This window comes from Spinacia oleracea, chromosome 2 (assembly GCF_020520425.1).
Source record: "Spinacia oleracea cultivar Varoflay chromosome 2, BTI_SOV_V1, whole genome shotgun sequence".
NCBI classification, from domain to species: domain Eukaryota; kingdom Viridiplantae; phylum Streptophyta; class Magnoliopsida; order Caryophyllales; family Amaranthaceae; genus Spinacia; species Spinacia oleracea.
This window is the reverse complement of record NC_079488.1, coordinates 77,048,773-77,120,861: the sequence shown is the minus strand read 5'-3', so window position 1 is coordinate 77,120,861 and position 72,089 is coordinate 77,048,773. Positions and strand designations below refer to the sequence as shown.

The window sequence follows — 72,089 nt, the reverse complement described above, 5'->3', positions numbered from 1 at the left end:
AGAGCATTAACTGAGCGAGGGTTGTGAAGGAAATAATGCCCTTGGTCCAAGTATGCATTCTATGATAAGTCTAATAAATGCGGTTCAGTATTAATTAACAAGTTAATAATTCAGTGAGATCAAGTGAGCTGAATGCCTAGCTAGAGGCCGCTTCAGTTCAAGTGGAATTAATGATATTAATCCACATCTTACTCTTGACTGAACCCGTAGGGTCACACAAATAGTACGTAAACGGATCAAGTATTTAATAGCATTAAATACTCCATCTATGAATATTCGGAACCGACGGATCTTGGCTTCAGTGGGAGCTAAGATCGTCACAGGCAAGGAATGAATACTCCGGAAACGATGATATTGCCGGAAACGGAAATATGGATCGTATCGGAAATATAAATATTATCCAAGTCGTAGATGTTGCCGGAAACGGAAACATGGTACGTGTCGGAAAATATTATCGGAAATGGAAATATTGCCAGAATCGGAAATATTGCCGGAAACGGAAATATTGTCAGAATCGGAAATATTACCGGAATCGGAAAATAATTCCGGAAACGGAAATATTAAATATTTGTTCGAAACGGAAATTAATTCCGGAATCGGAAATATTAAATATTGTTCGTATCGGAAATAAATTCCGGAATCGGAAAATTTAATCGGAAGCGCATCGTACGAATAAGCATCGGACGAGGCCTGCCGGACGAGGCCCAGCACGAAGCCAGGCCATCGCCCAGCAAGCCAAGCGCGCCGCACAAACAGCAACGCCAGGCCCAGCAGGCTGCGCGCAGCGCGCAGCGCGCACAGCGCGCACAGCACGCGCAGCGCGCAGCGCGCAGCGCGCGCGGGCGCTGAGTGGGCTGCTGCTCGCGCGCACGCATGGGGCCCATCGTGGCTGCCGTGCGTGTGTGTGCAAGTGTTTGTGTTCGTGCACGTTTCCTAAAACATGCAGAGTTCGGTTAATGATCAAATTCCTAATTCTATTTGATAAATTAATTAAATTAGAGTTCTTGTAGGATTCTAGGTTTAATTAATTTGTATCTGAATAGGATTTCGATTCCCTTTCCATACCGCTATAAATATGAGGCTAGGGCTCACAATTTATAACACAAGTTTAAAAGTATTCAAAGTGAGATTTTGAGAAAAAAATCCAGTCACACATTTGCCTATAAAGTGCCGAAAATAATAGTACCTTAAGGGCGATTCTAGTTGGTCAATCTTAAGGCGGATCCGGACGTGCTGTGGACTATCTACGGAGGGACGACACTTGGAGTCCTAAAGACTTGTTCTTGTTCGGTTCGGGCGCAGCTAGGGAAGGCACGCAACAAAGAGTATGCATCTAATCTATGCTAAATGATTATGTGTAAATAATATGTTTTCCTGGGTTTATGGTTTTTCCGCATGATTTATGAATTGTCATATGTATCATAACCTAACAGTGGTATCACGAGCCCCTTATTATTTTCATAATCTAAATTGCATGAACATGGTTAAATATTACAAATTTGCAAGAATTAAAAGGGGTGATTAATTTTCGTAATTGTTAATTAATTGCAAATTGCGTTTATTTAATTATACGTACGCAGTTTTTCGGCAGTTTCTTCGTTACTCATCCGAATTGAGTGATTTTTGTGTCAATTCCGCATGTAAAAGGCATTCTAAAATTTTGACAAAAATAGTATTTGAACCCAGAATTCTCAAATTCGAAGCCTAACTATGACTTTTCGAAGGTTTTAGTTTTTCGAATGCAAAATTTCGTAAATTTAAGATGTTAAATTAAATATTTGCGATTCTTGTTGATAAATCTTGAATTTTTGATTGACCTACTGCATATGTTTAACAAGTTTGAATGCCTAGTCTTGTTAATTATGCAATCTAATTTGTAATTATGATTAATTTGTTGAAAATTAGAATAATTTAGAATTAATTTGATTTTCATAATTAATTGTAATTTAATTAGAAACCTATGATTAAAAACCACCATAAAAATTGTAAATTTACGATAAATTTTAAATTTTTATGACCTAGACTTGAATCCATAACAATCGGAAATCAATTGGATAATAAATTTTCGATTTTTTCGCCCTAAAATTATGAAATTAATATTATTTATTAATTTGTCATTGATTTTAAATATAAATTTTAAATTTTTATGCGATTCGTTCATATAACTTGCACGCACGAAGCAATGGACGCTTCGTGTTACCCTTAAGGGGTGTTGTATAATGCGGGCATGCGACGACGAGCAAGGGAGCTCGTCGCCCATGCGGCACGAATGCAATGAGCAAGGGCGTAGTGCACGAGCACAAGGCAGCAGCCCTGCCTTGTGTCGTGTGCCACGACCAATGAACGAATGGGCATGGGCGTAGGGCGAGCCAAGGCAGTCGCGTGTGGGCAGCAAGCGAGCTGCGCCACAACGCGCGCTGCCTCGCACAAGAGCGCGCAGCCTCGCGCGCAGCGAGCGCAAGCTCGCGTGCCACGAGCGCTGCGCCTAGCATTGCTCGCGCGCACAGCGAGCGATGTCGCTCGCCCAGCGAGCGATGTCGCGCGCCCAACGAGCGATGGCTCGCGCGCCCAGCGAGCGATGTCGCGCGCGCACTGCGAGCGATAGCCCGCGTGCGATGAGCGCTGGCGCGCGCAGCGAGCACCAATGCGTGCGGAGGCTTGCGATAGGGATGCAGCAGCTATGCGACGAGCGCATGGGCTGCGCGCACATGGCCAGCAATGGCTGTGTGCGTGCGGCCCATGGGCGTGCAACGCGTAGGGTGTTTGCGTTACGATTAGATCGTTTTGAATGTTTAATTTGAAAATTTCAGTTCACGTAATTTTAATTAATTTTAAAATTAATAATTTAAATTATTTTCTTGGATTTTAATTTTGAATATTATAATTATAATAAATGTTATTTATTCTAATTATTTTACTAAAATTAAAATCATGAATTAATTTAAATACGACTGAAATTAAATTAAACTTTTTGGATTCAATTATAAATTTATATGAGCTTTAAATTTTAATTAAATTTGTATGTTTCCGGTTAGACTAGAAATACATTTTTATGTTTAAAATTGGTAAAGCATATGAATTTATTGGTTTAAGTGGGAGCGCTTTTTAGTCATAAACTCTTGATTAGGTCTACAAATCCTTAAGGTTAAAACAACTTGATTAGAATTAATAAGGACTGAATAATTGGTAGATTATTGGTGCCCTTGATTAATTGCTGCAAATGTTTACGTGATGCATAATGTGTTTTACTAACCAGCTATGTGGGCCATTCATGATAATGAATGGGTGAATGGTATATATTGTATATGTACTGTTTTGCAGGTTATGAAGTGACTAGTATGGCCCAAATAGGATAGAAAATATGGTCTGCGTACCATTAATTTGAATGTAATTGGTCTAAAGTACCAAAGTTATTTTTCAATTCAAATATGGTCTGCGAACCATCAAATAGTTGTAATTAGTTATAGCTTATCCTATTTGAGGAAAATGGTGCCTCCCACGGAGATTTTCAAGACGGACTTTGAAGTCAAAGCTTCAAGATGAAGTCGGGCCATACTAGATCACAAATATCTTATGCATGTTTTAAGTTATTTATTTCTTTAAATATGTCTTAAAATGCATGAGATCAAAAGCTTGATTATGTTGCATGATTAAGGATTTTAGTTCACTTAAAATCTAACCAACATAGTAAGAGCCTTAAGTTCCAAACTTAAAAATTGAGTTAAAAGGTGCCATGCCAAAATATACACTTGCTTGGATATCCTTTACATCAATCTAGTAATAGTTTTCGCTCAGCGAGGTGTTACTTATTGGTCCTAAAGGGGCAAGGTACACAAATAATTGTGAGTACATGTTAGTTTTGGTGAAACTCAACGATATAAGTAAGGAGTCCTTTTATGTCGTGGCAAATTCGATAGGTTTACCTAATAAGTTCTTAGACGTACCTATCAACCAAGAATAGTTTCTAGACTATTAGCAAAAGGCTTTTGCTTACCTAAGATGTTCTAGGATTAAGTCGACAAACTGTGCTTAGTTCTTCAATGATTTTAGGATCTTGGAATCATTTTATTCACACCTGCCGGAACACATAAATTGAATAAAATGCTTAATAAACATTGAATTATGCATGTATGCTAGAATTTAAGTTTATTAAGAGGAACTGTGAATGGTTATTTATTTGTTTATTCTTTTCAATTGTAGTTTTTAATATGGCAAACAACAATCAAAACATCATCATGGGTTCTGAGCTTATGGTCAAGCTGAACCTGACAAATTTTCTTGAATGGGAAGCTAAGCTAGTTGAAATAGTCAAACTCAATGGACTTGAGTATGTACTGTCACATCCCATGCCAAGCTACTATGCCAGAGACATGACCCCTGAGAGATTTTACGCCTGGGATGCGGATCTCAAAAAGGTTATGAGTCTCATGCTGAACAATATCCCTGATGATTGGGCTAGAAGGTTTGTAGCCTATGAACCTTTTACGCTCATCAAGAATCTGAGGGATATCTGTCGTGGAAGTACGGAGGACAGGGACCTGAACGTCCATGAGTTGATTGAATCAATGTCTGGTCTAAAGGTTAGTTCTCCCAACAGGTGTTATAGGATGGAGGTCCAAGAAACACATGTTCAGCTCCTTCGCACTAAACAAAGGGTAGGCGTCCCACTGAGGTTCCATGTGGATCTTATGTGTTCATATTTTGATCGCCTAAGTCTACTAGGAACACCAATAAGCGAAAGGATGGCAGTCTCTGTCTTGCTCAATTCACTACACAGTGGGTTTGGTCGCTTCAAGCAACTATACCTAAGTGAACCAAGAGAAGAAACAGTTGCAGAATTTATTCACCTTGTCAGAAAGGCTGAAATAGTACTGGACTGTGAAGCCAAAGATTTACTCAAGGCTAGAAAGAGACCATTCAAGAAAGGTGGAAAGTCCAAGGGCAATGCTAAATCAAAGCAGGACAAGTCCACATCAAGCTGTCTTTATTGTGATGGAATAGGCCATTACAAAAGAGAATGTCCAAAGCTAAAGGAAGATCAGAAGAACGGAACAGTCGTTCCATCTTCAGGTATTTTCGTTATAGACTGTATACTTGCTAATTCAACTTCTTGGGTATTAGATACAGGTTGTGGCTCACACTTATGTTCCAATCCACAGGGACTAAGAAGAAGTAGAAAGTTAAGCAAGGGTGAAGTCGACCTACGAGTGGGAAATGGAGCACGGATTGCTGCATTAGCTGTAGGAACTTATTATTTGTCGTTGCCCTCCGGGCTAGTTTTGGAACTGGAAGAATGTTTCCATGTTCCAAGTCGTACTAAAAACATCATTTCAGTTTCTTGCTTAGATGCTAAGGGATTTTCCTTTATAATAAAAGACAATAGTTGTTCGTTTTATTTTAAAGAGATGTTTTATGGATCTGCTAGATTAGTCAATGGACTTTATTTATTAGATCACGACAAACAAGTATATAACATAAATACCAAAAAGGCCAAAAAGGATGATTCAGATCTCACCTATCTGTGGCATTGTCGATTAGGCCATATAAACTTGAAACGCTTAGAAAGACTTCAAAGGGAAGGAATTCTAGAACCATTTGACTTAGAGGATTATGGTAAATGCGAATCATGTTTACTTGGCAAAATGACGAAGCAACCTTTCTCTAAAGTTGGAGAAAGAGCAAATGAACTATTGGGTTTAATCCATACAGATGTATGTGGACCAATGAGTACAAATGCTAGAGGTGGTTTCAGCTACTTTATCACTTTCACTGATGACTTCAGTAGGTATGGTTATGTCTACCTAATGAAGCATAAGTCTGAATCCTTTAACAAATTCAAGGAATTTCAGAGTGAAGTAGAGAATCAATTAGGCAAGAAGATTAAGGCACTGCGGTCTGATAGAGGCGGTGAATATCTGAGCTATGAATTTGATGACCATCTGAAAGAATGTGGAATTCTATCAGAATTGACTCCTCCTGGAACACCACAATGGAACGGTGTGTCAGAACGGAGGAACAGAACCTTGCTAGACATGGTCAGGTCAATGATGGGTCAGGCCGAACTTCCATTAGAATTTTGGGGACATGCACTAAATACAGCTGCACTCACTATAAATAGAGCTCCGTCTAAAGCTGTCGAAAAGACTCCATACGAATTATGGTTTGGAAAGCCTCCAAATGTGTCTTTTCTTAAGATTTGGGGATGTGAAGTATACGTCAAACGATTAATTTCAGACAAACTTCATCCAAAATCTGACAAATGTATCCTTGTGGGCTATCCAAAGGAAACAAAGGGGTATTACTTCTACAATACATCTGAGAACAAAGTGTTTGTTGCTCGAGATGGTGTCTTTTTGGAGAAGGATCACATTTCCAAAATGACAAGTGGGAGAAAAGTAGACCTCGAAGAAATTCGAGTCGAACAAAAAACTCTAGAGAATGCTCAAGATGACATTCAGGATGAAACTCATAGATCTTTAGAAGAATCTGGTGAGAATCATGGTCAATCTAGAAATGTTACCCCGCGTAGATCGCAAAGATATAGATCTCAACCGGAAAGGTACTTAGGTATTTTGACGAACGAGAGCTATGACGTTCTATTACTTGAAAGTGATGAACCTGCGACTTACAAGCAAGCTATGACGAGCCCTAGCTCCAAGCAATGGCAAGAAGCCATGCAGTCTGAATTAGACTCCATGTCTGAAAACCAAGTATGGGATTTGGTCGATTTGCCAGATGGCTACCAAGCCATTGGAAGCAAATGGGTTTTCAAACTGAAAAAGGACAAGGATGGGAAACTTGAAGTTTTCAAAGCTAGATTGGTTGCAAAAGGTTACAGGCAAGTCCACGGTGTGGATTACGATGAAACCTTTTCACCAGTTGCAATGCTAAAGTCTATTCGAATAATGTTAGCAATCGCTGCATATTACGATTACGAAATATGGCAGATGGATGTCAAAACTGCTTTCTTAAACGGCGTTTTAACAGAAACTGTGTTTATGACACAGCCTGAAGGTTTTGAGGATCCAAAGAATGCTAAAAAGGTATGCAAGCTAAAGAAGTCAATCTACGGATTGAAGCAGGCATCCAGGAGCTGGAATATACGTTTTGATGAAGCATTCAGTGACTTTGGTTTCATCAAGAATGCGGACGAATCTTGTGTATACAAGAAGGTCAGTGGGAGCAAAATTGCTTTCCTAGTATTATATGTCGACGACATATTGCTTATCGGAAATGACATTCCTATGTTGAACTCTGTCAAGATTTGGCTTGGGAAATGTTTTTCGATGAAGGATCTAGGAGAAGCACAGTACATATTGGGCATCAAGATTTACAGAGATAGATCTAAAAAGATGATTGGACTTAGTCAAAGCACTTATATCAATAAGGTGCTTGATAGGTTCAAGATGGCGGACTCCAAGCGAGGCTACCTACCCATGTCTCATGGAATGACTCTAAGCAAGACTCAGTGCCTAAAAACACTTGATGAGCGTAGACGAATGAATGGGATTCCATATGCATCATTGATTGGTTCAATAATGTATGCTATGATATGTACACGCCCGGATGTTGCGTACGCACTCAGTGCTACGAGCAGATACCAGTCAGACCCAGGAGAGGCGCATTGGACTGCTGCCAAGAACATTCTGAAGTACCTGAAAAGGCACAAAGATGACTTCCTGGTCTATGGTGGAGATGATGAATTAATTGTTAAAGGCTATACGGACGCAAGTTTCCAAACCAACAAAGATGATTTCAGATCACAGTCTGGGTTTGTCTTCTGCCTCAACGGAGGAGCAGTAAGCTGGAAAAGTGCTAAGCAAAGCACCATTGCGGATTCTACAACTGAAGCGGAGTACATTGCTGCACATGAAGCAGCAAAGGAAGCTATATGGCTAAGGAAGTTCATAGGAGAACTTGGTGTAGTCCCCTCCATTAAAGGACCAATAGCCCTGTATTGTGATAATAACGGAGCTATTGCACAGGCAAAAGAGCCTAGACACCACTAGAGAGTCAAGCATGTACTTCGTAGATTTCACCTTCTACGAGAGTTCGTTGAAAGAAAAGAAGTCGAGATAAGCAAAATTGGAACTGATGACAACATATCAGATCCATTAACTAAACCTCTGCCGCAGGCGAAGCACAACTCGCACACTGCAGCTATGGGAATCAAGCATATTGGAGAATGGCTTTGATGTCTCTGTTTTATGTTTTAAAATTTTAGAGTTTAAGTCTTTGTAAAACATTATTGGTTAATCATTCACAATAAATGAAAAGAATTCATTTTTCCATTTAATTTGTGGTTTATTAAATGATGAGTCCCTTCAATTTGACGATATATTCAAGATAGACTGTCAGGACCAGTCCTGTGACTAAGAAATGTCTATCAAGTGAACTTGAATGTCAAAGGTTGAAAATGGTCCCTAATCGGAGTTTTCTATAAAATTGGACGCATAGAAAACGTTAGACGATTAGAATGCAAGATGACTAGTAGTTCTGTTTCTTGAACTATGTGGACATGGCAATGTCATAATCATTTGCATAGATACTTACTTTGGGAAGACTAGTATCGGACGAGACCTATGAAACTTTACTGTAAGAGATGAAAGTCTGTCATAAGTAAATTTCATTAAATTATTAGACACTAAATCCTCAATACCTGAGTGATTTGAAGATTACTTGTTTGAGAACTGGTTGCTTTGACGTTGACCAACCGTCGCACCGTAAAAGGAGGCTATAAAGGCAACGCTCAGGTAATCACCTATCAAACGAAGTCTAATCTCAAGATCGCAAGATTGGGATTGTCCTCCCATAAATCGGGATGAGATGCTTAAAAGTTGTACAAGGCCACTCGGAGAGCTAGAAACTGTGAAATGCATGGCCGTGCTCGGATGAATCATAGGCTATGATTATCTGTTTATTTGATCAGTTGAACTCTGAAACCGAGGGACACCTCTGGACATAATAAGGATGACAACTCTTACCTTATGTTCAAGAGCAAGCATCGAGCGACAAAGGAATTAGGAAATGCACACTTGTCCCTAAGGACAAGTGGGAGACTGAAAGAAATAATGCCCTTGGTCCAAGTATGCATTCTATGATAAGTCTAATAAATGCGGTTCAGTATTAATTAACAAGTTAATAATTCAGTGAGATCAAGTGAGCTGAATGCCTAGCTAGAGGCCGCTTCAGTTCAAGTGGAATTAATGATATTAATCCACAGCTTACTCTTGACTGAACCCGTAGGGTCACACAAATAGTACGTAAACGGATCAAGAATTTAATAGCATTAAATACTCCATCTATGAATATTCGGAACCGACGGATCTTGGTTTCAGTGGGAGCTAAGATCGTCACAGGCAAGGAATGAATACTCCGGAAACGATGATATTGCCGGAAACGGAAATATGGATCGTATCGGAAATATAAATATTATCCAAGTCGTAGATGTTGCCGGAAACGGAAACATGGTACGTGTCGGAAAATATTATCGGAAATGGAAATATTGCCAGAATCGGAAATATTGCCGGAAACGGAAATATTGTCAGAATCGGAAATATTACCGGAATCGGAAAATAATTCCGGAAACGGAAATATTAAATATTTGTTCGAAACGGAAATTAATTCCGGAATCGGAAATATTAAATATTGTTCGTATCGGAAATAAATTCCGGAATCGGAAAATTTAATCGGAAGCGCATCGTACGAATAAGCATCGGACGAGGCCTCCCGGACGAGGCCCAGCACGAAGCCAGGCCATCGCCCAGCAAGCCAAGCGCGCCGCACAAACAGCAACGCCAGGCCCAGCGCAAGGCCAGGCCCAGCAGGCTGCACGCAGCGCGCAGCGCGCACAGCACGCGCAGCGCGCAGCGCGCGCGGGCGCGCGGGCGCTGAGTGGGCTGGTGCTCGCGCGCACGCATGGGGCCCATCGTGGCTTCCGTGCGTGTGTGTGCAAGTGTTTGTGTTCGTGCACGTTTCCTAAAACATGCAGAGTTCGGTTAATGATTAAATTCCTAATTCTATTTGATAAATTAATTAAATTAGAGTTCTTGTAGGATTCTAGGTTTAATTAATTTGTATCTGAATAGGATTTCGATTCCCTTTCCATACCGCTATAAATATGAGGCTAGGGCTCACAATTTATAACACAAGTTTAAAAGTATTCAAAGTGAGTTTTTGAGAAAAAAATTCAGTCACACATTTGCCTATAAAGTGCCGAAAATAATAGTACCTTAAGGGCGATTCTAGTTGGTCAATCTTAAGGCGGATCCGGACGTGCTGTGGACTATCTACGGAGGGACGACACTTGGAGTCCTAAAGACTTGTTCTTGTTCGGTTCGGGCGCAGCTAGGGAAGGCACGCAACAAAGAGTATGCATCTAATCTATGCTAAATGATTATGTGTAAATAATATGTTTTCCTGGGTTTATGGTTTTTCCGCATGATTTATGAATTGTCATATGTATCATAACCTAACAGGTTGCCCATTCCTCGACAGTTCCAACATAAGGTACTCATTGGGATGGGCGGGGTTGGCCATTGCCAACCTCCGCCGGGCTAGGAGCTTGCGAAGAAGCCACAGGGACAGTCCTAGGACGCTTCCCAAACGACACCTCCTCCTCCTCCTCTATTTCCATGCGAGTGGAATAAATACTCCTCTTTTGGGAACACACCACAGCCGTAGTCACCTCCTGACTATCTTCCCTTTTCTCCAGTTTCTTCCATTTCCTTCCTACGGCCTTACTGGTAACCAGACTCGGTACCCCTGTTGCATGGGGGATGGGCACTTGCACCCCATTTATTGGTTCTACAGGTCCTTCCACCTTCTTTTCTTTACTTGTACAACACTCCACTACCTCTTTAGGGATCACATATCCAGCATCAATCACATCTTCAGGCACCACTGATGCTAGTAAGGGTTGCACCCTTTGCACTTTCTCGAAACCAGGTGGTGGGGACTGGGATGAAGGTTTGGGTGGGGAAAAGATCAGTTTTCTCGCTGCCCCTGGTGGACCAAGCCGAACTGCATTGGCGTCATTGTACCCTGGAGCCCTGAAGGATGACGAACCCCTCAAACTGTTCACCCACCTCCTCTCTTTGTCCCTGTTTGAAACTGTAAACTTCGGTCTTTTATGCGGCGACGCGACTAACCACGGGCCATAGCTGTACACTATAGGCTTGCTTGGATCTTGCCGCGCCTCAATGAACAAGCAATCACGATCCGTGTGACCCATCCGCCCACAAAAGAAGCATAAATCACCAACTCTTTCGTATTTGAACCCTACCCACTTCTCTTTATTGTAACCTGTTGCAATCTTCATTCCCCTGCGCAAAGGTTTATCGATGTCGAGCAGTACCTTAACTCTCATGAACTCCTTCCAGCCAAGTGGGTCTGAATCATCAAAATCTAAGAATCCACCCAGGTCTTCCCCTACATCATAAGCAAAGGAAGCATTCCTCCTCCCGAAAGGCACGTCCAAGAGTCGAATCCAGAAAGGGGACTTGTCAAAGACTACTTCCGACGGCTGTTCATCACCGCCTACCTCCTTCATTAGCAAAACTTGGTTGTCAAAAGTCCAAGGTCTACCTCCCATTACTCGATCTTTATCCGAAGCACAAAAAAACTGAAATACAAAGAGGTTTGTTTCCACCATGCGTATTGTGACATCCTCTCGTAACCTCCAGATTGATTTTAGGGTTCTTTGCATTGCCTCCATATTAAAGGGTCTACCAGTAAGCAATTTCCCCACGAGCGTTAAGGAAATCTGTTCTTTGTAACCTTCGTCATGCACATCCTCGTAGTTACCTCCAAACACCACATTTTCTTCCTCAGTTAACTTTAGTTTTTCCCAATCATTCAATAAACTATCCGCCATGATTGAAATCGGGCACTCGAACCAACAAAAAGGTCGAAAATCAGACTGAAAAACTGTACTGCACTTGGTTTCTGAACCCTAGGGACTTGGCGGCTTTAAACCCTAGCGAGAGGGACTTTTTTTCTTTAGGTTCTGCTATAAAGATCGCAAGTTGCGACAATATTTAATTGTCGCAATCTTACGTGTCGAAGTTTAATTGGTTCATATAGGCGCCACGTAGACTATGCGTAATCAGAATATTAATATATTCCTACTGTAATCCCCCGTAATTTTATAAATTTTATTAATATATTTTAATGTATAGTTAATTATATTTAAAATAGAATTTACGAGTTTTATTAATAAATATATAATTAACGTATATTTGTTTTATTACATTTTAAATATTTTTAACGATTTATGAAATCAAAAGTAATTTTATAATTTTACGTTGAAAAGAAATCGAATTACGAAAACACGATTGAATTTAGAAAACAATCCTATTCGGTTTGACTCAAACACTAAAACCCAAATCCTAATTCTAGGCCCAAATGGGTAAAGCCCAAATCAATAAACCCAAAATAATCCTCCTTCCTCTTTTCTATTTCACGTAAAACCAAAACCAAAACCCTTTCTTTGCTTTAGTTCCACGTGAAGTGCGTTGCTGCCCCTCTCCTTGCTTCAGGCCGCCGTCAACCACCTCGCCTGACCGCCGCCTGCTTCTCCATCGTCGTCCCTCTCCTCGCTCTCCTTTACCACCGGTAACTCCTTCATTCTTTCTTTATCTCTTTCGTTCCTCTCTCCTTAATAAATGGATCTGTTATTTTTCTTGCCTTTGCTCTTCTTGCTCAGCCACCACCAGCGCTCACCACTTGCACCGCGCAACCAGCCTCGCCGCACCGTCGCTGCCACCGTGCATTTTTATTGCGCCGCTAGCCAGCCTTAACCTTCTCCTTTCGCAAGCAACAGTGCAGCTCTTCGCGAGCCTCCTCGCCGCCGCGCAACACCACCTTCGTCAACCAGCCATCCGTCGCCGCCGCACCATACGCCGCTGCCCAATCTTCTCCTCTCCTCCTTGATTTCGGTTGTTCTCTAAACCTAAGTTAATTAACGAATTTAATTAAGTTTTAATAATTCAAATTATGTTCTTGAATTTAAATTATACATTTTTATGTTTTAATTAGAATTTTCAGATTTATATATTATGTTTAAATAATAAATTTAATTTTCAGAGTATATAAATGCATTGAAATAATGATTTTTATTATTAAAAGCATGAATTTTAAGTTTTAAATCATGACAGGATGATTGTGGATTATTGAATTTATTGTTTCGATGTTCTAAGAATGTAGATTGGCCTTGGCAATGTTTTTAAATAAGTTATATTGCTGAAAATTTAAGTATGATATTTGCAAAGAGTTTTCAACGAATTTCAATAATTAATATAATAATTATGATGCTAGGAAACCAAATATTCAAGTTTCGATATTGAAAAATGTTCTAATTATGTTTAGGAAGGGTTTGAAGCTCCCTAATGTTGTTGAAAATTCAATATGAATTGATATGAGTCTATATTGGTTGTTGTTAGGTGGAGAATTCTCCGTAGGCGACTTTTGAATTATTAAAGTGGTCTTGCAGTTTGTTTACACAAGGTACGTACATACCTGCGTGCTTGGAATGTGTGCTAATTGTTGAAATCATGTTGATATTATTGTTGAACTTGGTGATGTTGATATTATAGACAAACTTGGTTATATGGAATGTGCATGTTTAATACTGTTGGACAAACTTATTGAACTTATTTTGCACTATAAGAACTGTAACATGTTAGTATGGATGTTTGATACAAACATGTTGGTTGGGAACACTAGATTATTCTATATGATTGGGTTGGATCGATTGGTTGTTGTTCCCTTTCTATCTTTTCACTACTTTATAAGGGCGGAGGACCTTGTTTAGTAAGTTGAAACTCTATGCCCATATACAGGGTTGCTCATGGTTAAAGGAAAGGTTGGTTAAGTTGGAATGAGTCTTGATTTATGCTTTTATGATCACTTACTTAATTCCAAGATAAAAACAGTTGTGAACAAAGGTGAATTGTCTGTCTTATGTAATGGTTGAGTCATAACGGAATCTCAATTTGTAAATCATGTAAAGTGAAACTGAATAGCAATAGCTTTAGACTGTGCACGTCTGAAGTGACGGACAAACAGGAGTTGGGGTTCATGGTGGTAGCCCATGGCCTTTTCTGGGACCGGATTGATCACCGTGTCCTATTTTTATTTAAACGTTCCTCGATATCGCAGGTCACTGAGGTTACGGAGTCGCGCCCGTACCTCGTCTTCCTTAGTGAAGACTTCTGGATGGTCAACTCGGTCCATTGTCTATTTCAACTAAAATAATATTATTGCTAAAAGTCTAGCCTAGTCTAGTCTGGTCAAGTATGGTCGTCAAACTATCATGTTTTATCTACCCTTGTTTGTGTTCATTAGTATCATGTTAGGGTTGCTCGTTTAATAGAATCATGTTAGGATTATTATTGATTTAGTATGTAGTACTCAGCTTTGCTGATTACGTGCTTTTGCTTGTGCATGTTGATCATGGCTATGCCTTATTGATCCTGTGATGACCCAATCTTTGGTGAGCAGTCTCTAAGGATCAATAAGCATTGTCCATCTGCAGGTTTGAAGATGTTGCATCATTGGGATCGGGAATAGAGAGCTTGTATTTAGTTTTGATTTGCTAAGTTGACTTGGGTTTGCTTAATTGGACTTTAAACTTGTCATACTATTTATATTTCCTTATTTTTGTTGGTTGATTTTTGGGACTAAACCTGTAATCGATTATTTATAAACCTAAAGTTAGTTTATGTTTTCCGCTGCAAAATTCTGAATAAGCCGTTACGTTTTCACACGGGCGATAATGCCTTGATAATTCTCTACGTTTATATTAAAAGGTTATTTTAGAAAAGAGAGAATTGTCGGGGTGTTACAAAGTGGTATCTAGAAGCTAAGGTTTTACTTTAATAAATTTTTAGGCGCCTAACTATCTAGTTATTTAAAATAAATTTCTTAAAAATCGAGCTTCTACGTATTATAGTGTTCAAAAATTGGTACTTTTTTTTGGGGGGCCGATTTCCTTTTATCTTGTTTGAAAGTATATAATATTTCTTATTTAAGTTCGGAATTAACTTATTTATTCGAAACTTTTTGTTTATGTGAATTAAGTACGTTTTTCTTTATTTTCGAAATTAAATTAAATATATTCGAAAAAAATAAAATAAAAAAAAAAAATCTTATTCCTTAAATATATTTATTCGTTTAATATTTATTCGCTTAATAAATATGTATTCGTTTATTATTTATTCGTTTAATAAAAATTTCTTATTAATTATTCGTTTTAAAAAAAAAAAAAAAAAAAAAAAAAAAAAAAAAAAATTCTTTATTTTATTTATTCGTTTATTATTAATTCGTTTAATAAACTTTTTCTTACTAATCGTTCTTGTTTTATTCTTTAAATTCTTCAATGTTTGACCTATTATGATTTATTATGAGAGATGGGTAATATAGGAAAGGGCATATAGGATAGAATTATATGTGCATTAGTAGTTAATTGCTAACATAAGAAGTTAATTGCTATGTGCATGTGTTAAATGTTTAAGTGTTGCATGTAAATGTGCATAGAAATTGTTTGATTCCACCAAACTTATTGTTTTATTAAATTCTGATTATGCTTTGGTTGGGAAATCGTTAGTAAGATCTTAAGTTGTTTGTTTCATGAATAAAATGCTTCTTTCCAAGTACACCAACATAGGATCCTTCGAGAAAATCGACGAATACTGAGGATCTAGATTTCACTTCACAAATTTCCAAGGAAAGAACAGATAGACAAGATGCTTTAAACATTTAAAGTTGTAATAGTTAGGTTGTTCTTAAATGTTTTGGAGAATAAGTAGCAAAGCTACAACAGTTTAAAGTTAAAGCAATAGGAGTTTGGTTTGTTATTTATTCTTTTCAAGGATGTAATAAACCTTTATAGAATTAGCAATAAAAGTTCAAGTATTATTTTCATTTTGAGAATTTCATAATACTCCAAGCTCTAAGTAGCACGCAAGAGATTAATTCTTTTATTGTTTGCATACTCAATGTGAATTGTGGAACAATTGAATTGCCACAAGAATAATAAGTGATTTGAGTGCATAAAGGAAATGAGGGGAAATCTAGACCCTTATGACCGATATGATTCAAAATGTTATGCCTTAGGTGAATATTTTTCCTGGATAAGTGATGATTACTCTAATGATTGTGTACTTTCCTGGATAATTGTTTATTGATGTGATCTCTATGATCAAATCTTTTCCTTAGAGAATACATATGCGTTATAGTTCGAACCTAGAGTAGAATGTATTAATTTCATGTCGTGTTATAGAATGACCAACAATAATGACTTAGTTGCTGCTATTCGCCTCTTGGCGGAAAAGCTGACCCAAGAGAGAACTGAGCGTCCCGATTTTGCTGAGGACATGTTTGAGAGACTAGCCAAAGTTAAGTCACCATACTTTAAGGGGGAAACTGATCTTACTTTTTAGAGAACTAGGTTAGAGAGTTTGAGAAATTGTTTGAGGCTGTGAACTGTCCTTAGAATATGAGAGTGGGTCAAGTTGTCATGTATTTGAAAGACGAAGCTGATTTATGGTGGAAAGAGAATAGAGTTAGTCTTAGCACTGCTGAGATATTCAATTAGGATTCAATTGTTACTGCCTTAAGGGAAAGTTTTACCCTACCTTTTATGAGAAAGCAAAAAGTTTAGGAATTCGTAAACCTTAGTATGGGGAGCATGACCATTGCCGATTACTATAGCAAATTTATAGCACTGTCGTAGTTTGCACCTGAGGTTGTAGCCACATAGGAGCTAAAGGCTCTGAGGTTTAAGAAAGGTTTGACTGAGGAGATCCAATTAGGATTAGGTGGGGAAACCTTTACATCTTTGGATATTGTGTATGTGAAAGCTGCTCATATTTATGGTTTGCAGTCTAGAAGGGACAAGAAAAATATTGTTCTTGGGAGAAAAGAAAAATGTGTAATGCTGGGGAAAACCAAGGGAATTTCAGGAGGAATATGAATGAAAATGGGAATGGGAATGGATATGGAAACTTTCAAGGAAGGAACAAACAGGGGCACAACAATAGGAACCAATCGGAGAAGGTGTATCACTGTAAGATGTGCAATAACAACCATCCTGGTAGGAATTGTAAGGGAGAATTAATGAACGGTAACTATTGTTAGAAAAAGGGGCATAGGAAGTATGAGTGCTTTACTAAACGGAAAAAGGAACAAAATGGTAATGAGAGTGCTAACCAGGTGAAGTCGGGATTTAACCAGTCAAGAAATTAGAGTTTGAAGCCTATAGGGTCGCAAGACAGCCAAGGAAACCTCCATAAGTATGTTAATTAGAATAACAACCATAACAAGGCCCCGGGTAAACTGTCTGTGATAAGTCGAAATGAAGCTGAACAACCTGTTGACTTAGTTTCTGTTACTATTCTATTAACTCTGTGCTAGTTAGAAAGTTATTTGATTCAGGGAAAGCTTATTCTTTTGTTTCGTCATCTCTTATTAAGAGTCTGAAGTTAGTAGATTTTGAATGATTGATTTACCCGTTATTAGGCTTACTGGTGTAACCATAAGGTGTATAAGATTATTTAAGAACTTGCCTTTGAAGATAAAAGATTGCGTTTTCCCTTCTGGTTTGACAAAAGTTTAATCTGAGGGACCTGGATGTAATTCTGGGGATGGACTGGCTAAGTTTGTACAAGGCTAAGGTAGACTGTGAAATGCAGAAAGTAAGTTTAAGGAACCCTATTGAAAGGTTGAGCTCATGTAGATGTTTTGAGAAGTCCAAGAACTTTAGTTATTTCTGTAATGCAAGTGAGGACTTGATGAATAAGGAGTGTGAACTGTTTTTCTGCAGTGTGTTAGAGGTGGGTAAAGAAGTTGGAGTGGAAATCAGGGATGTATTGTGAGTGGATTCATTGATGTGTTTCCGAGTGAAATTGCAAGTATGTTACCTGTTGGAGCCTTTGAGTTCACTATAAACTTAGTTCCTGGAACGACACCTATAACTAAAGCACCATATAGAATGACACCTCTCGAAATGAGCAAATTAAGACACAATTGCAAGATTTGTTTCGTTAAGGGGTATATTAGGCCTAGTGCATCACCGTGGGGAGATCCTGTGTTGTTTGTTAAGGAGAAAGATAAGAGTATGGAATCATGCATCGATTTTAGGGAGCTAAACACCATCAAGAACGAGTATCCTTTGCCTAGGATAGATGACATATTTGATCAATTGAATTGGGCGAGTGTGTTCTCAAAGTCTGATTTGTGTTGAAGTACCACCAATTGAGGATAGATGATAAGGGCCTAGACCTCATTAGGACTCGTTATTGTCATTATGGGTTTAGAGTAATGTCTTTTGGGTTAACCAATGCACCTGCCATAAATATGAAATTGATGAATGAGATTTCCCACGAATTCCGAATTAAGTTCGTTATTATATTACTGATGGTATCCTGATTTATTCAAGAATGCAAAAAGAGCATAATGAAATCTTGAGGATTACTTTGGAGACGCTTAGAAAGAATCTAGTTTTTTTTTTTTCTTAAATGAAGTATACAAATCTTGAAGTCATGTGTGTATAAGTGACACCAGTGGAAAAGTGAAGGACTATATTGATCGAAAACTACGTTACGTAAGGGAGTAACATTAAGAGGTGATTCGAGTGGTCCAGGATCGTTAGAAATTTGTTGTCTTGAAAAGAAGGGAATATATGAATTGGTGAAATACTAGGATTGAAGCCCAAGAGTTATACATCCATGAAAGGCGTAATGAGGTTCAGTAGAAAAGGAAAGTGGCGCAGAAGGAGTGTCTGTAGATCCTACTAAGGTTCAAGCTGTGAGTGAGTGACCTACTCCAAAGAACGTGTCTAATGTTTGAAGTTTCCTAGGCCTATTTGACTATTATAGGAGGTTTCCGAGAGACTTTTCGAAGATAGCAAGACCAATGACCAATCTGATGAAAAAGGAATCAAAGTTTGAGTGAAGGGAGAAATGTGTAAAAGCTTTCCAGATTGTAAAAGAGCATTTGACCCCCGCACTCGTTGTCACGTCAGTTGAAACCTTACGAGGCTAATTAACCTACTCATGACCTAAAGATAGCTGTTATTGTGTTATATGCGAATATTCGGAGACATTACCTTTATAGGGCAACATGTAAGATCCTTACCGAGCACAAAAGTCTGAAATTTTGGCAATAAGGTCCAGTTGAAGCTTGGGGACAACATTGAAAATGATACTGCTTTCCACCCTGTAACCGATGGTCAGCTTGAGAGCACTAACCAAACCATGGGAGATATGTTGAGAGCATGTACTATTGACTTTAAAGAGAAGTTGGGAGATCATTTAGATTTGATTGAATTGTCGTGCATCGATAGTTACCATGCGAGCATTACGATGTCACATGTTGAGGCATTGTGTGGAAAAAGTGTAGAAGCCCATTGCTGGAATGATTTGAGTGAAAATATTGTATTGGGGACATAATTCGATGAAGTGGAAGTATCCAAAGTTATTCCCTGAGATGAGTTACGAGGGCGTAACTCGTTTTCTTTAAGGGGGGTAGAATGCGATAGAAATTCGCGCTTTTGACCTATTTCTATGGTATTTTTATGCATTTTATGCTAATTTTTAGCAACTTATACATGTTGATGCAAGTAAATAGATTCTCCGCATAAGAAAATGTATTCTTGAGTATTACAAGTAACTTTTAGTTGGAAAAAGAGTGCACAAGAGTGGCACAAAGTACTTCTACAATAAGAATAAGTTGAAAAGTTTGGAAAGATATGTGAATTTTCGTGTCAAGTTTCGGGACGAAACTTCTTTTAAGAGGGGTAGATTGTAATCCCCCGTAATTTTATAAATTTTATTAATATATTTTAATGTATAGTTAATTATATTTAAAATAGAATTTACGAGTTTTATTAATAAATATATAATTAACGTATATTTGTTTTATTACATTTTAAATATTTTTAACGATTTATGAAATCAAAAGTAATTTTATAATTTTACGTTGAAAAGAAATCGAATTACGAAAACACGATTGAATTTAGAAAACAATCCTATTCGGTTTGACTCAAACACTAAAACCCAAATCCTAATTCTAGGCCCAAATGGGTAAAGCCCAAATCAATAAACCCAAAATAATCCTCCTTCCTCTTTTCTATTTCACGTAAAACCAAAACCAAAACCCTTTCTTTGCTTTAGTTCCACGTGAAGTGCGTTGCTGCCCCTCTCCTTGCTTCAGGCCGCCGTCAACCACCTCGCCTGACCGCCGCCTGCTTCTCCATCGTCGTCCCTCTCCTCGCTCTCCTTTACCACCGGTAACTCCTTCATTCTTTCTTTATCTCTTTCGTTCCTCTCTCCTTAATAAATGGATCTGTTATTTTTCTTGCCTTTGCTCTTCTTGCTCAGCCACCACCAGCGCTCACCACTTGCACCGCGCAACCAGCCTCGCCGCACCGTCGCTGCCACCGTGCATTTTTATTGCGCCGCTAGCCAGCCTTAACCTTCTCCTTTCGCAAGCAACAGTGCAGCTCTTCGCGAGCCTCCTCGCCGCCGCGCAACACCACCTTCGTCAACCAGCCATCCGTCGCCGCCGCACCATACGCCGCTGCCCAATCTTCTCCTCTCCTCCTTGATTTCGGTTGTTCTCTAAACCTAAGTTAATTAACGAATTTAATTAAGTTTTAATAATTCAAATTATGTTCTTGAATTTAAATTATACATTTTTATGTTTTAATTAGAATTTTCAGATTTATATATTATGTTTAAATAATAAATTTAATTTTCAGATTATATAAATGCATTGAAATAATGATTTTTATTATTAAAAGCATGAATTTTAAGTTTTAAATCATGACAGGATGATTGTGGATTATTGAATTTATTGTTTCGATGTTCTAAGAACGTAGATTGGCCTTGGCAATGTTTTTAAATAAGTTATATTGCTGAAAATTTAAGTATGATATTTGCAAAGAGTTTTCAACGAATTTCAATAATTAATATAATAATTATGATGCTAGGAAACCAAATATTCAAGTTTCGATATTGAAAAATGTTCTAATTATGTTTAGGAAGGGTTTGAAGCTCCCTAATGTTGTTGAAAATTCAATATGAATTGATATGAGTCTATATTGGTTGTTGTTAGGTGGAGAATTCTCCGTAGGCGACTTTTGAATTATTAAAGTGGTCTTGCAGTTTGTTTACACAAGGTACGTACGTACCTGCGTTCTTGGAATGTGTGCTAATTGTTGAAATCATGTTGATATTATTGTTGAACTTGGTGATGTTGATATTATAGACAAACTTGGTTATATGGAATGTGCATGTTTAATACTGTTGGACAAACTTATTGAACTTATTTTGCACTATAAGAACTGTAACATGTTAGTATGGATGTTTGATACAAACATGTTGGTTGGGAACACTAGATTATTCTATATGATTGGGTTGGATCGATTGGTTGTTGTTCCCTTTCTATCTTTTCACTACTTTATAAGGGCGGAGGACCTTGTTTAGTAAGTTGAAACTCTATGCCCATATACAGGGTTGCTCATGGTTAAAGGAAAGGTTGGTTAAGTTGGAATGAGTCTTGATTTATGCTTTTATGATCACTTACTTAATTCCAAGATAAAAACAGTTGTGAACAAAGGTGAATTGTCTGTCTTATGTAATGGTTGAGTCATAACGGAATCTCAATTTGTAAATCATGTAAAGTGAAACTGAATAGCAATAGCTTTAGACTGTGCACGTCTGAAGTGACGGACAAACAGGAGTTGGGGTTCATGGTGGTAGCCCATGGCCTTTTCTGGGACCGGATTGATCACCGTGTCCTATTTTTATTTAAACGTTCCTCGATATCGCAGGTCATTGAGGTTACGGAGTCGCGCCCGTACCTCGTCTTCCTTAGTGAAGACTTCTGGATGGTCAACTCGGTCCATTGTCTATTTTAACTAAAATAATATTATTGCTAAAAGTCTAGCCTAGTCTAGTCTGGTCAAGTATGGTCGTCAAACTATCATGTTTTATCTACCCTTGTTTGTGTTCATTAGTATCATGTTAGGGTTGCTCGTTTAATAGAATCATGTTAGGATTATTATTGATTTAGTATGTAGTACTCAGCTTTGCTGATTACGTGCTTTTGCTTGTGCATGTTGATCATGGCTATGCCTTATTGATCCTGTGATGACCCAATCTTTGGTGAGCAGTCTCTAAGGATCAATAAGCATTGTCCATCTGCAGGTTTGAAGATGTTGCATCATTGGGATCGGGAATAGAGAGCTTGTATTTAGTTTTGATTTGCTAAGTTGACTTGGGTTTGCTTAATTGGACTTTAAACTTGTCATACTATTTATATTTCCTTATTTTTGTTGGTTGATTTTTGGGACTAAACCTGTAATCGATTATTTATAAACCTAAAGTTAGTTTATGTTTTCCGCTGCAAAATTCTGAATAAGCCGTTACGTTTTCACACGGGCGATAATGCCTTGATAATTCTCTACGTTTATATTAAAAGGTTATTTTAGAAAAGAGAGAATTGTCGGGGTGTTACACCTACCTTTTTTGTAACATGTATGATAGGTTATATAAGTTAAATATTTTATTTTCCAATTAATTTAAAGCATGACACATAAGCATGTCATGTCATCATTGCGACACGGCTTAAAGGTCGCGTGTTGCGACCTTTAACATTTTCTATTCTATGCATTTAACAAATTTTCTTATTTTATTAATAGAAAAGTACATGTAATTCAATCTCAAAACTACAACAGATTGAAAGTGAAAATATTCATCATTGTTAGATCTCATCCACAACGATCGTGGTTTTTTCCGAATTAGATGCCATATGATAGACTATTTTACTAGTGAATTCATTTTACCTTCAAAAAGGAATATGAAAATCCATTTTATACGGAGTATTAAAATCTTAAGTAGCTACTGGATCGATTTTAACAATTTGGCCGGCCGGAATCTGACCATGCATGCAAAATTTTCCATTTTTTTTTTATGTAAGTTTAAAGTTGTAACTTGTATAGTGATAACCCGTCCCCAAAAAAATTCTCTTTGATCTTGCTTGATTGGTTGTTTGATGATATCACACTGGAACTGAAACCTTATTTCACCCATTTTTATTCATAACTAGATTAGGTCTTGTGCACGCACGGCTATTTAAAAATTATTATTTGATCATCTTTTTTATAAAGTTTTTAATTGAATTATTTATCCCTTAAATCTATTGCATAATTAATAATCTCGAATGTACTCATTTTATCATATTTTAAATTACTACGTATTATATATTTTATATGTTTAATATGATGATCTGACTAAAATATTTGATATATTTAATATGCTAATTTGACCAATATATCGAGTAAAAATATTTTCTATTATTGATATGACAGTTTGACTAAAATTTTACCAAAATTTTAATAATGGCATATTCCATAATCCTATATTTTTTTCCCATATATAAACATTTATACAAAAGGAGAGAAAATAAAAAAAGAATAAAATAAATATGTCTTTTTAGGAAAGAGTTTTTGGCGGGAAATATTTTCACCAGGAAGTGACACGTGTCATTCCTGGTGTCTCTTTTAGTATACAGTAATAGATTAGTGTGTGGTCCGGGCGATGCCCCGCTTGCTACTTTGAATAATTAAAATTCGAGATTATTTTTCAACTCAATATTTGACCAAAATGCATTTAGTCCATAAAAGTGAAAAGATTCATTGAGTTCATCAATTACACATGTACGTTATGTCATTTATCATGCCAAATAATTTTTCAGTTAGATCATCTTACAATTCGTTTAATTTATTTTCTAATGGAACTACGTGCTTCAAATTAATAAGATATATACATGGCATTTCTGTAGTTGATGGGTATGAGACTTATGATATATATCATGTTTAATTCATTGTTCTCCTAATATTTTAATTGCTATTTTTTATTCCAATATATTCCATAAAAAATAAAAGGTAACATAAAGATATAGTTGTTTTAGACTTCATGTTAACATGTCACTAGTAGAAAAAACCCCTGTTGCAACCCCCTAGTTGCAGCGTACAAGTATTAATACGCTTCAACAACCAGTCGGTCAACGCGGGTCAAACCCTTTAAAGGGTTTTCGCAGCGTACATTTTTATTGTTCGCTGCGAAATAGTTTATTGCAGCGTACAAAATTAAAGCCCGCAGCAAAAATCATACTCTGTTGCAGCGTACATGCTATTGTACCCTGCAACAGGTCCTGATCCGTGTTTCAAAACAAGTTAGCCCATTTCTCAAAATTTGTTGCGGGCTCCGTGTTTCAAAATACCCTGCAATTCAAAATACTCCAAAATATCTCAAAATTTTAGAACTCATTTCCCCGCTCAACTCCAACTCTCCAAACATCTCCATATTTTTTAGAACAAGCCGTCGAACTGCAGCCCTTGTTCGGCCCTGCGTCGCCGTCGAATTCCGCCCTTGCTCGGCTCTGCGTCGATGTCCTCTCCGGTGGTGTCTGTTCTCGCCTCATCTCCCCCGTCGCTGTCCTCTCTGGTGGGTGACGTTTCAGTCGCTGAAAACTCGGTCAGCTTGGTCGGCCAGGGGTTCAGCGTCCCCCCGTCGCGTCCTTGTTCCGGTGCTTGCTCGGCCGTTACTCTCCTCGCCACAACCAGTAAGTAATTATCTTCCCAGCTGTATTTCCGTTTTCGGATTAGGGTTTTGTTCAATTTATATTTTTTTTTGATTTTTTTTGGTTGTTGTTCAATTAGTTTTTAGCAATTCACATGATTAGGTTGCAAAGGTGCATGCTTGATCTGTAGACTTGTAGTAGTTTCCCAAGTAGCTAGAAATCAACAACATCAAGAGTTTCTGATTGTAATCGAATGGTGTACCCTTTTGTCATTGAGGTGGATGGCTCATCCTATTGTGGGTGTGTTGGGTGCTATTACAAGCTAGGATATATACTCATATGTTCACTATTTCTTCCTTTGTTTTCCAAGAGTAACTTGTCAGTTTTGTATGTGAATCTTTGGAGAAGTTCCACACGGTGATTGAAGAATGTGGATAGTTAAGATGTTGATTATTTTGTAAGACATTAATTTCATGAGGCCTTAAGAACATCTGGCTGGATGTAACTTGATAAGTCAAATAGAACTAATTATGAAGCTGAGTGTTGCTTGTGTTGATAGTAAAATGTTGTGAAAAAGGGATTCCATCGAATTTGCGTTGTTGTGTGTCAATTCATATTACAATATTTGGCTATTAGCACTGAAAATTTGCACAAGCTTAGGTTACTTCTTTCTTGATGCAATGCTCTTAAGATAAAGGGAACGAAAGTGGGCAAGAAATATCCCACGTACAAAACACACTGCTACTGAAAAAATAGAAAACCACTAATAGTGCTTAATTAAAGGGAAAAGTGAATACTAACAATCTTTGAATAAACTACTTAATTATCAAACATTTAATTTGTTTGTCAAGTAACGAACTGACCAAAGAGTAGTTGTCTACTCCGTATTAAATTGTCAGGATGAAAAGGTGTTCTTCGCTCACTATGCGGAGTCACACAAGATGATGTTCACCCACCCTGCTCTGCTACGAAAGCCTAAAAAATGAAAGATACATGCAGGCATGTCAGCTTAGGGCTAGACTGAAATGTAACTGTTGAGGATAACTTGTACATGTTGAGCTTTCTTGTCACATTTACTGAATATGTAAAATAGACAATCAATTAAACAGGCCCTCTTACTTTTAGCAAAATAATCAAGGCTAAACTTATATTTTCGCTACAAAGTTTATACAGGTTGGTGAATGCAGAATATTTGAAGAAAATTGAGAGAACTCGAAGACATCTCCGTGTTCTCATCTTTACCAAGCAATGTGCTCCTATCATGCTTCGCTTAGCGTAATCTCTCAATCCTGATCAAATTCATCTTTTCCTCGTTAACTATTTTGTTAATGTTCAAAACTTCCACTTTCTCCTTTTATTCAATGATTGATTTCTGTTTTCTGATCCTTTGGCATGGTAGATGGCACGATGATTCAGGGAGTCCAAATGGTTCAATAAGGAACGAGCACGAGTTGAGACACAAAGCCAACAGTGGCCTCAACAATTCTAGGACTAAACTAAACTAGTCATACATGACTTGTGTGCTACCTTCGCCGAGTATAGGCGTCATATACTCTAGAGATGCTGAAATTTTACCCCACTCACAGTGGAACAATTACATGAGATGAACTTGAGGGATTCTAAAACATATATACTTCATATATGATGTGAGATTTAGATTTCAAGTAGACCTTAAATCGCCATGTGATTAGATTTTTACGCAATTTTTGCCCCTCCTGTTTAATTTTTTGATTTTATAGTTTGATTATCCCATATTTACATGATTTTATTGTCAACTACAATTGATCTTTGAGAACAAGATGTATTGATAGTTGTCGTAATTTGTAAAATACTAGTTATTCTTTTACATCTCTTTATGTCAGCATTTCCATGCAATTATAAGCATTGTATTCCTTTTCACTTTGTTGCTTGATATTTTAAGTCTTTAAATTGGTACAGGTATATTTATCACCATTTGTTGGGACATGAAGTCGAGATGCAGGTGGTTTGAAATACTTTGCCTCATCGATTTGGCGCTCCAGGTCTTCCAGAGTTGAATGCATCTCAAGTATTATATTCTTGTGTTTAACATTGTTCTTGTAGGCTCATGTTTTTTTTCTCTGTGGGGTTTGTGGTTGTCTGTTCCCTCCATTGATTGCTCGTTGAACCTCCTTCCTCATTCATCGAAGTTCATCTGAACTACTTGGAAGGTTAATTCTGTTTATGTAAGCGGAATATAACATCTGAAACAGAATACAATGAAAATACGGAGTACTAACTTATGCGGTATACCACTCTTAATAATAACCTTCTCTATTACATCCAGTGTGTATATTATGTGGTTTGTTAATTGTTTCTAATTTACTTTGGATTTTGATTTCTAGCTACAATAATCGGCAATTATGGAGGATGCTCAAGTACTGCTTTATTTTGGAGTTGAACAAATTATCTATGTTTCTGAAATGACGCACTGCTAAATAAAGGTTTTATTTCTTAACTATACCACTTCAAGGCATTATTTCTTTTCAGAGTTTCTTATTCAAGAACATTCTAGCTCTTTTTTCTCAAATACCTAATACAACGTACCTAAAAACTCATTTCAAACTTAATACCTGATTCATATGATTATTTTTAATTTTTCAAGACTCAATCCAATGAATTTATGCACGTTTGAGACTTGTTTGGTCGTTATAGGTCTTTTTTAGGCTAAAATGAGGCATTTTCGCTCTCAACTTTGAACTAACGAACCTAAGAACTTATTTCAAACTTACTACATGATTCATATGATTAGTTTTAACTTTCGAAGACTCAATCCAATCTATTTATGCACATTTGAGACTTGTTTGGCCATTATAGGTCATATTTAGGCTAATATGACATTTTCGCTCCCAACTTTGAACTAACGTACCTAAAAACTCATCTCAAACTTAATACATGATTCATATGATTATTTTTAATTTTTCAAGACTTAATCCATCTATTTATGCACATTTGAGACTTGTTTGGCCGTTATTGGTCATATTTAGGCTAATATGACATTTTCGCTCCCAACTTTGAACTAACGTACCTAAAAACTCATTTCAAACTTACTACATGATTCATATGATTATTTTTAATTTTTCAAGACTCAATCCAACCTATTTATGCACATTTGATACTTGTTTGGTCGTTATAGATCATACTTAGGCTAAAATGAGGCATTTTCGCTCCCAACTTTGAACTAACGAACCTAAGAACTTATTTCAAACTTACTACATGATTCATATGATTAGTTTTAACTTTCGAAGACTCAATCCAATCTACTTATGCACATTTGAGACTTGTTTGGCCATTATAGGTCATATTTAGGCTAATATGACATTTTCGCTCCCAACTTTGAACTAACGAACCTAAGAACTCATTTCAAACTTACTACATGATTCATATAATTATTTTTAATTTTTCAAGACTGAATCCATCTATTTATGCACATTTGAGACTTGTTTGGCCGTTATTGGTCATATTTAGGCTAATATGACTTTTTCGCTCACAACTTTGAACTAACGTACCTAAAAACTCATTTCAAACTTACTACATGATTCATATGATTATTTTTAATTTTTCAAGACTCAATCCAATCTATTTATGCACATTTGAGACTTGTTTGGTCGTTATAGATCATACTTAGGCTAAAATGAGGCATTTTCGCTCCCAACTTTGAACTAACGTACCTAAGAACTCATTTCAAACTTACTGCAAGATTCATATGATTAGTTTTAACTTTCCAAGACTCAATCCAATCTATTTATGCACATTTGAGACTTGTTTGGCCATTATAGGTCATATTTAGGCTAATATGACATTTTCGCTCCTAAAAACTCATCTCAAACTTACTACATGATTCATATGATTATTTTTAATTTTTCAAGACTTAATCCATCTATTTATGCACATTTGAGACTTGTTTGGCCGTTATTGGTCATATTTAGGCTAATATGACATTTTCGCTCCCAACTTTGAACTAACGTACCTAAAAACTCATTTCAAACTTACTACATGATTCATATGATTATTTTTAATTTTTCAAGACTCAATCCAACCTATTTATGCACATTTGAGACTTGTTTGGTCGTTATAGATCATACTTAGGCTAAAATGAGGCATTTTCGCTCCCAACTTTGAACTAACGAACCTAAGAACTTATTTCAAACTTACTACATGATTCATATGATTAGTTTTAACTTTCGAAGACTCGATCCAATCTACTTATGCACATTTGAGACTTGTTTGGCCATTATAGGTCATATTTAGGCTAATATGACATTTTCGCTCCCAACTTTGAACTAACGTACCTAAAAACTCATCTCAAACTTACTACATGATTCATATAATTATTTTTAATTTTTCAAGACTCAATCCATCTATTTATGCACATTTGAGACTTGTTTGGCCGTTATTGGTCATATTTAGGCTAATATGACTTTTTCGCTCCCAACTTTGAACTAACGTACCTAAAAACTCATTTCAAACTTACTATATGATTTATATGATTTATTTTTAATTTTTCAAGACTCAATTCAATCTATTTATGCACATTTGAGACTTGTTTGGTCGTTATAGATCATACTTAGGCTAAAATGAGGCATTTTCGCTCCCAACTTTAAACTAACGAACCTAAGAACTCATTTCAAACTTATTGCAAGATTCATATGATTAGTTTTAACTTTCCAAGACTCAATCCAATCTATTTATGCACATTTGAGACTTGTTTGGCCATTATAGGTCATATTTAGGCTAAAATGAGACATTTTCGCTCCTAACTTTGAAATGAAGAACCTAAAGACTCATTTTAAACCCTTTACGTGATTAATTTGCTTAGTTTTAAGTTTTCAAGGCTCTTTCCAATCTATTTATGCACATTTGAGACTTGTTTGGCCATTATAGGTCATATTTAGAATAAAATGACATTTTTGCTCCCAACTTTAAACTAACGAGCCTAAAAACTCATTTCAAACTTACTAAATGATTCATATGATTATTTTGAACTTTTTAAGACTCAATCCAATCTATTTATGTACATTTGAGACTTGTTTGGCCGTTATAGTTCATATTAATTTAGGCTAAAATTACATTTTCCCTCACAACTTTGAACTAACGAACTTAAGAACTCATTTCAAACTTATTACATGATTCATATGATTAGTTTTAAGTTTCCAAGACTCAATCCAATCTATTTATGCACATTTGAGACTTGTTTGATCGTTATAGGTCATATTTAGGCTAAAATAAGGCATTTTCGCTCCCATCTTTGAACTAAAGAACATAAGGACTCATTTTAAACATTTTACATGATTAATATGATTAGTTTTAAGTTTCCAACACTCATTCCAATCTATCTATGCACTTTTATGGCTCATTAGGCCGTTATAGGTAATATTTAGGCTAAAATGACATTTTCGTTCCCAACTTTGAACTAACGAACCTAAAAACTCATGTTAAACTTTAATACATGATTCATATGATTTGTTTTAATTTTCCAAGACTTAATCCAATCTATTTATGCACATTCGAGACTTCTTTGGCCGTTATAGGTCATATTTAGGCTAAAATGACATTTTCGCTCCCAACTTTGAACTAACGAACTTAAAAACTAATTTCAAACTTATTACATGATTCATATGATTATTTTTAAATTTTCAAGACTCAATCCTATCTATTATGCACATTCGAGACTTCTTTGGCCGTCATAGGTCATATTTAGACTAAAATAACATTTTCGTTCCCAGCTTTGAACTAAAGAAACTAATGACTTATTTCAAACTCATTACATTATTAATATACTTAGTTTTAAAGTTTTCAATACTCATTCCAATCTATTTATGCACATTTAAGGCTTATTGGGTCGTTATAGGTCATATTTAGACTAATATGACATTTAATCTAATGCTCCCATTAAATTTTTGTTTTTGAAGGTCTATACTACGAGGAATGCGCGTTATGCTAGTGAGGAAATTGATGTGGTTCTTGAGCAATGGGCTAAGTTTTTTACCAGCAAGTATTTATTATCGGCCTAAGCGCGTTTGATCGAGTTGGCTTAGATGTTATAGAACAATCTTTTATATTAAAATGTATGCGTACGTTGAAATTGGAACGTACATATATTTAAATGTACTACATGCACTTTGTTTTGGGATATTTGGTATACAAAACACCAGTTATTATTTTTATATTTGTTATACCGGTTGCGATATTCTATTATTGTTTTGACAGGTTTCTATATTTGGTGCAAGGCACTCTAGGTATCCCTAAAAAAAATTAGAATTTTCCCGCCAAAAGTGCTTTGTTGCAGCGTACATATATATGTGTACGCTGCAACAAGGGTCAAAAATTTGGCAAAATTCCAGACTTGTTGCAGCGTACAAATAGATGTACCCTGCAACAAGTGGAGTCTTTTGCAACGTACACGACTTTTTACGCTGCAACAAGTCAATATTTTTGCCAAAATTTTGACACTTGTTGCAGCGTACATTTGAATGTACGCTGCAAAAAAGTACTTTTTGCAGCGAACATTGTACGCTGCAACAAGTTCAGACTTGTTGCAGGCCCCCCAGTTGCAGCATACGATGTACGCTGCAACAAGGGTCTAAAAGCCCGCTGCAATAAGGGTTTTTTCTACTAGTGTGTGTTTATAAATTAATGTGCATGGATAAACAACAATTAATGGTTGGTTAAGATGGTAACGAGAGTTTTTCTCCAAACGTGAGATCTTGTGTTCAAACCTTATTGTATTGATTTTTGGTTGTCAATAACATCATATAACCTTGGTGAGTGGATGACATGGCGTAAATAGGAGAGTTCTACGTGGCACATAAACTTTTATCGCAACGCCTTTTAATATATTAGTATAGATTTAACAAGGGCCAATGAGCCGAGGTTTGTAATCGAGTGAAGGCACCCTCACCTCTAGGTCGGAGAGTCATCCAGCAAAGATCAACTCTTAATTAAGGAGTTGAACTCTACTCCCTCTGTCTCTAAAAGATTGTCCCATTTGACTTTTCACGTACGGTCTCCAAGACATGACTTTAAACATAAATAACTCTAATTCTACACGCGTAAAAATTATAAAATATTCAGAAAATATATGTTGAAACTGTTAGGTTATGATACATATGACAATTCATAAATCATGCGGAAAAAACCATAAAGCCAGGAAAACATATTATTTACACATAATCATTTAGCATAGTTTAGATGCATACTCTTTGTTGCGTGCCTTCCCTAGCTGCGCCCGAACCGAACAAGAACAAGTCTTTAGGACTCCAAGTGTCGTCCCTCCGTAGATAGTCCACAGCACGTCCGGATCCGCCTTAAGATTGACCAACTAGAATCGCCCTTAAGGTACTCTGAATTTTCGGCACTTTATAGGCAATTGTATGACTGAATTTTGCTCTCAAAAATTCACTTTGAATACTTGAATGCTCGATGTAAATATGTGACCCTAGGCACCTATTTATAGAGTTATGGAAAAGGATTTGGAATCCTATTAGGATACTAATTTATTTAATTATAATCCTACTAGGACTCTAATTAAATAAACTAAATCTTTTAGGATTAGATTTAATCATATGACAAATCCCGGTAGCTTTAGGATTCGAGTAGCACACAAACACACACGCACGCACAACAGCCCATGAGGGGCGCCATGCGTGCGCGCGCAGCCCGCGAGCTCGCAGCCCACTGCCGCAAGCCCACACGCTGCCGTAGCCTTGGCGCGCGCTGGGCCTGCCTTGCGGTGGGCCTGGCGCAGCCTTGGCTGGTGCGTTTGTGGCGCGCTGGCTTGCTGGGCGATGGCCCGGCTTCGTGCTGGGCCTTCGTCTGGCAGGTCTCGTCCGATTAATTTCCCGATTCCGGAATTCATTTCCGATACGAACAATATTCAACATTTCCGATTCCGGAATCAATTTCCGTTTCGAACAAATATTTAATATTTCCGTTTCCGGAATTATTTTCCGATTCCGATAATATTTCCGATTCTGAAAATATTTCCGTTTCCGGCAATATTTCCGATTCCGGCAATATTTCCATTTCCGATAATATTTTCCGATACGTACCATGTTTCCGTTTCCGGCAACATCTACGACTTGGATAATATTTACATTTCCGATACGATCCATATTTCCGTTTCCGGCAATATCATCGTTTCCGGAGTATTCATTTCTTGCCTGTGACGATCTCAGCTCCCACTGAAACCAAGATCCGTCGATTCCGAATATCCATAGATGGAGTATTTAATGCCATTAAATACTTGATCCGTTTACGTACTATTTGTGTGATCCTACGGGTTCAGTCAAGAGTAAGCTGTGGATTAATATCATTAATTCCACTTGAACTGAAGCGGCCTCTAGCTAGGCATTCAGCTCACTTGATCTCACTGAATTATTAACTTGTTAATTAATACTGAACCGCATTTATTAGACTTAACATTGAATGTATACTTGGACCAAGGGCATTATTTCCTTCAGTCTCCCACTTGTCCTTAGGGACAAGTGTGCATTTCCTAATTCCTTTGTCGCTCGATGCTTGCTCTTGAACATAAGGTAAGAGTTGTCATCCTTATTATGTCCAGAGGTGTTCCTCGGTTTCAGAGTTCAACTGATCAAATAAACAGATAATCATAGCCTATGATTCATCCGAGCACGGCCATGCATTTCACAGTTTCTAGCTCTCCGAGTGGCCTTGTACAACTTTTAAGCATCTCATCCCGATTTATGGGAGGACAATCCCAATCTTGCGATCTTGAGATTAGACTTCGTTTGATAGGTGATTACCTGAGCGTTGCCTTTATAGCCTCCTTTTACGGTGCGACGGTTGGTCAACGTCAAAGCAACCAGTTCTCAAACAAGTAATCTCAAATCACTCAGGTATTGAGGATTTAGTGTCTAATAATTTTAATGAAATTTACTTATGACAGATTTTCATCTCTTACAGTAAAGTTTCATAGGTCTTGTCCGATACTAGTCTTCCCAAAGTAAGTATCTATGCAAATGATTATGACATTGCCATGTCCACATAGTTCAAGAAACAGAACTACTAGTCATCTTGCATTCTAGTCGTCTAACGTTTTCTATGCGTCCAATTTTATAGAAAACTCCGACTAGGGACCATTTTCAACCTTTGACATTCAAGTTCACTTGATAGACATTTCTTAGTCACAGGACTGGTCCTGACAGTCTATCTTGAATATATCGTCAAATTGAAGGGACTTCATCATTTAATACTAAACCAAGATTAAATGGAATATAAAAATGCATTTCATATATGATAAATGTTCAACCCCAATGTTTTACAACCATGGGCCTCAAACCCATCTTCTAAAACAGTTCATGGAATTTCAAAGCTATGCTTGATTTCCAGTGCTACAATGTAAGTGTTGCTTCTCACTTGTTGCATAGGTTTAGTTATCATGCTTTGCCAATCTTAATATCCTTTTCATCGAATGTTCTTCGAGATAGATGATAAGATCTTTTGAGTATGTTTATTTTGTGATCTAGTCTTTCTCGCTACAATGGTGATTCTACGCATTTCTCAATGAAGAACCATCAAGTTAGCAGACCTTTTTCTTGCTTCAAGAGTGGTTCTACGCATTTTTCAATGAAGAACCATCAACCCAGCAGATAGGTGATCTTCCCAAGTTCAGTGAAGAACTCTTTAACATAAACAACCCTGTTTTATTGCTTCTTAGGCAATAAGTACTTTTACTTCAACTGTTTAGGTTGCTAGTGATGCTTTGTTTGGATTTGCTTATCCAAGCAGTTCACAGATATGTGGAAGACTTTCCAGCTGTATCTTAGAACATAGAAATTAATATTTTAATTTCCCACGCAACAACTCATGGTCTCCAATCCATGTTGCCATTTCGAAACACGATGCTCTTTAGCTCGTCCTTGTCAATGGTTAACTCCAAAGGGTCTTTGCTTGATCCTTTGCCAGTGTTTATGCGTGTAGCATCAATATTTAGCATATCTTTATTTCCTTGAATCAAGAACTATTCCTATGTACCTTTTTAAGTACCATAAGTATTCTTGATCTCAATCTAGTTGATCTTCACTTAGATCAATAGAGACTGGTATATGTTCGTCATGCCTAAAGTCATACGATACGTTTTTGGCGATCCTCATATTATATCATACATGATAAATTCTTTTGCAGAATAATTCTCAATTGAATTGTATTCATGTAACTTTAGCTCATTCAATTTCAGTAGATACTGAATCCAGCTAAATTCTTTGACATATAATATAGGTTAAGAATCTCACTTAGATCCTTTGATGTTTTAACTTGGTAAATGCTTATACATAGTTCAAACATTCTTTTACTTAGATTTATTCACATGGGTCGAATATCTCCAATGGAGTATTTCGTGTTTGATTTAGTAAATGCCATTACTTAATCCAAAACAATATTATAAGATCTTTGTAAATAGATCTTAGTACCCAGTTTGTACTAAGTTCCGCCATGGTCCATTATTGATGAATAATCTCAAATCTAAGTCATTAGCATTTGAATGTTATTTCTCAATAGAGAGATATGTGTGTGATACACATAGGACCAATTAAGTTTTATGTACTCCCACTAAACTTCTTATATATCTATAAGAATCATGTACATTTTATGAAACTAAAATACTTATTAGCTTCACTAAAATACAGTTCCAACTCCCAATTGCTTGCTTAAATCTGTACTTAGATTTCGTAAGCTAGCTTTCTTTTCAAGCATTTATTTGGATCCACAAATCCTATGACATTCCATGTACATAGTTTCTTCCATCATTTGATTGAGGAATACTTTTGTCATCCAATCGTCATATGTACCAATATGCAATCATTGCTTGAATTATAGACTTGAGCATTATGATTATGCATGAGGTTTCAACACAATCCATGCCATGAATTTGCTTGTAACCTTTAGCAACTAATCTAGCTTTGTGTGTGAACACAATTTCATGTTTGATGGTTTTTATCCTTAAAACAAACTTGCAACCAATAGGTGTGAAACTATTCTTGCAAATCAACAAAATTTCAATTTTGTCATCAAAACATTGAGTATGTTTTATGGCCTCTAACCATTTAAAACATTTGGGTCTATATATGGCCTCTAACCATTTTAGGGAATCTGGGTTTCGTCATAGCTTTCTTACAGGTCACAAACTCATTAATAGTTTGACTGCAAGTTGTAGGTTTCTTCACTATTAATAGAAGAATCTCATAGTTTCATTGACCTGATCTCTATGTTTCTTCACTATCTAATAGAAGAATCTCATAGTTTCAGTGACTTGAATTCTATGCCTACTTGGGTATAGAACATCAAATAATAGAATATCAATAGCCACTTGAAAGTCCTTTGAATATTCTGTTCTCCTTGAAGCACTTGTAAAGTCTTCTAAGAGATGTCTATTCTTTAAAGCCACTTCTAAAGTTTTTAAAGAATACGTGTTCGGATTTTCTAAAGAACTTCGAAAAGCTTCCGGAATGTCCATTTATGTTTGTTGTTCGCCTCGAATACTTTCGAGGTCTATTTTCTCCCACTTGTCATTTTGAAAACGAATCTCCAAAAGGACATTATTTCGAGCAAACAAACATTATGTTCTCAAAAATTCGTGGTAGAAACAATACCCTTGTGTCTCATTTGAATAAATCACAATGAAACATATATCTATACTTGGGCCTTAGTTTGTCGAATGACAAACACTAAGCTCCCACTGAGTTTTGCAACTCTCTAGATATATTTTATGAAAAGTTATTCTGAAAATTACTTTTCAATAGCTTTGACGAATCTGGTTTAGTTTGGTGGTAGTTGAGCATTTTGTTTTAGAAATTATAGGAAAAGTCTTTATGATCCATCATTAATCGAATCAAGTACTAATTGACTTCGATTATTCCAACTAAGATATGCCATATCTTATGGACCTAGATTGTGAAATTACAACACACAATCATTGATGATCATATTTTGGTCTCAAGTAATCATCAACATGATCTAACCTAGATTTTTATGATTTCTTGCCAAGTGGATTTTATACTTCTGAATCTTTGAACTAGCCAAACAGATTCAAACTTATATCACATTGAGTAAATAAACCAATATGCACTCAAAACCATGTGAAATAATAAAGTCATAAAATCTTTCTTTAGCTTTGAACTCTATTGTCTAGGCGTTCTAACAATAGTTCATATCTTTTGTTACTTTCAACAAGTAAGACTAGCTTGTCTTGAATTGATCTAGAAATCAATCAACTTTCAAAAGTCCATCAAAATAGAGCTTATGAATGTTAACTTGTTGATATGGTCTAAGCAACAATGCCAAAGATTAGTGGAACTCAAATCAAGGGATTGATTTGAACCTAGTAAAGTTCTTTTAAAGAGTTGTTTGTTTTAATCAAGCATATTGACTCATCCCGTAAATGACCATTTCATTCAAATAAACAAACAAACAAGCATTGTTTTTGTTCTTCTGAATGTGAGTCTTTCTGTGTTTGAAGCAGAAATTTAGGTATGCTGATTATGGAACAAAATAGCCATTAAGTTCCAGCCTTGAAGGGACTTAAAACAAACTAGATGACCCTACAGCTAATGTAGCATTGCCATGCTTCATTTCCCACTTGTAGGCCATTAGTGTGGCCTAGCTTCCATTATTTGAGTTATTACCGAAGTAAGAACCTCAAGCGGTATATGATACCAAGGAAGTTTGATTCCTAGGTCACTTCTCTTTAAACATAAACTTATAGGTAGAAACGGAATTGTAAATTCCTGTCATCTGTTCCTTTGTTTTCCTATTTCTTGTACCCTTTCTTATAGTCTTAAGAATTGAATTCTTTAGTGTTGACTTTTATACTTTGTTAGACATGTCCAATGTCACCAACAAGGTTCTTTACCATTTTAATTTATGTTGAATATTTTGTTTCAACTAGATGATCTTACTAGAAGCTTCTAAAGTTCTCTAAGCATCCATCTACTCGAATGTCTAGGGACTAGACTCATTCGAGAATTAAATGGAAAAAGATATTAGGTTGTTAACCATTGGTAAGGCTGAGCGTTTAAACTCAATGCTTCATGATTTCAAAACTACATTGTATTTTGATTTCACAAGCACCAATTGGTTTGCCATTCGATTTTGATATTCGAAAACAACCATAAAAGTCGCTAAAAGAAACGTACATTTTAAATTGCTCATTTTCTCTCATTTCCGTGAATCGTTCTTGGATTTACTACCAATCGAGGAAATTTACTGTTACCTTTCTAAAAGGATTTATTGCAGTGCAAGATATTTAATTATAAACAATAATTAAAACATACATTGAATCATGCAAAGTCTAAACATTTATCATGAGTAATAACTTGAAAATTAAAGCAATCATGCAATTTCAACAAGTTATTAGCATTTTATTCGAATTTATTGTTCCGGCAGGTGTGAATAAAATGATTCCAAGATCCTAAAATCATTGAAGAACTAAGCACAGTTTGTCGACTTAATCCTAAAACATCTTAGGTAAGCAAAAGCCTTTTGCTAATAGTCTAGAAACTATTCTTGGTTGATAGGTACGTCTAAGAACTTATTAGGTAAACCTATCGATTTTGCCACGACATAAAAGGACTCCTTACTTATATCGTTGAGTTTCACCAAAACTAACATGTACTCACAATTATTTGTGTACCTTGCCCCTTTAGGACCAATAAGTAACACCTCGCTGAGCGAAAACTATTACTAGATTGATGTAAAGGATATCCAAGCAAGTGTATATTTTGGCATGGCACCTTATAACTCAATTTTTAAGTTTGGAACTTAAGGCTCTTACTATGTTGGTTAGATTTTAAGTGAACTAAAATCCTTAATCATGCAACATAATCAAGCTTTGATCTCATGCATATTTAAGACATATTTAAAAGCAATAAATAACTTAAAACATGCATAAGATAAATGTGATCTAGTATGGCCCGACTTCATCTTGAAGCTTTAACTTCAAAGTCCGTCTTGAAAATCTCCGTGGGAGGCACCATTTTCTTCAAATAGGATAAGCTATAATTAAAACTAATTACAACTATTTGATGGTATGCAGACCATATTTGAATTGAAAAACAACTTTGGTACTTTAGACCAATTACATTCAAATTAATGGTACGCAGACCATATTTTCTATCCTATTTGGGCCATACTAGTCACTTCATAACCTGCAAAACAGTACATATACAATATATACCATTCACCCATTCATTAACATGAATGACCCACATAGCTGGTTAGTAAAACACATTATGCATCACGTAAATATTTGCAGCAATTAATCAAGGGCACCAATAATCTACCAATTATTCAGTCCTTATTAATTCTAATCAAGTTGTTTTAACCTTAAGGATTTGTAGACCTAATCAAGAGTTTATGACTAAAAAGGGCTCCCACTTAAACCAATAAATTCATATGCTTTACTAATTTTAAACATAAAAATGTATTTCTAGTCTAACCGGAAACATACAAATTTAATTAAAATTTAAAGCTCATAAAAATTTATAATTGAATCCAAAAAGTTTAATTAATTCCAGTCGTATTTAAATTAATTCATGATTTTAATTTTAGTAAAATAATTAGAATAAATAAAATTTATTATAATTACAATATTCAAAATTAAAATCCAAGAAAATAATTTAAATTATTAATTTTAAAATTAATTAAAATTACGTAAACTGAAAATTTCAAATTAAAATTTCAAAACGATCTAATCGCAACGCAACAACCCCCCGCAACGTACGCCCATGGGCCACACGCACACAGCCATCGTTGGCCATGTGCGCGCAGCCCATGCGCTGCGTCGCATCGCTGCTGCTGCTTTCCTTCGCAAGGCATCACGCGAGCTGGTGCTCGCTGCGCGCGCCAGCACTCGAAGCACGCGAGCCATCGCTCGCTGCGCGCGCTTGCCAGCGCTCGATCCTGCGAGCCATCGCTCGCTGCGCGAGGCATCGACGCTGGGCGTAGCACTCGTGGCACGCGAGCTTGCGCTCGCTGCGCGCGAGGCTCCGCACGCTTGCGCGAGGTAGTGCGCGCTGTGGCGCAGCTCGCTTGCTGCCCACACGCGACTGCAGTGCCTTGCTTTCGCCCTCGCCCATTCGTCCATTTCTCACAGCCCACGACACAAGGCAGGGCTGCTGCCTTGTGCTCGTGCACCATGGCCTTGCTCATTGCATTCGTGCCGCATGGGCGACGAGCTCCCTTGCTCGTCGTCACATGCCCGCACTATACAACACCCCTTAAGGGTAACACGTAGCGTCCATTGCTTTGTGCGTGCAAGTTATATGAGCGAATCGCATAAAATTTAAAAAATTTATATTTAAAATTAATGACAATTTAATAAATAATATTAATTTTATAATTTTAGGGCGAAAAATCGTAAATTTATTATTCAATTGATTTCCGATTGACATGGATTCAAGTCTAGGTCATAAAAATTTAAAATTTAACATAAATTTACAATTTTTATGGTGGTTTTTAATCATAGGTATCTAATTAAATTATAATTAATTATGAAAATCAAATTAATTCTAAATTATTCTAATTTTCAACAAATTAATCATAATTACAAATTAGATTGCATAATTAACAAGGCTAGGCATTCAAACTTGTTAAACATATACAGTAGGTCAATCAAAAATTCAAGATTTATCAACAAGAATCGCAAATATTTAATTTAACATCTTAAATTTACGAAATTTTGCATTCGAAAAACTAAAACCTCCGAAAAGTCATAGTTAGGCTTCGAATTTGAGAATTCTGGGTTCGGCAGAAAAAAAAACATTTTTTATATCAAAATTTTTAGAATGCCTTTTACATGCGGAATTGACACAAAAATCACTCGATTTGGATGAGTAACGAAGAAACTGCCGAAAAACTGCGTACGTATAATTAAATAAACGCAATTTGCAATTAATTAACAATTACGAAAATTAATCACCCCTTTTAATTCTTGCAAATTTGTAATATTTAACCATGTTCATGCAATTTAGATTATGAAAATAATAAGAGGCTCGTGATACCATTGTTAGGTTATGATACATATGACAATTCATAAATCATGCGGAAAAAACCATAAAGCCAGGAAAACATATTATTTACACATAATCATTTAGCATAGTTTAGATGCATACTCTTTGTTGCGTGCCTTCCCTAGCTGCGCCCGAACCGAACAAGAACAAGTCTTTAGGACTCCAAGTGTCGTCCCTCCGTAGATAGTCCACAGCACGTCCGGATCCGCCTTAAGATTGACCAACTAGAATCGCCCTTAAGGTACTCTGAATTTTCGGCACTTTATAGGCAATTGTATGACTGAATTTTGCTCTCAAAAACTCACTTTGAATACTTGAATGCTCGATGTAAATATGTGACCCTAGGCACCTATTTATAGAGTTATGGAAAAGGATTTGGAATCCTATTAGGATACTAATTTATTTAATTATAATCCTACTAGGACTCTAATTAAATAAACTAAATCTTTTAGGATTAGATTTAATCATATGACAAATCCCGGTAGCTTTAGTATTCGAGTAGCACACAAACACACACGCACGCACAGCAGCCCATGAGGGGCGCCATGCGCGCGCGCGCAGCCCGCGAGCTCGCAGCCCACTGCCGCAAGCCCACACGCTGCCGTAGCCTTGGCGCGCGCTGGGCCTGCCTTGCGGTGGGCCTGGCGCAGCCTTGGCTGGTGTGTTTGTGGCGCGCTGGCTTGCTGGGCGATGGCCCGGCTTCGTGCTGGGCCTTCGTCTGGCAGGCCTCGTCCGATGCTAATTCGTACGATACGCTTCCGATTAATTTCCCGATTCCGGAATTCATTTCCGATACGAACAATATTCAACATTTCCGATTCCGGAATCAATTTCCGTTTCGAACAAATATTTAATATTTCCGTTTCCGGAATTATTTTCCGATTCCGATAATATTTCCGATTCTGACAATATTTCCGTTTCCGGCAATATTTCCGATTCCGGCAATATTTCCATTTCCGATAATATTTTCCGATACGTACCATGTTTCCGTTTCCGGCAACATCTACGACTTGGATAATATTTATATTTCCGATACGATCCATATTTCCGTTTCCGGCAATATCATCGTTTCCGGAGTATTCATTTCTTGCCTGTGACGATCTCCGCTCCCACTGAAACCAAGATCTGTCGATTCCGAATATCCATAGATGGAGTATTTAATGCCATTAAATACTTGATCCGTTTACGTACTATTTGTGTGACCCTACGGGTTCAGTCAAGAGTAAGCTGTGGATTAATATCATTAAGTCCACTTGAACTGAAGCGGCCTCTAGCTAGGCATTCAGCTCACTTGATCTCACTGAATTATTAACTTGTTAATTAATACTGAACCGCATTTATTAGACTTAACATTGAATGCATACTTGGACCAAGGGCATTATTTCCTTCAGAAACGAATCTAACACGACCCCAGATTACTATATTATTTCTTATAATTAAGCTAATGAGATTTCGTGACCAAAGTTTTCAAAGTTTGACACAAAAAATTGCAATTGGGCAATCTTTTAGGGACTGGGGGGTAATAACTAAGACCATGTTTTGTTCACCTTATATACACTTACTTGTTTCTTTAAAAATAAGTTCAGATAAAACGTACATTATTAAGTTCAGATAAAACAAGTTCAAGAAGGATAAGGACTACCAAAGTACGACAATTTATACTCTCTCCGCCCCAATTTGGTTGTCATACTTAATTTTCAATTGCGTCCGTCCCACTTTAATTGTCACATTTCTTTTTATGGCGTGGATCCACTAATATTTTAAGGAAATTTTGGTATTTACTACCTTAAAAATACACCACTTTTGTATTTACTACCTTATGAAATTTTTATTTTAAATTACTACCTTAAAGTTCCAATTTTTTTTCATTTACTACCACTTTACAGTTTTCTCATTTTAAAACTGGGATATTTCTTTCATTTCTTAACCGTTTAAAGTGATTCAAAGTTCATTATTTTCCTTTTTCTATAAGGATTTAATTGAGAACGACATTTCAAAATAATTCGTTTGGTGATTCATAAATATTTTAAAGTTTTAAAGATAATATTTAATATGTTTAACCTTTTACAAAATGTTAAAAGCAAGATCCCTATGGAATCGTTACACATAAACGAGAAGAATGGGCTTTGAATCACTTAAAATGATTAAGAAACGAATGAGATATCTCAATTTTAAAATGAGAAAACCGTAAAGTGGTAGTGATTGCAAAAAAAATCATACTTTAAGGTAGTAATTTATAATAAAAATTTCATAAGGTAGTAAATACAAAAGTGGTGTATTTTTAAGGTAGTAAATACCAAAAAATCCATATTTTAATACATCTCTCTTTTCACTACCCATAATTATGTCCACACACCCTCTCACAATTAATTAAAAAAATCTTCCACTATCTCCTACTGTACCTACTCTTCAATTAAACTATAATAGGTATACAATAACTTATCGCATAAAATTAAATCTGTGAAAAACTTAGTGCAGTGATTAAATTGGGACGGAAGGAGTAACTAAAATAAGTTTTGATAAATTCAAATGAGTTCATTTAAGTTTACATAAAATAAGTTCATAAAAATTAGTTAAAATCGGGTGAATAGAGGTCGGTATAAAACGGACTCTAAACTAATTAATGTGTAGTAAGTAATTAATAAGCTTAACTTACACTACGTACTTTCGTTCCTTAACACGAATTTAAAGGTGCAACTGGTTGTATGTAGCTCTACATATACCGGCTTAAAAAGGCACATTTTTACAGTATAATAGCACAATTTTACAATTGAAAAGCACATTATCACAGTTTAAAATCACATACATTTTTTTTTTTGAAAAATTCTTTTTATTTAAGTGATTGTGTTGTACATAACAATATGTCTTTTAAAGCGGGTTTGCTAGCTTAGTCTATAAAAATGTATTTTTAATGGGTAAATATGTGCTTTTAAACAATACAAATGTGCTTTTAAAAAATTATAAATACAAAACGACCCGGTTGCATTTAGAGCTACATACAACAGAGTGTACTTCTACCAATTGATTCCTTAATTAAAGTTCTTACACTTATTATTTGCGGGGCTCCAATGCAATATTTAGCCACTAATATTTTTAATTCGGATTTTTCATGAAATACCCCTCAATTTTCACGAAATTCACCAAATGCCCCTCAACTTTCAGAAATTCACCAAATGCCCCTCACCTTTAATATAATACCCAAACTACCCTTACTAATGACACGCCGTTAGTCCGCCGTTAACCTACTTTTCTAATTCACCAAATGCCCCTACAATGTAACTTATTTCACCAAATACCCCTATTTTAAAATATAATTCACCAAATGCCCAAATGTAAAAATTACATTTTTAAAGCCCAACGGCTAGTTTTTGGGCATGTGTATGTCGGCCGAAAAGAAGGAACAGTCCTTGTCGGCTGGTGTTATGGGGGAGGAAATTGATGAAGCAGGTTCTCCGTGCTAATTTATTGGTGGCGTTTCTGTGATTTCTCCGGCTAACAATTGTCCATTGGTTGGGGTTGGGGTTTGGTTGGGGTTGGGTTCTCTCTCTCCATTTTTTTAAAGACAAGTGAGAGTCTTTTTATTATTAGATGCGAATACAACATTAGTTTACACCATAACTGAGCTTAATCATAGTTTGGGGAAGTTGATGTCAAAAATCCGTAGCTCTAGCGACAACCACATGTCCATAATAGGACTAGACATCGAAAGACACTACTGTCAAGATGACACCAAACACCAACTTGCTGAAAAAGTTGCCATAGTGAAGCTGTTTTTCTTCGACAATTGCTTGATTATCCAGTTGTTGCGGATTAATAAACCTATTTGTTCACTGGCTTAGTTCTTCCAAAGACAAGAGCTTACCTTTGTTGCTGTTAAAATGAACAACTGTCTTAAAGCGTTGAACAGAGATTATGGGATTCAATGCAGGAATGCTTTTGATTTGCGTGAATTGGTTGTAACTGTTAAACAGGATAAAAAACAAACCAATGAAAAGTTCAAAATATTTGGATTGCAATATTTGACGAATCTATTTACACCGGGTAAAGAATTGTTTTTGTACGTGCTTAAAGGTCCTGCAGCACCTCTAGGAAGTTGGGGTGCTACTATGTTGTCTTTACAACTAATTGAAGCAGCTACTCGTGATGCTTACTTGTGTTGCCTTGTTGCGTATTTCTCTTGTTAATTACTCCATATTTGGGAACTAAACTGCTTCCTCGTGAAATTGTAATCAATCTAGCATTTCTGCTGCTAATATTTTCAGATGTGTCAGAAATAAAGTGTACTAAAAATATCAGCAACAGATTAAGCATATTCAACACACAAAAAAACATCATTTATCAAACTAGATTATGCATATTCACCATTCAAAAACATCATAATGATCATATTCACCATTCAAAAATAACTTCATATAGTGACAGATATACTGAAACAATATGTAGTATTGATCAAAAACATCATATTTAAGCATATTCGTCATTGCTGCTTGGATCACACTTGTAGTATACCCTTTGTGGAATGAGTGTTGTATCGGAGCTACGAATGACAAATTTCCTCCCACGATAACAGATTTTATTTGGGACTCTAACATATGTGGACTCTTTATGTGTGGATGATGATTTTGAATGATAACTCATGACACAAAATGAGATGAAACTACAACAAAACAATTTGGTGACTAAATAAACACTCAGAACAGGGTTATTTATACTAAAACAATAAGCTACGGCTATTTTTCAATCCCAAAAAACTAGCCGTTGGGCTTTAAAAATGTAATTTTTACATTTGGGCATTTGGTGAATTATATTTTAAAATAGGGGTATTTGGTGAAATAAGTTACAGTGTAGGGGCATTTGGTGAATTAGAAAAGTAGGCTAACGGCAGACTAACGACGGACTTATTTTAATTCGTGTGTGAAAAAATTATAAAAAAGTTAGTGTTTTACCGAAAACAAGGTCGATCTTACGTAGTGAGTACATGGTAATATATTGTAGTAAAAAATTTCGGTTAAAATTTTCATATTTTGGACACATACTCCAAGGTGTCAAAAACTTTCAGAAACGGAAGCAATATTTCCTAGTGGCGAAAGTGATAAAGATTGAAGAATCAAATGCATCATACATTACCAAGACCAACTACTCAGTACTCACCATCTAACAAAGTTGTCTCATAGAATCAAACCTTTTACTACTTATTCCATTTTGTACAACATTCAACGACACTATATACAAGCAAGCTTGGCATTCGATATACACACTTCCATTAAACTTTTTCTTCACTTGCACGAGCATAACATGCGCAACTTACGTTACGATTGCGCGCTACAACCTACGACTACTTTTGTAAGCTCCCTATATAAACATATCAATGTCTCTCACAATTTGTTCATCGAGTAATCCTCAACCCCAATCCTTTTGTTATCAATCTAGTTTACAAAATCCGAAATTTCAACAATGGCCGTTTTCATAAGAAAATTTCAAGCTCGCAAGGAAGATGATATCGTTCATCATGTTAAATGCGGGTATCCGGTAGCGACTCGTGCAATTGAAGGAGACGACGATGACGATGACGATGACGATGACGATGATGATGCACCCTATGATTATGCACCTGCTGCTTAATTAATAGCTTCATTAATTTTAGTTAATTAGCTTAGTTTAATTTAGTTTAATCCTATTTTATCTTTGCAACTTTTTGGTTGCTAATTTAAGTTAGTAAGATCTTGTCATGTAGACAATAGTAGAAATGTCAACATCAAAAGATAGTGTTGACAATTAACAACTTTTGTTTTGCATTATTCAATTGAATTTACCTTTTTCGATCTATTTATGCGCCTACTCGTACATGTTTTTCAATGGTAGTTTATGCAATGCTTGATTAAAGTTTTCAATTCTATGCATTTAACAACTTCTCTTACTTCATTACGTACCCGTATTATAAAAAAAAAATTGAATTTAAAACGTTTGCAATGCAAATGCTTGTACGTGTGATTTGTGTGAGTTCGGATTCTCTAGAGTTTTATCTAAACCATACATTTTAAAAATCAATAGCTCACATTGATCAGAAAAAATAGAGGAACTTTTGGAAAGATAATATATGAACCATTGATTTTTCATTCAATGGTTGATATGCTCAAACTCTACCTTCTAGAGTTATTTTAGAACTCTAGAGGGTCTAAAACCGATTTGTGTCCACCTTAACACTACAAGAATTTGTATCTTTAACGACAACCTAATTACGACGGGTCAAAAATCCCGTCGCAAAAGCCTTTTGCGACGGGGCTAACAACCAAACAATGACGGGAATAACCGTCGCAAATGTCTTTTACGACGGGTTTACGACGGATTTACGACGGGATTTCTATTAACGACGGCCCCCTTTTAAGACAGGTTCGCGACAGGAAATCCCGTCGTTAATTAACGATTATTGGCCTTTTGCGACGGGATTTCCTGTCGTTAATAGTACAATTTCTTGTAGTGTAATTAAGTTATTTTTAGTATGTACGTGTCAATTAATGGAAAAAAAGTAATACTTCGTATCTACTAAGCAACTCTTTTTTTTCTTTTTCTTTTTTTCGAATGAGCCACAAGCTAACTAAGGGAAATACAAATGATAAATGGGGATGAGAGTCTGAGAGGATTCGAACATGCGACCTATTTGGCACCTCATTTTAAAAGTATTGAAATTTATTTGTGTGTTACATATGTATAATGCTTTTAGGGTGATGATAAAGGTCGCAAGTTGCGACAACATTAGTTGTGGCACTCTTACGTGTCAGAGTTTAATTGGTACATATAGGGGCCACGTAGGCTATGCGTCATCAAAATATTTTTTTACTATCAATGCAATATTTTTACTATGAAAATATGTAAATAAGGTAGTCGATATAAAGAAAAAATCTAATTAAAATATTAAGATTTTCCTACCTTTTTTTGAAACATATATAATAGATTATATAAGTTAAATATTTTAGTTTCCAATTTAAATCATGACACATAAGCATGCTATAATATCATTGTGACACGACTTAAAAGTCGCATGCTGCCACCTTTATCATTTTCGATGCTTTTAAACTATGTTGCTTTAGCTCATTCATAACACGTAGTATAAAAGTATGATAAATAAATAAAATTAATCAAAGTATCCGAACAAAATTATCCCTATTATACTTTTTTTTTTTCCTGTAAGGACCTCTGCTAGTCATGTTTCATTTCGTTTCATAAATTTTTATTGTTATTTTGTTCGATATTCGGTAAATGTTATTTTCTTCTTTCTATCGCGTGTTACACGGCCAAGCCAATTATTGGACCTACTCAAATCTACATTATCTCATAATCACTTTGTGAATCCTATTAAAAAATGACCCTCTTTCACACTCATTTTAAAATGAAAAGAGAGGATAGTATGTTCTTTTGAATCAAATGAATCAAAATGAACGATTTTGATCTGATTTATACATAACTAATTAATTGAAATTTAACTTAACTTAACTGCATTATAAGTAAAATTAAATTAAGCGTAATAATTTATTAGTCATTAATCACATATAAATTAAGTGATTGATCGAGTATGTTAGTCAAATTATCTAAAATTTAATGTTATGGGATTTTTGTCACAATATCCACCACAAATTATATCAACAAAAAAAAAAAAAAAATCCACCACAAAACATAAGATGATTATTTATAATTCATAGAATCTTCCCCTTCAAACTTAGGTCCCCACGACCAACAAAACATAAAGTCACAAATAAAAGACACAAAGCATATACTCAAAAAATCTAACTATATCACCTCCTCCAACAAAAAGGGCAATATGACCCCTCACACCATCTATAGCTTTGCAACTTTTAGAGACCACAAATTGCCCTATATGTATATCCAACCCTAATATTACGCCACGTACCTAAACCCGATCCAACGTGTCGCTGAGCTGTTGTTCGATCTCTTATATGGACGGATCATTTGACGCCATGTAAGCCGAGTACTTAGGGTTTCCACTTTAAGCCTTAAGCAACCCACATTCCATAAAAGCATCTCTTGTTTTTTCGTGTGCTACACTAGACACTAGTGCATGCCTTTGCATGTCTAACGTAACGTAACCTTTTATTCGTGGCCTTTTAATTCTTGTTAGTTGTTACGTATATATATAAGTACCTTATAACATCTCCTTTGAAATGCAACTTAATTAACACATCTCACAAATTCGAGTTCATTTTTCTAATTTCGACCATCTCACAAACTCGAGTTCATTTTTCTAATTTCGATCATCTTCCAAAAATGTCAGTCGTTTTGGTGGGTTTTGGTGCGAGGAAATGGAACATCAACAATAGCAATAATAATGGTGGTTTCGGGGATCATTTGAGCTCGAGCTATAATAAGTATTCTTCTCAAAGAAGCATAAGGGAAGATGGTGATGACGACGACGATGATGGAACTTATGATTATGCACCAGCTGCATAGTTTCCCAAGTATTTATAGCCGAGGTTAATTTTGATTAGCCTTTCAAGTGCTAATTAATTAGCTAAAATTTTATTTTATTTTGTTTAATTTGTAGATTATATTTGTTTCCCTTGTTATTAGTTGTAGGAATTAGACGGCACTTACCCTAATAGACAATGCATGATTATTTGTAGGGTATAAAAGAATTTGAGGGATAGCTAAAATTTTGTTGTTATGATTTATATGAATGTAAGAAATTTCTACAGAGTTGGTGCTTCAATTTTTGCTAATGTATGACTTTACTTATGTTAGTTCGTACCCATGAGGTATTGCCTTATTATATTGGTAAAGATTGAAAGTCTATGTAACATAAGTACATCATATGTTTAAATCTTCCCTCCCTCATTTATAATTGTAATCGGCTTATACTTCGCAACGTACCCAAAAAGAGTTAGTTTTAACCTAGCAATTTACTAACTGTGTTTCCTAGCTTAATTAGTCCCAACCCTCAATCTTAATTAATCTATATACACAACTCCAATTGTCTCTTTCACTTCATCTTCCTAATACAATATCAATTCACCAATCTATTCATTCAACATCTTCCACTTCATATTCTCGATTAACACTCAATATTAATACACTATTTAATTTATATATTATTTCAACTTTCAAAATTTACCTCTATATAAATCATATTCTCTTTAAAATCACAAGCTCAGCAAAAATAGAATTTAAAAAGATAGATTAAATAACCACTATGCAACCGCATGTTCTTTGAACGGGCTCAAAAGCTAGTTTAATATAATATAGTACATGTTAGTCTCATTATTACGTTTGTTTCTCTTGGCGTCTAAAAGTATGAGCAAGTGAGTAGTGGTTACTCACAACACTCTCTCTCTCTCTTTTTTATGGATTAGCTCACCATTGTAGATAGTTACTCTTAGCTTGCTCAAGAGATGAGAAATTGTGATGTAATGACTGTCGGATCAACAACAGCGCATGAGCCATGTTCTAATGAGAAGCAAGCAGAAAATGACACTTGTTACTAACTTTTGGGCTTTTCTGTCATTTTCTCTCACAATATTATTGTTGGTACAACACCAATAAAAAGTGTTGTGCTACCTCACCATTGCAGAAAAATAGTAAGAGGTAACTCATAATATTGACTCAAGATAATGAAAACTGACGTGGAAGATGATGTGAAAGAGATATAACAAAACTCTTCAAATTTCATGAATTAATTCCTTTGGTGGTCATTGATATTTTTTGATCTTTTGATTTCCTTTGATGGTTGCACTACTACAAAACAACATGTTTGTAGATGACGTGGCTTCACGCTGAGAGGGTGGTGTTGGGGAGGGAAATATTTTCCGTGGTTTGTCGACGCCAAAACGCGTCTAAGAACTTGACGACATTATTTTGTCAACGCCAAAACGCGTCGAAGAAATTAACTACAGCGTTTTGTGGATGCCTTGTGGTGTCGAAGCTTCTGAAGACAATGTTTGGCGTCGCCAATACATGTGCATCGCACATGTTAACTTTATGTGGAATTACACTTCATTTATATGATTGGGCTATATCCAATCGATTGAGTATGATTTTGTGAAGTTAAATTCAAATAATCCCTCTTCTATTGCTTGTCTTGGGAAAAAAATATATGGACTTGTTATGTACCTTTTTTTTAATTATTAATTGAAGTATTTCTCCTATGTAATCAAACTTTGAAAAAATACATGTACTTAATTAGAAAGTTGGACAATAGCATTACTTTAAATTCTTAATCAAACTTTACAAAAACTTATATATGATGGTTTTATGTATAAGACCAACTTCTTACTAAATACTTATACTCTCCAATCAAATAGTTAAATATTCTAATCTAATAGTTATAGACATATAATTTAGAGTCAAATAGTTTTTTTTAATGTTAACTTCACAGGAGACCTACTTATCAAACTTTGTTCCCTTTATTCATCCTTAAAATAACAAAAGCTAAAAACCCTATAATCTTCTACATCTTGATTGAGCGGTCATGATTTGAAAAGTAGGTTTTATCCAATTAGTAAAACATAGCGCCCCGGTTGCATCCTAATTATGAATGTAGGGAGGGACTATATTTTTATTTTTTTTTGGGATGTTCCGAAATATACATATAAACTAGGTTGGAGCATTTTTTCCTTTTTGAAATATTATGTACATTAAATTCCTATTCTAGATATATCTCAAATACTTAGTTAACTTTTAAAACGATTAATTTTGATCTCGTACATTAGCACGGACATATACTAGTTTTTCTAAAGTATAAAGGTTGTTGATTGGTTTTATTGAGATCAACATGTAGGTAAGGAAAAGTCTCCTAACATATTGGGCTGGAAATCCAGAGGAGCAACTCGGCCTAGGCCTAAGGACCAAGGCCCTCTGGAAATGGGTGTTTTTTTTATTTAATATTCAGATGAGGAGAGAACTACACGAAATGACAATATAGGGAACTACGCGGAGTAAGTATTTTCGGATATCAGATATGTGCTTGCAAATACATATCATAGCAAAAGACTAAATAGGAAAAATGACAAAAAATAAATTGAATTGTACTTTTTTAAACAAAAATGGTACTTGTTACAGAATGGTACTTTTTTTGTCTTTTAGTTATTTGTCTTTTAGCTGATATATGTGTTGCCACACATATCTGATATCCGAAAAAACGACCTCGGACTAAGCGTGGCAAAGTTACAATTCTAGTATCCTTATATGAAATCAGACTAAGCTTTGAGGGAGTACTATGTAAAATATGCAATCTACCAAGTTAAGTAACACGGTGACTAGAAAGTTGGTATATCCACCGCCCGACTATCCTCTCGATACACATAAACCACCTTCGCAATCCAAGTAATCTCTCCAAGCAAAGACACATTTCGAAGTGTGGAAAAGTGTTAGTACGTTTCCATAGAGTCCCACTCCCGCAGCATAGGGTATGAAATAGTAGTCGCATTAATTTGAATCAGAGAAATTAAATCATAATTCATACACGTACTGAAAAAGACTTGTCTAAATTAAAACGGGCTCTTGTGGACTAATAAGGGGTGAATGGATTATTCAATTGGGTTTCTATTTTAATCTACAAAAGTGGGCCGTTCAGCCCAAGACAAACGGGCTGAGGATGATTAATCATTTTATTTATTGCTCTCCATATACGGCTATACCAAAAATAAACAATATCCAAAGAAGACCATATCCAAGAATCGATTGATAATAAGATGAGTAATTCATCAAATGTATTTCGATTTTTCTAACAAATGCGCATGAGTACTTGTTAAGATTTATACAACCTATTTTAGGTAACATCCCCGCTTATATTAACGAAATGCCTATAATAGAAAGTTAACATGTTACCAGTCAAATTGGAACTTAATTAGTTTCTTAAAATTTAAAATGTTTATGTGTAAAACACTTATTAGAAAAACTAAATTTGTAAAATGGTTAATTCTATAATGTAATCACTCGAGTGATATCAACAAAATCAATACATAATACATCTGTTTCATTACACTTTCCGTTTTAGTTAGTTTTATAATGGTCTTTATATTGTGCATGAGCATAAATGAATACACAACATTTAGTTTTTTTTTTTTTTTTTGCAAGCAAGTTAAGATAGTATTAATCAATCACCACCAATTTACAACAATGATGGGGAGAGGAGAGAACTCCAACAAGCCCAAAAGAAACAAGAGGCTAAGAGCACCTAGCTTAGTACAACTGAACCACATAGATTACAAACTGTAAAACCAAACAAGATCACTGCTAGAGACCTTCTTGCCAATCAAATTCTGCACTATATGTCTAACACCCCCTGAATATCTTTAACTGTTTTCTGAATGGTAGGCACTTGCATTTGCCGGATGCCATAGTTTATGGATTTCCAAACATGATACACAATAGTCGCAACAGAGGGGTAAGTCACTCCCCTTCTGAATGCACTAGGTGCAGTTCTTTGTAACCACCTAAACAAAGCATTAGAGCCAGTTTTACAATGGGAAAATCCAATCCATTTCATTACTGCAGTACCACAGTCAACACTGTATTTACACCCAAAGTAAAGGTGATCCCCAGTTTCTGGATGAGCTCCACAAATTGGACAAACACAGTCAATAGTAATCTCCAATCTGTGTAGTCTGGTTCTAGTTTTTAGCTTGTCTAGTGTTGCCAACCACATGATGAACCTATGTTTAGGTATAGACTATCTATTCCATACATATATGTGCTAGTGAACTTTCTCTCCTTAAGCCATTGTTCAGATACTTATCTTTAATGGAGTATCTAGTTGCCATGAGCCATTGAGTATGGCCCTGCTGAATGAAATGGTTCTTAGCCTGACATATATACTTCACAACCTTGCTTGCAGAAGAAGAGGGAGTAAACTGAACCCAATTATTATCTTTAACATACAAGGCATGAACCCATCTCACCCATAGGTTGTCTTTTTCTGAGCAATGGCCTAGGACAGTTTGCCTACAGCTGCCTGATTCTAAACCATAAGGTTCCAAAACCCCAATCCACCCTGAATTTTGGTCCAACGCAACTTATCCCATGCAATAGATCCAGGCCTATTGTCATCATAGTTACCATGCCACAGAATTTTTTTGCAGATGGCATTGATCTTTTTTAGAACTGATTTGGGGAAAATAAAGATTTGTGCCCAATAGACACAAATACTCATTAGGAATTAATTGATTAGCTGCATTCTCCCAACAAAGGAGATGTTCCTTGAACACTAAATTTTGATTATGAGAACCATTTTGTCCATTTTAGCTTCACAGTCAATAGGTTTCAGCTTGCAAGTGCTCATAGGTACCCCTAAATATCTGAAGGGGATAGCTCCAATTTGGAACCCTGTGTGCCCTACAATCTCCTCCATGACAGTAGAACTAATCCCCCAACTATAAATTGAGGATTTGGCAACATTGACCTCCAAACCAATGGTATCAGCAAACACCTAGAACCCCTCCAACATTAGCTGAATCACATGCTCTTATCCTTTGCAGAATATGAGGAGATGATATGCAAAGCAAAGATGGTTTAGAGCTAGTCTTCTACATCTAGGGTGGTAACTGAAGTCAGGGAGTTCACTAACATTAAACATATCCCTGTTTAAATTTGATACAAAGGGTGAACAGGAGGGGAGATAAGAGGTCACCATTGTTAGGTTATGACAAATATAAACAATATATTTCATGCGAAAAAACCATAAAGCCAGGAATCCAAATTAATTGCCACATAGTCAATTAGCATAATTAGGATACATACAATGTGATGCGTGCCTTCCCTAGCTGCTCCTGAACCGAACAAGAACAAGTTTAGGACTCCAAATGTCGCCCCTCCGTAGATAGTCCACAGCACGTTCGGATCCGCCTTAGATTCAAGCAACTAGAATATTCTCTAAGGTATTATGTTTATTCGAAAAGCTTAATTATTAATTTAGGCAAATTATTAAATTCTTAATTGAACTTAATCTATGTGAATACTTATTGAATTGTTGTATATAAATTGTGATTATGAACCACGTAGTTATAGGGTGGAAATAACGGAATTAGAATTCTACTAGGATTTCAATAACTAAATCCATTAGGATTCTAGTTAAATTAAATCATTAGAATTTAATGTTTAATCAAACACCTAAGTGTTTCAGATTTAACAAATCATTCAATTTGAGTAGAATTAGGAAAACGATATTAAGAAAGGAATCCTAAACGACCAAGGATTTGGTCGTACGAAGCCTTGCAGCCACGCAGCCCACGAGGGGCGCTGGCTTGGCCCAAGCGATGGGCGCTGGTAGCTGGGCCTGCCTCACTCACTTGCGCGCTGGGCCTGCCTTGCTGCTCGCTTGTGCGCTGCTCGCCTTACAAATGTTCTTGCCACTATTAAGTCCAGATAACCAAGCATTGAAGTTCTATTTCACCAGAGATTGTTGTTGCAAATCACGGAGACCAGATTCGGGTGAGAGAATTTGATCTCCGAGAAATTGTTCAATGTTTGGGTGCAAAATTTTCGAAACAGAGTTGTCATCCAAAACCTCCATTGATGGTGCAGGGAGGTTTTGAGCTCATGCGCGAGTCACCGGCCGCGCCGTTACTGTAGTGTCCTTGTCCTCCTTTCCATTTCTGGGTTGGCTAGCTTGCTTGCGAGTCTTCCCATGGGGGTCGAGAGAGCCTCCATGAAACCTCTCTAGAGCTTTTTTATGGCATTAACATTTAGTTATTTACTTCTTCCATATTTAATTAAATTATACAGTTTGACCGATACGTAGTTTTAGAATAGTGAGTTGAATTTATTAAAACAAGATAAAAGTGGGGTAGTAAGTGAATTATTTATTGTAGTAAAAAGATGATGTGAGTAAGTGTACGAAACTCAAAGAAGGAGAAAAACATTAATTTAATTGGAGGTGTGGACCATGATAGCCAAAAAAGGAAAGGGTATACGGTCGATTATAGAAAGTGTATCATTTAGTTAAATACGGAGGGGGTACGAAGTTTAATTTTCATCTAACTTTCTCTTACTTTATTATTATTATTTTTTATTTCTTACACCCACCTTTTACACTCACTGACTTACTTTATACATATTTTATTATATACACTCATCTTTTAACATATTTTTTCTTTTTAGTCTTAATATATAGGCCTTGTTTGGCAATTAGCGGTTAGGTGTAATGGATTTGATTAGCAGTTTTGACTAGCTAATTGGATTAGTAGTTTTGACTAGCTGGTTGAATTAGCAGTTTTTATAAAAGTGTTTGGTAAAAAGCGGTTAGCGGTTAGTTGTTTGAGCATACAAATTACAAATAAGGACATGACATATTCTATTGTTTAATTTTAAATTACTAATTGTTAAAATGGATATTAATATATTTAATCATGTATATATGGTATATTTGTGTGTGTATATACTATCATGAAAATAATTAAACAACATTTTGCAAAAATAATTTGTAAATATATTTGTGCAAATAAATAACCAATATTAATATTTTACTAATATCTACTCCAATTAATAAAATTCCGAGATTAATTTTTATAGTTTGTAGATTAATTTTGCATTAAAGTTCACTTGAATTATTGTAATTCACCATTACTATGTTGAGATGCTAGTGAGAAAAGACAACTGCAAACACAAAAAATTTTAAAACATACTCCCTCCATTCCTTTTTGTTGTTCCCATTTCCTTTTTTGGCGTTTCTTTTTGTTGTTCCCCTACTGAATCTTTACTATTTTTGGCCATAGTTTTTTTTACCAATTTACCCTAAGATTCCCCACTATTTACCAAAAATACCCTAAGATTCTACCCTTTCCCACCCACTTTTACCCCACCCACCTTATTTAATTAATTTCCCATCCCCCATAACCCCACCCCACTACCCGTCACTTTCACTTCAACCCCCCTCCTCATTTCTCTCTCTCTCTCTTCATTATTTCTGATTTCTCTCTCTCTCTCTTCATTATTTCTGATTTCTCTCTCTCTCTCTTCATTATTTCTGATTTCTCTCTCTCTCTCTTCATTATTTCTGATTTCTCTCTTCGTTATTTCTGATTTCTCTCTCTCTCTCTCTTCATTATCTTACTATCCCTCTCTCTCTCTCTTCATTTTCTTGCTCTGTTTTTCACTCTCTCCTCCTAAAGATCTCCCTGTTCTTTCATACCGGGAGTGAGATCGCCGCCGCCACCACAACCAAACCTCCGCCGCCGCCACCACCGTCCGTTAAAGTTATAGAATACGGAAATATGGCTTTAGATGGTGAAATTCGACCATAAAAACTCTAGATCTAGAGTTTTTATGGTCGAATTTGACCTCTAAATCCTTAAAATCGTGAGTGATAGTAAGGATCAAGTGTTATTAATTATTATTTTGTATTTTTTCGTTGAATTTTCTGGGTTTATTTTGCTAGATTTTTTGGTTGATTGCTGTCGAATTTTTGGTGGTTTTTGTCGAATTTTTGGTGGTTTTTGTCGAATTTTCTGGGTGGTTTTTGTCGAATTTTCTGGGTGGTTTTTGTCGAATTTTGGCTGAATTATTGGGTTGATTTTTGGGTTAAATTTGGTCGATTTTGGTGGTTGATTTTGGGTTGAATTTGTGAGTATTTATGGGTTGAAATTGTTCGCATTTCTGGGTTGGATTTGGGTTGAATTTTGCTCGATTTTTGGTTGAATTTATTCGATTTTCTGGGTTGAATTTGTTCAAATTGGGTTGAATTTGTTGTTCGATTTTTGGTTAAATTTGCTCGATTTTCTGGGTTTAATTTGGGTTAAACTTGTTCGTATTTCTGGGTTTAATTTGGGTTGAATTCTGGGTTTATTTTTTAAAATTATTTATTCGATTTTCTGGGTTTGATTTTGGTTGAATTTGGGTTGAATTCTCGGTTGATTTTGGTTGAATTTGGGTTGATTGCTGTTGAATTTTTTGGGGGTTTTTGGTTGGATTTTCTTGATCTTTTTGTTGATTTTTCTGGTACGAATTTTCTGCAATTTTGTGGTTCGATTTTTCTGGTTCGAATTTAATCCTTTTTTGTTTGTTATTAATAATAAAATTTCTCCCATTTATCTTATTTATTTAATATTTTCTCTCTCCTTACCTTATTTTAAATATATAATCTCTTACACCCAATCATTATTCTTACACCCAATCATTACTCATATCCCAATACAAACCAAGATTCAGTTTTCTTAAACCACACCCAACATTCTTTAGGGGAACAACAAAAAGGAATGGAGGGAGTATTATTTTATTCTATTTATAATGTTATAAACAACTAACAATATAAAAGAAATTGTAATAAATTGTCTATTAAAAATAAACCAAATGCTTAAGAAATACGATGTCGATGTGTATACCTTTTACCTACCATCAAACTATGAGTAATATCATTTCGGACCTTTGTTATCTCGTTATTACTCAAACGACATGCCTCGTGCAAGAAATTACGCAATAGTCACTTGTATCTATTAAATCACATCTAAAATCGAAAAAACTAAATATAGAATATATAATTTTTTTAAAAAAAAATGGGAAAAAAACTAACTAAATCAAGGGAAAAATATAAGAAGATTAAAAAGAGGAGAAAATTAAACAATAATAAAATGCATTATTTTTTTTTTTTTTTAAAAAGGTTGAAGAGCTTAAAAAAAAGGAAAAAAAAGAGAGAAAAGTAAAATAAATCAAAGGATGAGCAAGAAAAATGAAAAATAAATACATAAGAGAAAAAATAAAAGTAAAATAAAGAAAAAAAACAAGAAGAAATTATAGAAGAGTAGATAAAATAAACAAGAACAAAAAATGGGAAAGAAAAAACAATTACAAGAAAATTAGTCTTCGGTCTACTATGGGGTGAGAGTGAGAGTGCAATTTGAGAGGTAGGTGTGAGTGAATGGGAAGACAGAGGATAAAATAGTAATTTAGATATTAAATGCTATCCTCTAACTCAAAAAGCTTCTCCAAACAACTTTTTTGGAATTAGCGGATTCATCTCAATCCTTTATCTCAATCCGCTAACTACCAAACACCTACATTAGAGGGTTAATCCTCTATTTTTGGTTTAAACCTCTAATTTGGTTCAATCCTCTATTTTTTTCTCAATACTCTAACAACCAAACACACCCATAATAATTGTAAATATCATTTCGAAACAAAAATAGTACTTCGTATAAGGATTTTTTTTTTAAAGATCGTATAAGGTACATTGTACACATCCCTTAGATAGTGAGATCTAACACAAGTAGATACTTATGATTAAATGTTTTTGCTTCCGAACTACATTTATTTCTGACATCAAAAATAATTTTACTGAATTTACATAGTGACATAATAATGTGAGTGGAAAATGTTGTTGAAAATAAGTGGGGGGAATTATCATCAAACTGATCACACGACAGAGCAATTACTATTAATAATTTCCTTTCTTTCTTTTTTTCAGCAATTATTAATAATAAAATTATTTTTCTTTTTATTTGAGAAACTACTAATAATAGATTCCTTATTCATTTTGATCATGTGTTCTGATTTTCCTCATATTAGTGGGTCCCACCTTACAACCATTTACTTTTCTCAAAATAACAATCTGCTGTCGGCCACTCAAAAACGACATGGCATCACGTCTGATTTATCCCAAACGACGACGTATAAAATTCTTCGATTGTAGTTGAAATCAACCCCTCCATAACCATCCTTCCATCAAAGCTACTCTCACTTCCCTCCAGTCTCGCTCTCTCTCTCTCTCCCCTCATCACCGACGTTGGATTGGCTGCCATTTTCAATCCTTTGAGGTTTTATTCATTTTCTCTCCTCTTTTTGAGCTTTTATGAATAAATATCTCATTTTGTTAGTCAGATTTGATTTTATTTTCAGAAATTAAGATCTACCCATTAATCATAATGTTGTTTCTTCTCAATTAGAGCAAGAATTACCAGCTGGGTCTTTCAAATTTTGTAGAAATTAGTGTTCTTTTCACCCATATTTTAGGTGAATTTTTTTGTGACAATGATTCCTATCAAATTGGAGGTTGCAAAGCAACAGTATGCTACTAGCAGTCTTGTAATTGGGTATGCTCTTTGTTCAAGTTTACTAGCTGTGATCAACAAGTATGCAATTACTCAATTTAATTACCCTGGATTGTTGACTGCTTTGCAATATTTAACCTCTGCTTTAGGGGTTTGGATTTTGGGGAAACTAGGGTTTTTGCATCATGATCCCTTTAATGTAGACATTGCCAAGAAATTTTTGCCTGCTGCATTTGTGTTCTTCCTTGCCATTTTCACAAACACGAACCTCCTTCGCCACGCCAATGTCGATACGTTTATCGTGTTTCGATCTTGTACTCCCCTGTTGGTTGCCCTTGCTGATACAACCTTTAGGAGGCAACCATTGCCATCTAAGCTGACTTTTGTGTCATTACTGGTGATTTTGGGTGGTGCTGTTGGTTATGTTGCTACTGATTCGGGGTTTACATTGACTGCTTACTCGTGGGCGGTTGTGTATTTGGTGACCATTACCACTGAGATGGTTTACATTAAGCATATGGTGACTAATCTTGGATTGAACACTTGGGGTTTCGTGTTCTATAACAATGTGTTGTCATTGATGATGGCGCCTGTGCTTTGGATCATCACAGGGGAGTATTCCGAGGTTTTCGATGCCTGGAATTCGAGTGGAGGGGATTGGTTCAATAGAACTGCGTTCTTTGCTGTTGCACTGTCCTGTGTGTTTGGGTTGTTGATTAGCTTCTTTGGGTTTGCTGCTAGAAAGGCAATTTCTGCTACTGCTTTCACTGTTACAGGGGTGGTGAATAAGTTTCTCACTGTGTCCATCAATGTGATAATCTGGGATAAGCATGCTAGCCCTTTCGGGTTGGTTTGCTTGCTCTTTACAATTGCTGGCGGCGTGTTCTACCAGCAATCGGTTACTGGCGCTCCATCACAGCGTGAGTCTGCCATTTCCAAGCAGAGTGATAATGACAGTGATGCTGAGAAGTTTATAAAGGATGAAGAGAAAGGCATCTCAGGCAAGATCTGAAGTGTATGATGTGGTTTTGTTGCTTCGTCATGAAAGAAGATGTCATACTCCGACTTTATTCTAAAAGGTCATACTCTCTACCATCACTGTTGGCTGAAGTAATGTTTTTTTTGTATGGACTAGGTTCATAGATGTTTATCATTTTAATGAAATTTGTTTTGTAGTTTTCTTTCGCTTATTGTGTTCAAGTAGTACTAGGCATAAACTTGGCAGTAAGCATGTCTATTTATTAGGTAGAGAACTTTGGTTACCACTCTTTGATCCCTAGAATCCCTAGAATGCCCAAGTAACCTAGAATTGTTATCAACCATCTCAAATCTATAGATTCGGAGAAATATTTTATATTTTATTATAAATGTGTCTCCTTGTGTGTTGATATGATGTCCTGTGTTTTATTATGCCTTCTCATGTGCACTATTATACGCTTTAAAATGGATTTCTAATTCGATGCTCAATTTTCTCAAGTAAATGGTTTCACTGGTTTGCCTGATTTTTTAGTCTTTGCAATGTTTGAGTTTTTGCAATGTTTTGCTTATTCCTTTACATTTTGTTTGGATAATAGGAGATGGAGAGAAAGAGCGGGAAGGGAAATGAAGGGGAGCAAGCTACCTTAATTGGATAAAAGATTGGATGTAGGAAGGGGAGGGAGAGGGATGGATCCATTTTCCCTCTCTTTATCCTCCAAAACTTTAGGGAAAATGGAGCTCACCTCTCCCCTCTTTTTCTTCCCCTCCCCTGCCTCCTCTTTCTATCCCCTTCATTTCCCTTTTATCTCGCTATCCAAACACACAGTTAATGATTTATTTGGTACACAATATTTAATGATGGCGAGGTAATGAATTAATGTTATATTTTTGTGAGAAAAGTTATATGCCGGTGTTCATACTAATGCTTGTTTTCCACTAAATACTCCATAAATAAGGTGGTATTGAGTCATAAACTCAATGGAAATTTGTGAAGTAAAATACATGTTTGGTGTGAAATTACATTGTCTTGGGGGCATCCGTATGGGACTCTTTTTTCAATTTACTATTACTACCACCTTATAAGCGTCCAGTAGACATGCTGTAAATGTTTTGCCCATTTCATAATTTATCAGTATCCTAAAGAAAGGGGAATCTATTCTGTCATTAAGTAGTGTCTGTACCTTCTGTGATCACTATTATTCGGTTGGCTTTAGAATTATTGTTAGAATCAGCCTTTTAGGTGATTCTTGAACTATGATTGTCTACAGACAATCACTGAATTTGAGAAACAGAAAGAAGGAAGAGAGAAAGAAGAAAAGAGATTGATGAAATAAGATTGTGATTCTCATTGAATGAATGATTATTACAGCATGATTCAGTATATATACAGCAGTAGTAATACGTGTTCAAGCCAATGGGAAGGCAGCATTCTGACACATCAGAATGAATACAATCTAACAGCATTAATACAAGTCTAACAGAATGCTAACTGATTCCTAGAATTAAGGGAGGCAGTTAAGCTGGATTCTTCTAGAAGACTTGAGCAGGTGTAGCTGATGTTGTAGGAGTATTGATGCGTGCTGCACTGCTTGCTGCATGATGTAAACAAGACAGCAGAAGGTTAGCTGTAGTGTAGGGAGTGTGATCACCAACACCCCCCCTCAAACTTGGGATGGGAGGAACATGTATCATCCCAAGTTTGGATGAAAGTATTCTGTGTTGAGGACTAGGTAGGATCTTAGTAAAGATATCAGCTAATTGATGCTGTGTTGGGAGATAACTTAGTTGTAGGAGACCTTCAAGAACCTTATCTCTGGTAAAGTGGCAATCAACTTCAATATGTTTAGTGCGTTCATGAAAGATGGGGTTCTTGGCAATGTGCAAAGCAGATTGATTGTCACAATTGAGCTGAACAGGTTGGAGGTCAGTAACACCCAACTCTTCTAAGAGCCTAACAATCCAAGAAACTTCACCAGCAGCTTGTGACATAGCTCGATATTCAGCTTCAGAGGAACTTTTGGAAATGGTGGATTGTTTCTTTGATTTCCAGCTAATAGGAGAATTTCCTAGTAAGAGAATATAGCCAGTAACAGACCTTCTTGTTGTGGGACAAGCAGCCCAATCAGAGTCTGAAAAAGCTTGTAAAGTAAGCTTGTCAGTAGCTCTTAAAAGAATTCCTTGACCAGCTGTATGATTAACATATCTCAGAGTGTGAGAGAGAGCATTAACATGTGGAATTCTGGGTGAATGCATGAATTGGCTCAATGACTGAACAGCAAAAGCCAAATCTGGTCTAGTGTGAGTGAGAAAGTTAAGCTTGCCAACAAGACATCTATAGAGTTCTGGATTGTCATAAAGATCACCATCAGTAGAAAGCTTAAGATTCAAGGGAAATGGAGTGACTGCTGGTTTGGTAATGTCAAGCTTACAATCTTGTAACAACTCCTTAGTATACTTCCTTTGAGTGAGAATATAGCCATCTGATGTGTGACAAACTTCAATACCAAGAAAGTAGTTGAGAAGCCCTAAATCCTTGATGCTAAAAGTTTGGTGTAGGTGTCTTTTTAACTCAGTAATGGTGTCCTCATTAGAACCTGTGATGATGATATCATCAACATAAACTGCCACCACTGTGATGTCTGTAGAATCATGCTTGATGAAGAGAGAATAGTCATTCTTTGACTGTTTAAAACCTTGAGTGGTAAGTTCATTTAAAAGTCTGGCAAACCATTGTCTGGATGCCTGTTTAAGACCATAAAGAGATTTGGTGAGCTTGCATACATGACCAACAGGAGCAGTAACACCTTCTGGGACTTTCATGTAAACTTCCTCTTCAAGAGTGCCATGTAGGAATGCATTATTGATGTCTAGCTGGAATAATTTCCAATGCTTACTGGCAGCAAGAGATATTAAGCATCTGATTGTGGACATTTTTACCACAGGAGAAAATGTTTCATGATAATCAATCCCAAATTTTTGGGTGAAACCTTTTGCAACCAACCTTGCCTTATATCTTTCAAGTGAACCATCAACATTTTTCTTGATTCTGTAAACCCATTTGCAGCCTATGGCTTTCTTGCCTTTGGGAAGAAGAACAAAATCCCAAGTGTGATTGTTGTTAAGGGCAGTAATCTCCTTTTCCATGGCTGTAACCCAATTTGTATCTGCAGCAGCTTCTGAATAAGAAGTAGGTTCAATAAGATCCATATGTGCAGCAATGAACACTTTGTGCTTAGCAGGCAAGCTATCATAAGCTACAATATTACACCAGTGTCTGGTAGCTGAAGGACAAACATAATCCTTGAGATGAGATGGTGGTTTAGTTTGTCTAGTGGATTTTCTAGGAGGGAGAATTGGAAATTCCAAGGATTGATTTGGTAGGGAAGAAGGAAAGACAGTAGAAGATATGAGATTAGGAGGAGGAGATGGAGAAAGAGAAGGTATAGAGGTGGGTGAGAGAGGAGGAGAGATTGCAGCAGAAGTAGTTGTAGAATCAGAAGAGTGAAAAGGTGGATTTGAATCAAAAACAGGAAGGGTGGACAAGTCAGTGAATTCTGTAGCCACTGGTAGGAAGAACTGATTTTTATAGGTGGTGGTTGGTGTTGGTGAAAAATGGAATGGAAAATGTTTTTCATGAAAAACAATGTCTCTAGATGTAACAATTTTATTTGTGGCTAGATTAAGAACTTTGTATGCCTTTTGATCTGATGGATATCCTATAAAAACACAGGGATCTGCTCTAGGATTGAATTTATTCCTGTTGATTTTGGGTGTTGTGATATAACAAAGACAGCCAAATACCCTGAGATGAGACAAATCAGGTTTGTTGTTAAAGAGTTTCTCAAAGGGTGTGCAGAAATTGATGCTTTTCAAGGGCATTCTATTGATGAGATATGTTGCAGTGAGAATGCACTCACTCCAGTATTTGTCAGGAAGTTGAGACTGAAATGACAAAGCTCTAGCTGTTTCAAGGAGATGTTTGTGTTTTCTCTCAACAACACCATTTTGTTGAGGGGTATAGCTGCAACTTTTCTGATGTAAAATCCCTTTAGTAAGAAATAAATCCTTCATTCCTCCTTCAATCAAATCAGGGGCATTATCTGATCTGATATGCTTAACTTGTAAAGCAAACTGAGTTTCAACATAATTTAGAAATTGATCCATAATTTTCAATGAGTCAGTTTTATTTCTCATAAGATGAGTCCATGTCATTCTGGTATAATCATCAACAATTGTTAAAAACTGATTACACCTAGAAGAGTCTAAAGTGGAGTAAGGTCCCCATACATCAATATGTAGTAATTCAAAAGCCTTAGTGGTCTTAATACAACTGGTTGTGAAGGGAAATCTAGTTTGCTTTGCTAATGGACAAATCTGACAAAATGATTCTGCTAAGCAGCCTGGAACATCAACTCCATTTAGACTTTTTATTTTCCCAAATGACATGTGGCCCAATCTAAGGTGCCATAACTTGGCTTCTTGAACAGCAGCTGATCCAGCAGTTGTAAGTGCATAGTTATTGTGAGGCAAGGTCTTGTGTGAGGCTAACAATTCATCATTTAATCTGTACAGTCCTTTATTTGACCTACCAAGCAGAATAAGCTTGCTCTTGGAAAGGTCCTGAAGAAAACAATCATTATTTGTAAAAGAAACAGAACAGCCAGCATCATAACACAATTTGGACACAGAGATTAGATTAAAATGGAACTCTGGAACATGTAACACATTTCTGAGTGTAATACCAGCATCTAGATGAATAATGCCTTTGTGTTTAACTGGCAATTCAGTTCCATCAGGAATGGTTATGGTATGTTGATTATCTTTCACAGTTTCAAATGAATCAAATAATGACAAGTCAGAACACATATGATCACTGGCACCACTATCTAGAATCCATGTTCTTTTAAAATTAGCAGTCAAGCAAAAATTACCTTTGTGAGAGGTTGTTGCTAATCCAAGTGAGTGAGAGCTAGAATTCTCAGCTTGGTTAGCAACCTGATTGGTGTTCAAATACTGCATCAAATGACTGTATTGTTCCTCAGTGAAAGTGGCATGAACTACTCCTTGTTCTTTCTCAGTTTGTGTATCTTTGGTAGGAAATTCATCCAATGAAGCTGCTGCTGCTACTCTTTTTCCTTTTCCTTTGAAATCTTTAGGATATCCATGTAGTTTCCAGCACTTATCAATGGTGTGATTCTTCATCTTGCAGTGATCACAGAACAAATTGTTCCTTGTTGAATTTCTGTACTGATTTATATTTCCTGCAGTTTGATATCCAGTACCAGAATTGTATTGACTAGATTGAGGTACATACTGAGGTTTATAAGGTTTGTGATCAAATCTTCTGGCATTGAAAGCAGTTGATTCTGAATGTGGTTGATTCTTGAGATCATGCAGCTCTTTCTGTTGCTCTCCTTGAAGTAAAAGGCCATAGGCTTTTGATATTGTAGGCAAGGGATTCATCATTAGGATAGTGCTCTTTGGATGTTCATACCTTTGATTTAATTTCATCAAAAATTGAATGAGTCTCTGATTTTGTTGAGTTTTGAGAAGTTGTTGTGTTAATGTACAACTACAACCAGTACAAACACATGTAGGTAGAGGTTCAAGTGCATCAAGTTGGTCCCAAAATAGCTTGATCTTCGTAAAGAAACTAGCAATTCCTTCATCTTCTCCTTGAGTCAACTCACTCAACTGCTGTTGAACAGAAAACAACTGTGGACCAGATTCTCTACAATATCTATCAGCCAGTTCTAGCCAAATTGCTCTTGCAGTCTTCAAGTACAAAACACTCCTTGCTATTTTAGGCTCAAGTGAGGCTAGCATCCAAGAAATCACCAAGTCATTGCATCTGCACCATAATCTGTAATTTGGAGAATTTGCTGCAGGTTGATTGAGAGTGCCATCTATGAAGCACAGTTTATTCCTTGCTGAAAGAGCAATCATCATAGATCGTTTCCAGTCATTGAAAAATTGTCCTTCAAATTCAATGCTCACTAATTTTGTGGCATTCAAATCACTGTTGCTTAGATAGTAAGCAGAATTAGGATTTAGTGTTTGATCTTGCTGATCTGCAGGCATTGTGGTTGAATTCTAAATTTTCTGGAAACAAAATCAACTGTAAAATTCAGATCAAAATCAAACGAACAATTGTAGCAGGATCAATCAGATCACTCGCTCTGATACCATGTTAGAATCAGCCTTTTAGGTGATTCTTGAACTATGATTGTCTACAGACAATCACTGAATTTGAGAAACAGAAAGAAGGAAGAGAGAAAGAAGAAAAGAGATTGATGAAATAAGATTGTGATTCTCATTGAATGAATGATTATTACAGCATGATTCAGTATATATACAGCAGTAGTAATACGTGTTCAAGCCAATGGGAAGGCAGCATTCCGACACATCAGAATGAATACAATCTAACAGCATTAATACAAGTCTAACAGAATGCTAACTGATTCCTAGAATTAAGGGAGGCAGTTAAGCTGGATTCTTCTAGAAGACTTGAGCAGGTGTAGCTGATGTTGTAGGAGTATTGATGCGTGCTGCACTGCTTGCTGCATGATGTAAACAAGACAGCAGAAGGTTAGCTGTAGTGTAGGGAGTGTGATCACCAACAATTATCTCAATTTGCCGAAAGCCATTATTTGTCAGCTCTTCAGACTCGTTTCTTCATATGAACTTTTGTTTTTACCGCTTCCTAATAGTGATGTGGTTGAGCTGCTGATTTCTGTGCATGATCTGATTGATGATCTATACTTCAATGAATCAGATGACAGAAGAAATTGTTTAAGAATGCATCTTACAGATCCTACCATAAATATTTATGTGTTGCATGACAGTAACTAAAATAGTGAGGGATATGTAGATCTGTGCAGGCAATAAGACATACTCTGTGTGTGACCTTATATAACATCTATGCAGGCGGTAATATGTAATCTTCTCGGCTTAAACTGTGAAAAGGTCATAGCTATTTCCCGTTTGTCAAGTCATATATGTCGTGGCTGCAATCATACAATTCGGCATTTGCGCATTGCGCCTAGGCATACTGCGGTGTTTTTTCTAATGTTGTTATGAACAGAGTCATCTTTGCATAGCTTAGCAGTTATTCATGTACTTGGAATGCTGATGTTATCTTATGAATTGAATGTTGTACCAAAATCTGAAGTAAACAAGATGAGTACCCATCTTTACCTTGGATAGCTGATTTCTTGTAGTATAAACATCACCTCTGCAGAAAGCTATTGCAGTGTCCAACTTTTGGGCTGATTTCCTTTACTGTTTCAAGGCTAATGGTCTAGCGATTACTGAAAGAGTTAAGATAACCTCAAAGCTAAGGAAGAAAAACAAGTGGCTTGAGATTGTTGTTAACAAGGATTTTCGTTCTTAATGTTTCCCCTAACAGCTAGACTATTCTGATTTAATACAGTTGAGAAAACTATGTCATCAGCCCGCCCTTTGATTTCGAGTTTACAGTCAGTTAAAATGTATTACGATTGCGCTGTTCCATGGTGCTGTGATTCTTGTTAATAAATCTATCTTGAACGATCACTAGATTCACCTCTATTAAACATGGAATTTCTAGGCCTGAAAAAATTGAGATCATAGTAAAGAGCAAAAGGAAAAAATGCAGAATAAAATTTGAGGCACGATGGAGAAAAACATTACGCCCACCGTGGGGCTCGAACCCACGACCACAAGGTTAAGAGCCTTGCGCTCTACCAACTGAGCTAGACGGGCACTTGTCTGCTACTGCAATGTACAGAAACATTTTGCTTTATTATTGTTCCAAAGTTATTTATACAGAGTGATCATAATTCTGGCTCCCTATTTAAGAAAAAAAAATCCTACCACCTTTAAAATTCAAAGAATGGTATTTTTCTATTCATCAAATAATGAAGTGACAGATCCACCCTCATTTTCCTTCACGTTTCCATTTTGTCTTTATTCTTACAGATAATATAATCGCCTCTTTATTAGATTTCACCACGTGTCTTGATTCTTTTTCTCGCCCTTACTCACAAGATCCGATCCTCTCTTTGCTTTGCCTGATATTTCCTCTCCTTCCATTTGAGAACCCTACCTCTCATCTCTCCTCTCCTCCACTCCCTTAACTTTTCTCTCTCCTTTCAATATCCTTAGATCATCAACTAAACGTCGTCAGCCACCTGGATCTCTCGCTTGGTACTCTCGTTATCTATCTCTATTTCTGTTTCAATTCCGTAACAGTGACAAGTAAATTGAGGCAAAAGAGGGGAGAGCCCCGTACAAGAAATACAAATTTAAGTGACTAGCCGTGGCAAAAACTACTCATATCATGTACTCATGGGGGGTATATTAGTGATGTGATGTCATGGGAGCATTAAAATACACTACACTTTGCTCTTGGACAACACCTACACTAGCAAGACTATCAGATACTCTATTTTTTTCACGACAACAATGGATGAGTCGAACTATCCACCTCGAAGAGTTGATCAAGCTATGACAATTATTTAAGAACATTAATTTAAATTTGGTTATCCATATGTTAATTATCGACTTTATGGTGCCTCCTAAAATAGAAAGCCTCACCTTGATCTTAACTCTCAAGTTATTTTATCTAATATGTGAAACTATTTTACACAACATTCAGGGCCGCCTATTAGGTTGTGCAAACATCCAATAGCACACGGCCCCATAATCTCCGGAGGCCTCAACATTCTTGAAATCCAAATAAAGTGAAAATTATTTAAGACTTAAATGCAATTTGGCAGAGTTGGTAGACTACCTTTATAAGGAATGATTGAAAGCTCCGAGATCAAATCTTTTACAGCATGAACAATGGTGAGGTTTCCCCACAATCATGTATAAAGTTACTCCATATCTCTACTATATCATTTTTCGCTATCTTAAGTTATTATTACGAGTCACTGATTTTTATTGTTCTACAATGGTGAGGTTATCCACCACTCTCAAATGACAAAATAAGTCCAAAAGTAGGTGATAAGTGTCACTTTCTGCTTGGACCACAAGAAATTCTACTTAATTGCTTCCCATTGAAACATGGCTCTTAGGTTGAGGTTGTCAGTGACCCGACATTCACTAGAGCTCCATCCATTGGACAAGCTAAGAGTCACCATCTACAATGATGAGCTTACTAACAAAGAGGAGAGAGAATGTTGCGAGTAACCACAAACGATTGTTACCTACTGTAACAATCCAGAAATTCTAAAATTGAAAATAAGGAATTATAGTGTTATTTAAAATGACGGTGGCGGAAACACCGTCTTGTAGGATTGTAACTACTATAATAAAGAAGAGGTTTAAACACTAAATTGTCAAACCAATAAAATAAAATAAAAAGTAATTAAAATAAATATCTCAAATGAGGCAAAACATAATGTCAAAACCAAAATAGAAAGTTTAAAGTAAAATAAACTCTCCGTAGAAAACAAGTAAAGAAAGGCAATAGAGTAGGAATTGCTCTAAATGCACTTATATGCAACTAATCTAAGCTAATATGTGCACACAAAAAATCCTAGATGTCCCATATAGATGTGCTAATTACTAGCACATCCGAAGATTGTATCAAAGAGCGAATTGAAAGACTGTATATATTCATCATTTCGCTGTTTGATATCATCCACAACAATAGTGATTTTGTCAGGTTGTATTTATTGATGACCTTTTTTGAGGCATAGTCCACAATAAAATTTAGTGTGGACCAGGTCCATTTAAAAATTAGTGTATTTTGAACGGGTCATTTGCTACCTACTACCTCCGTTTCTGAAAGTTCTTTACGCTTTGGAAAATGTGTCCAAAGTATAAAAACTTTGACCGTAAATTCTCACTATTATATACATCAAAATGTTACATGTAAGATCTTGTCAGATTGGTCTCGGTATGTATTTTCAGAATATTAAATTTTTATAACTTTTTCACATACGAAATTGGATATATTAGTAGTTAAATATTACATTGGAGTTCGTGCAAATAGTAACTGTAAAGATCTTTTTGAAACGGAGGAAGTATAAATTACAATACAAATCTTTATAATTAAATTTTGATCGACCATATGATTTTATTTTTGAATTCCTCACATTTTCCCAAGCTTAATGGTAGAGTCCAAGCAAGAAAAGCTAATGAAAGATACAAAAATTATACATTAATTCCACAAATAATCAAGGTTGGTAAAATCACAACATTAATCCGTAATAAAAATGTACGTAAACATAATAAACCAAATGGATAAAACCATGCAAAATATAGGCACTCACTAAATGTCTTAAACTAACTTCGAAGATTCTTTAACCCTATTTAATTGATTTAATTATTACCTGGTTGACTCAAACTACTAAAATATACAATCACTGTATAAAATTTATCATTTTGGAATTCAAGTTACAATATTGTACGGGTCGAACCAAAATCTAACAAGTGTATCCGGTTCCATAAGTTTGTTTTTTTATGGCCTTTTAATATTTCCCATGAAATTTATAAAATACATACTTGTTAATTAAGTTATTAATAGTCGGAAATTAGTAGAGTAGATTACAAAAACTAGAAACAAATGTTCGTAAAAGGAATAGCTTGGTATTGTCAGCTGAAAAAACGGTTGATTAGCATCTTTCTATAAGGAAAAAAAGCAAATCTTGGTTCTCGAAATCGAGTTTTCCTCCATTTATCGAAGTCTAACTAGGTTGAGTGGGTTAATCCATCATCACATGTAATAATGTATACATTATGATACCTGTTCCGGGGTTGAAACGATGGAAGGAGCGTCCTTGATGTCTTGAGTTCCGATCACGTACGGTGCCTGCAAGATGAACTCCGGGCCAAGGGGGGGTCCCCGAGGCGGAGCCTCCGACGCTCAAGTCAGTACAATTGATGTATAAAATGAGGTGTTTAGGGGAGAGAGAGTAGGGTGGCTTCTCTAGGGTTAGAGAATGGCCCCTTTACCTTGCCCTTTGAGGGGTATATATAGTGCCTTTGTTGGGCCTTTGAGGCCTTGTAAGGGATATTGGGCTTGAGTGGATTTTATTGGCTTTTAGGTTAAAATGGTGGGCCCATTTTAACACCTCAACAAATGCCCCCCAGACCCAATTCTATTTGAAAAATGGGTTGGGTTTTGATTTTGATCACTTCCAAGTGAAAGTCGATTTCAGCTCAGAATTTTAACCTCGGCTCGGATTGTAACATCGGTTCGAGTTGTAATCTCGGCTCGGGTTTTACCTTCGGATTTTTACCTTCGGCTCGGTTTTGTCCTTCGGATTTTTACCTTCGGCTCGGTTTTGTCCTTCGGATTTTTACCTTCGGCTCGGTTTTGTCCTTCGGATTTTTACCTTCGGCTCGGTTTTATCCTTCGGTTTTTTACCTTCGGCTCGGTTTTATCCTTCGGATTTTTACCTTCGGCTCGGTTTTGTCCTTCGGATTTTTACCTTCGGCTCGGTTTTATCCTTCGGATTTTACCTTCAGCTCGGACTGCAACATCGATTCGAGTTGTAAT

The 72,089-nt window shown here is 36.1% G+C and overlaps 2 protein-coding genes and 1 non-coding gene across 4 annotated transcripts; 1 reads left to right on the top strand and 2 right to left on the bottom strand.

Annotated features, from left to right (window-relative positions):
* Positions 1-52,908: 52,908 nt before the first annotated feature.
* LOC130467555 (uncharacterized) lies at positions 52,909-53,289 on the bottom strand. The gene has a single exon (XM_056836098.1). It carries the CDS (start codon positions 53,287-53,289, stop codon positions 52,909-52,911), a length of 381 nt encoding a protein of 126 aa, XP_056692076.1.
* A 5,948-nt stretch (positions 53,290-59,237) lies between these two features.
* Positions 59,238-67,879, top strand: LOC110800911 (GDP-fucose transporter 1). 2 transcript variants are annotated; one of them, XM_056837072.1, is made up of 3 exons: positions 59,238-60,699; positions 61,195-61,464; positions 67,526-67,879. In XM_056837072.1, exon 1 carries the CDS (start codon positions 59,601-59,603, stop codon positions 60,630-60,632), a length of 1,032 nt encoding a protein of 343 aa, XP_056693050.1. In that variant the 5' UTR covers positions 59,238-59,600; the 3' UTR covers positions 60,633-60,699; positions 61,195-61,464; positions 67,526-67,879. The 2 variants fall into 2 exon arrangements, with proteins under 2 accessions (XP_056693050.1, XP_021861928.1); XM_022006236.2 differs by lacking the exon at positions 61,195-61,464.
* A 389-nt stretch (positions 67,880-68,268) lies between these two features.
* Positions 68,269-68,341, bottom strand: TRNAK-CUU (transfer RNA lysine (anticodon CUU)). Its single transcript has one exon. It is a non-coding gene; the product is annotated as a tRNA-Lys (tRNA).
* Between the last annotated feature and the right edge of the window lie 3,748 nt (positions 68,342-72,089).

Excerpts from the sequence above, each read along its gene's own strand:
- LOC130467555 (XM_056836098.1), bottom strand. The coding sequence starts at position 53,289 with ATGTGGTTGGCAACACTAGACAAGCTAAAAACTAGAACCAGACTACAC.
- LOC110800911 (XM_022006236.2), top strand. The coding sequence starts at position 59,601 with ATGATTCCTATCAAATTGGAGGTTGCAAAGCAACAGTATGCTACTAGC.